This window comes from Sorex fumeus, unplaced genomic scaffold, assembly GCF_029834395.1.
Source record: "Sorex fumeus unplaced genomic scaffold, SorFum_2.1 ptg000094l, whole genome shotgun sequence".
Classification (NCBI taxonomy): domain Eukaryota; kingdom Metazoa; phylum Chordata; class Mammalia; order Eulipotyphla; family Soricidae; genus Sorex; species Sorex fumeus.
In genome coordinates, this window is record NW_026606151.1 from 11,901,863 (window position 1) to 11,973,951 (window position 72,089).

The 72,089-nt window shown below is 40.5% G+C and overlaps 1 pseudogene; it reads left to right on the forward strand.

The window, feature by feature from the left end:
- Positions 1-17,161: 17,161 nt before the first annotated feature.
- LOC130040115 (rRNA-processing protein FCF1 homolog) lies at positions 17,162-45,660 on the forward strand (annotated as a pseudogene).
- Positions 45,661-72,089: the final 26,429 nt, after the last annotated feature.

Genomic DNA, 72,089 nt, shown 5'->3' on the forward strand with positions numbered 1-72,089 from the left:
AAGTAGAATGAAAAATATTGAGTGACAAAAGCAAATTTTTAACTCAATGACAGTGATTGCCGGTATTTTTATTCTTTTGCTCACTGTCTTTCTTTTTCACTGAAAATTGAAGTGTTACATTTCATCTTTATAGAACTTAACCTGCTATATAAGGTAAATATAATTTTTAAAAATTCTATTTGCCAAAATAGAAACTGAAAGACAGTCACTTGATTTGTTCAAAGACTGTACTTACTAGCCACATACATTTTACAAAGGAAATACCAAGTCCAAGTCCAATCTATTTTATTTTGACTTCACATGGATACACCTTGCCATACATTAGTAGATATTTCCAAACAAAAGTCAAATCAGTATTTCTGAAATTTTCATTTTATTTCTAGTATATATACCCGATAGCACAGCGGTAGGGCATTCGCCTTACAAGCGGCCAACATGGCCGACCCGAGTTTGATTCCTCCGCCCCTCTCGGAGAGCCCGGCAAGCTACCGAGAGTATTCGATATGCCAGACACAGTAACAACAAAGTCTCCAAAGGAGACGTTACTGGGCCCGCTCGAGCAAATCGACGATCAACGGGAGGGCCTTTACCTTTACCTTTATTTCTAGTAACTGTGGCTGGAGTGATAGCACAGTGGGTAGGGCGTTTGCCTTGCACACGGTCGACCAGGCCAACCCAGGTTTGATTCTTCCTACCCCCCCTTTTTAAAGAGCCCAGCAAGCAACCAAGAGTATCTCCCCTGCAAGGCAAAGCCTGGCAAGCTACCTTTGATGTATTCGATATGCCAAACACAGGAACAAGTGTCACAATGGAGATGCTACTGGGCCCACTTGAGCAAATAGATGAACAATGGGAGGACAGTGACAGTGATAGTTGTTTGTAGACGAAGGATCCCAACCTCTGCCCAGGAGGAAGTGAATATCACACCTGCACTCTGCAGAGATGGTTCTGGTTGTTAATGAAGCAAATGCTTGGGCTGGCAGCAGAGACAGCCCAACACACAGGACTCTCCAGATGTTTAAGAGCAGAAAGTAGGAAATTCAGAAACAGCAACCAACGATGTTGCTGAGGTCAGTCCCATGAATCTAGGAATGATGGACAATCACTGTCATTCAGGTGGGACTGGCCAAAATGAGAAGGAAGAAACTGCAGTAGAAGATGGCACTGAAAACAGGCATTTAGTTTAGGCACAAGAATCTCTATGTGATCCATAGTCAGAGTCCAGCCAAAATATGTTTCTAAATGTGTTAAATATGTAAGAAGAGAATAATATGAGAATTGGTCTAATGTTCTGAGCAGACCAAGACAGGGGTCTGGGGAGTGAAGGGAGGACATTAGGGGACACTAAGAGAGACCATGGTGGTATTGGCGTGTTGTGTATTTGAAACTCATTTGAATATATTTGAAATCATTAATAGTCATTGTAAATCACTTCAAATTCAATTAACTTTAATAATAATAATAAAATGTCTTCAATGTTAAAAAGGAAATTGCTTCAACATGACTTGAAGGGAAAGGGACTCCCATTTCCCTTCCCACTGTCTATTCCTTCACTATTTAGGTAGGGGATGATATCCTAATTTCCCCCATGAGAAGTCAAATGCATAGTCAAAATATTCTGTTTACGAACTAAAGGGTGAGAGCTGGAGCAGTAACACAGTGGGTAGGGCGTTTGCCTTGCACCCGGCTGACCTGGGTTAGATTCCCAGCATCCCATATGGTCCCTTGAGCACCACCAGGAGTAATTCCTGAGTGCAGAGCCAGGAGTAACCTCTGTGCATCATCGGGTGTGACCCAAAAAGCAAAATAAAAACAAAACAAAATAAAGGGAGAAAATGATATGTTTTATGAATGAGATATAGGTTTGTATTATTGAGATGTCAAAGCAAGGTTAAAGCTTAAATAGTTAACATGTCTTTTATTGATGCATAAAGTAATTGTATATTTTGCAATTTTCACTGTTAGAGATTGATAAAATACAGCACTTCGTATATGTATACTCGAGGAAATTTGAGGTTCCCACTTAATAAAATGTAAAAGTCACCATCTAATTAAGTAATCTCTTAAGGTTTAATCCACCTTCAAAATCTATTACATTATTTATTGTATTCCCAACACAGATTATTTGGTAAAGGAGCATAAATACCACCAATGAATGTTTATTCTAAGATATTCATTTGTCCAAAGTTAAGAGATGAGAGTTTAGTTACTATGTTATAGTTATTTTTATGTTCAAAAGAATGAGATTCGAACTAATTTAGCGAAGAACAAGAGCAGGTACTATAAAGAATCTACAATAACTCTGTATATGAACATTACATATGTCCACAAACGTAATATCTTAACCTGTTTTCCTAAAATGCAAACATTATCTTTTTGGCTTTGCTGTTATATCTGGTAATAAACTCATTTCAACCTCATGTCTTGCATTTTACAGGACCACAAAATGCTGTACCCAATTTATAAATTAAGCTGAAATTTTCATGAATCAAAGAGTAGAAATCATGACAAAGATACCCTCCCCCACCACAAAACAAGACAGCAGAAGCATCCCTGGAGAAAGCTACTAAGGCGTTTGCTCACTGAAGATATAATTATTTTTTACACTATTGAAATTTGGATGTGCTCTTCCTGTGATAAAGTGCCCTTCTGCCTTACCCTTTTGAAAGCAAATGTTCTCTGAGGGTCTTCTAGGTGCATTATAGGGACACATCCAGCATCTGGGAGCTGCGGCTGTTCCACTTTGATCTCCCAACAAATGGATCCTGACACAGTGTCCCCGTGGAGAAGAACGTACATCACAGGATGGTCTTTTGATTAGAGTGCACAGAGAGGAGAAAATGGCGAGTTTCTTAGGAAGCGTTTTGTTTCATCTGTGAATGGAGGAAAAGAGGGAGTGAAGAGAAGAGGGTACCATTTTGTGACTTCAACATCCATTTGGTCCTGCTATGATTTCTGTCATCTTAAAGTGCTTTGAGAAGGTTGCATTCAAAGTGCAGACGGTCTCGATACAGCATATAAGAATGCAAGTCCAAAAGGAGATGGCTTGTAAATAATGCACAAAGCCAATATCCCCCTTGATATTTCCTGAACTAAAATTCCTTGAGTTCAACGGGAACGGAATTTTCTCAGTCTATAGAGTAAGTCCTCTCTTTGGTTTCAACAGGGCTTTGTCATGACTTGTAATGAGCTGAACATTGTACTGCATGTTCTAAATTTTTTTTAAAAAAATACTATTACTGTGTGTGCAGAAAATACAATGCACATGCACCAGGATGTTAACAAAACAGCACCTGCACAAACTAAGATTGCAACTCTATTCTCAGCTTATCTTTGCTTTTCACTCACTGGGATCATTTCTGTTTCAATGGGGAAGGAAAGACGCACATGCAAGCATAATTCCTACATTAAACTGGAGTTACCACTTTTGTATAAATCAGCGCTCTGCAAATAATACAAAAATCTAAAAAATGTTTGAGTCCAGATATTCTCTGTCAGATAAATCTAACAAGTCTCCATGCTGACAATGGCATTGAGGTAGACTCCGGGTGGCACTGGGTTTCAAAACTGAGACTGGAATTTAGAGGAGCAACTCCAGAAATATGGGTCACTAAAAGAATTTCTACCCTTAGTGGTTATTCAAACTTTAGCTCCATTTTAAAAACAACCCCAGCAACAGATTATGCATATTAAGGTGCCGGTAAGAATAAAAATAATTATTATGATTATTTTTATTCATCCTTTTAAAAATGCCAATAACTAGCAAAGCTCTTGAAATTAAATTCTTCATCCATCTGTGGCAGGCAAGTGATGGATTTGCTGACACATGGAGAACAGATGACCCAGTGAATAATAAAGACAACCACCACTAAATAAGTATTGAATGTTTGTCATTTTAGTCACTAGAAGTCTCACATTCAACACTTCACAGTTATTTTGTTATTTAGTCATTTTAACATGTCTGTTACTAGGCATTTGTTATGATGAATTTGGCAATGAATTTTACCTGTGCCCAACTGTTGATAAAGCTGTGTGGTGTGGTGTGGATTTGAACATTGATTCACCTGATTCTCCTAGATCTAATCTCATCCTATATTCCTTAGCTACAATTGCTACAAAAGAAAAGGGGCAAGACATTACCACAAATGTCAGTTCTTGGGCATGTACACATTTTAAATTGTGGATAGTGAGAGGACTTCTTGCAATAACAAAAGTAGAAAAATAAGGAAGGGTCAACTATCAATTTATCATGGGGGTCTTGTTCAGTATGTTCCAAAAGAAACCTTTGTGCTTTGTTCGAACATTCCCAGTGAAGTACTCATCCCCTACTGGACAGTCCATTCTACTCTTTGTGTGTGTGTGGGGGGGGGGGGGGGAGAGGGGACAGAGGGAGGAGGGGGCGGAGGGGGGAGGAGACGGAGGGGAGAGGGGACAGAGGGAGGAGGGGCGGAGGGGGGAGGAGACGGAGGGGAGAGGGTGGATATTTAGGCCACACCTAAATATTTTCAGGGCTTACTCCTGGCTCTGTGCTCATATGGCTCACTCCTGGCTCTGCTCAGGGTTCACTCCTGACTCTGTACTCAGGGCTCACTCCTGGGAGTTATTCAGGGCTCACTCCTGGCTCTGTACTCAGGGCTCACTTTTGATAGTTGCTCAGACCTCACTCCTGGCTCTGTGCTCAGAGCACACTACTGGCTCTTTGCTGGCGGCTCACTCCTGACTATACACTCAAGGCTCACTCCTGACTCTCTCAGGGCTCACTTCTGGTTGTTGCTCAGGGATCAGTCATGGCTCTGTGCTCAGGTATCACTCCTGGTGGTGCATAGGGATTACTCCTGGTAGTGCTCAGGTATCACTCTTGGTGGTGCTCAGGGATCACTCCTGGTGGTATTCAGGGTACCATTTGCATCCCGAGAATCAAACCCAGGTCAGCCGTGTGTGTGGCAAACATATTAATCCCTGCATTTTCTCTCCAACCTCCATCTTACCCTTGAGTGACTTAATCTTTAAAAGGGTGCTCTCGTTTGAAGACCCAAATCAGAGTTGCTGTGACTTCCAGTAATTCACAAGTCATACAAAACACTGCTTCTCTTAATTAAAGTGCACCTACTATTTCAACAGAAAGTGTCACAGATAGTCTAACCCAAAGAGCAATCTAAGGACCTGCACGGGTATGGATTTGCATCTGAGACTATCATTTGTATCAGTGTCAATAAAACATAGTGTCAGATTTGAATTAGTGTTCTATCCACCACCACCACTACTGCCTCAATTTTCCAGTAAGCAAACGACATTCCATGTCAATTCTTGCACTTGGTTCTATCAGCTTCATCGTGGTTGTGAGGGGAAAATATCTATCTGGTTGACACAAAATTCAGAACTGGACAAGGAAGCAGAATATGTGCATGCCGGCGGCCTGTGAATAGGTAATTACCCCGGAGGAGGACTTGAATAATAATTGGGATGCAGGATATAATGGAGGAACTGGGGCAAAGGAAAAAGAACTCACAGCTATGAACAGTGCTAGGTTTGCCTAGGGGGCGGGGCTTTGGAGGGACAGAGTCAGAGAGAATATGCCACTTCTCATGCCCACTGGGCACATCCAGCCAAACAGACTTAACATCAGGAAAAATATTTGCTCTCAAAGCAAACAGAATGAGAATACACTTTAATCTGCTCTGTAGCTTCATACTTCTGTCCTGAACCAAAGGCCTTAGGAAGGATGCCACACAAGGCAGGAGTATGTAACTCCTTCATTTCTAGAAGGAAGTGTCCGATGGGATTCTGTCTGGAATAGTTTATGTCCATTTTGTCTAAAGTGAGAAACTTATCTCTCGGTGGCCAAGTTTGTATTGTATCCTAAGTCAAAGCTGGGATGTATTGTATTGATGTACAATTGATGTAATTAAAAACACGTTGGGGGTGGCAATCAGGCATGTTTTGTGAATTTTTTTTCCTTGTGCCAGTGTCCAAAAAAAGTTTCTCTGATGTCCAGAATTGACAGTGTTCTGTGGTTTCACTCTAAAATTTAAAAGGCATTGCTCATTGACTAAACTTTCCAATTATGCATCCATAGAATCAAGTTGACTGATTTTTATGGGCCAGCCGGGAAATCATTTGAGACCAATTTTATTCAGTTTTAAATTCAAAACGTTGTGGTCATTATGTAGAAATTACATATTTATTTCTCTTTTTTTACATTAATTCATTTTTCAAGCACTGAGATATTTGGACATCAGAATGAATTACCTCATTTACTACAGGGTACCCTCGAACTATTTATCGTTAAGAACTTCAGGTGCAAAGTACCACAAACTTACTAAATACTTCATCTATAATGTTTAGTTACTTTTCTTTAACACTTATGTAGTTTCTGAAATATTTTTTAAAATGCCTATTTTTCATAATTCCTCTTACTAAAGATGGCAAACACTGATTCAAAAAATTATTCTTAAACTTTAAATTTTTAAAAATTTAAAAATATGTTAGATCTTTAAAAATATCCAAGACTATATACATGCACAATGATATGAATATTTCAAGAATATAATAAGAGCATATTTTATCACTTAATTTTGTGTTGATTTGTTATTAGTTTTGCATAGTCATGTTTAAGTTATTGCATGTAGATAACTATTCACAGGTCAAGATTCTTTGCTTTTGAACTTCCTGTCTCAGTTCCTGATTTCAAGTGCGTATGGAAGCGGAATGTGTATCCCTGCATTTCAGAAGCTGTGAATATAGAGACTAACGGAGGAGGATTTTAGAAGAGAATGTTTGCTTGTAGGTGGAATCTTAGCCTCTGACACATGACCGAAATTTAGTCAATAACATTTCACCCACCATATGGTTGTAGAATCCAGTCATAGTGAAGATGAGGAGGTGTAGAGATTTTCTTGGTTGAACTTTCTAAATCAAAACTTACAGAGAGCTCATTTTCAGAAACGGGAATATATGAATTTATTTGATTCTTTTCTTCCACTCTCTAGACTAGAAAAATGCAAAAAAATATATAAATACTTTATCAATCTTGGCTAAAAGTTGAATTGAAACTTTAACTTCCAGTCTCCTAATAATGCACAGAGCTTCTATTTGATTTCTCCTTTCTCCCATGTAAACTATGACTTCACTAAAGGTGAATACCATCTCTGTTTACAAGTTGACTCTTTTCCACTTGTGACACCTTTTCAATTGAAAAATTAGTATGTGATTCCAGATATGTAGGTACTTAAAGTGGGCCTATCAATCAATACATTTTCAATGGGTATACAAATCATAATTCACTTATTTAAAATAAGAGTACCATTAGTTGATAATAAATTAGTTAATTTTAATACAAATACCTTGACAAATTTTTGTGATTCCCCCCATATGCAGTTACACAATCTCATATGAGTTTATACCCACAGTGTAAGAAATTGGGAATGAAAAATCACTTTTGACAATTTTCAGATAACATAAAATTCTAATATGATAAAAGCAAACTATTAAAACCCATTCAGTTTTTGCTTCCTATCTATCCTGGTTTGCATTTATTTTTAATATGAGTGCTTTTATAATAAAAAATTCAATGTTTTGATTTTTTTTTTAATAAACAACAGCAAATTCCAGGAAAGGATCTAGATCATTTGGGTTTGAATGTTTAAAGGAAAAGAGAACAAACAAAAGACTAAGGGTATTAAAACAAGAAATAAGTCTAGGAAATAGAACAAAACAATGAGAAGCTTGAAAGAGTCCATGAAGAGCTAGCTATGAGAGTAGGGCTTAAATCATTTCTCGTACATGTTACTTTAAGCATTAAATTGTATGCAAATGGCATTTAAGCTCCTCATCCTCTGTCTACATAAAAGATTGCCATGTCAGACAGGGCTACCCTGTGTAGATTTTGTTTCCAAGTCAGCTTTCTCTCAAATGCCTCTGCAATTTTTGACAAATGAATGTAACATGTTCATTTGAACCAGGAAAGTCTATTGTCTCTATCTGCCTTTGGGTCGTTTGCTTCCTTAGGGGGCTTCATAAAGGAGCAACATTTGGGCAAGAGGGAAAAGGCTTTTGAGTTGTCACAAACCACTAGTTTCAAAGCTTCAAACTGTGTGCTGGCAGTGTGTAGCTGCTGTAAAAGAAAATGCTTGAAAACAAGACATACATTTTTAATAAATGAAGAACGAAAAAGTTATTTGTATTTGATCTGAGACTGACGTTATTCAACGCCTCTGAATTCCTTTGGAAATGCTAAAATTTTTCCTTTCCCATGTTGTCTTCACAGTGCTCCAAAGGATTTAAATATTGTGCAATTAGGGCTGGAGCAATAGTACATGGGGTAGGGCGTTTGCTTTGCACATGGCCAACCCGGGTTCAATTCCCAGCATCCCATATGGTCCCTCGAGCACTGTCAGGAGTAATTCCTGAGAAGCCAGGAGGAACCTCTGAGCATCGCCAGGTGTGACCCCAAAAGCAATAAATTTGCTTGAGCGGGCCCAGTAACGTCTCCATTGGAGACTTTGTGGTTTCTGTGTTTGGCATATCGAATACATTACAGGTGCTTGCCAGGCTCTGCCCTGTGGGTGAGATACTCAGTAGCTTGCCGGGCTCTCCGAGAGGGGCGGAGGAATCGAACTTGGGTCGGCCATGTTGGCTGCGTCCAAGGCAAACGCCCTACCACTGTGCTATCGCTCCAGCCCAAGCAATAAATACATACATAAATAAAATAAATAAAACAAAAAATATTGTGCAATTAGCTTTTAAAACAAAGGCAAATAATTGTACCTCATGGTGTTTTCACTAATAAAAAATGTGAAAAAAATTAAATTTAATTTAATTTAAAAAATAAAAGAAAGGCAAGCAAGGGAAAATGTTAAAATGATTCTTACTTTACCTTAGACATATAAGAAGTACTTCAACCATTGCTTCTCATTGGACTCACCATAATGCTATCAAGAAATTGCAAAGCCTTTTAGAGATTCTCTTTCCTTCTCACTATATCCAAAAGTTCCCGAGATTTGCCTCACATGCGCCTTCAATCTCTCTGAGTCAACTAAAGTCAATGAAAGATGTCTTTGCAGTTCCCTCTGTCTTCTGCTCATAAATTATCAAATTGAGTGTGTTTGAGGCATCTATCATCTTAGAGATGATGAAACAGTCTCAGAATGTCTTATATTTGTCCAAGACTATCCAGATGGTCGTGCAAATCCCAAACATATTCTATCTACTGTGAACTACAATAAAATATCAGCAAGAACAAGCTATTTTAGAGGTACTTTGCTATTTGCTTTAAAATATTGTTTCTCCTCATTATCTTCCTACATGATAATTACTATTCTTTCCACTTAGATGAGAAATCTGAGCTCTGAAAATATTATATAGAACTCATCCAATGTTATAAAGCCGAAAAAACTTTGAAAAGTGAAGCAAGCTCAGATTGATTCCACAGACTAAGTGCCTAAGCTAATATATAGCTGAAGCTTTAAGTCCAATGAAAGGGAGGAGAGTATCTTCCTATGGACCGCATAAACAAAACTTGAAAGACAGACTGGCCTGGAGTGATAGCACAGCAGTAGGGCGTTTGCCTTGCATGCAGCTGGCTGGCTTCGATTCCTCCACCCCTCTCGGAGAACCGGGCAAGCTACGGAGATTATCTCGCCTACTCGGCAAAGCCTGGCAAGCTACCTATGACGTATTCAATATGCCAAACACAGTAACACGTCTCATGATGGAGATGTTACTGGGCCCGCTCAAGCAGAAGAATAACGGGAGGACCGTGACCATGACGGTGAAAGTCAGACTGTTTCTTGACCCACTGTGATCAAATCTAATGTAGATATTAAAGCTCCAATCCAGCCCCATAAACCAGGGACACTGGCAAAAAGAAATGCGTCTTGCTTCTTTAGTGTTTATCTCTTTAGGATAAATGCTGCCACCCACCTCCCTCCTGACACTGTTTAAGGAATCAACTGATAAAGATAAATAAATAGAAGGAAAGCACTTATAAATATTATCCAAGAACTGTTCTTTCCAATTCTAAACACCCGTGCCATGGATTTCCAAATTCTGGTTTAGCCTTTATATTTTTTTAAGTAGAAACACAAATAGGTAGGTGGGTGTATCCATACAAAAATTAACACTTCACCCTGTTTTTTAGACAGGATTTGAAAAGATTTGCAGCTGCCACCTGAGAATATTCTATAGACATCAGGCCACATGATGACAGTGAAAGAAACTGAAGTGCAGCAGACAGAATGATGCCCACCCCATCTAAACTGAAATCGTGAAGAGGTACGGGTGTGATTCTGCTTAAAAGTAGGACATGGGCAGAGGTCCCTGCCCATGTTAGTGATCTTAAGAGGAAAGCATTTCAGGTGGGCACTAGAATCGAGGACTGGTGTCCTTGAAAGAAGAGGAAAGAACAGAGGGTCACTAAGGGATGCCAGTCAGTTGTGTGATGGTGCAGAAGAAATGGGAAGAATCCAGCCATGGGCCTGGAGGTTTAAGCATCCCCAGGAGCTGGAAGAAACATAGACAGATTCTTCTTTGTCCATACAGAGACTTCTCAGAGTAGACAGTTCTGTCAAGGTCTTGAGCTGGACCAATTTCCAGAACAGGGAGAGAAGAAGCTTCCATTGTTTTACGTCACTTAGTTGATAGTTACTTGTTATGGCGACCCTAGAAAACAAGGGGGGATGTGACTTCATAAGGTCTGTTCTCAAGTGATCAGAGAGGCATTATCTCCTGCACCCCTTTAAAATTCCCCCTGAAAAGGGGAGTGGTCATGAGTGATTTTGGTGGTTGTTGACAGCCAATCCAGGGCCAGGTCGCTGCTTCAGAGAAAGAGCTCAAATATGACCCCAACTTCTCCATGTTACGGGGAAGGAACATTCAGTTACAAACACATGATCGGCCTTGCTGCTTATCTCTGATTATGTTTGATATCATTTTGTGTTTCAAGGTTTTTGTAAATAGACTGATGCTGAGTGGAGCTAGCACTCCATTTGAGTCAAGAATAAAAACGCTAGTGATAAAATTTGCACATTAAAATTTTGGATGGTATCAGATGGTCTCGGCAGAAAAGGTCCCAGTGGATGGTAATTACTTTTACAGTTCACCTTGGCTACCAAATAGAATGTGAAATGCAGGAGGTAGAAAAAAAAAAAGCTGTTTAAATGTATCAGAGGAGAGAGGATGTGAGGTGTTCTGTGTATTTTTTAAAATCTATGTTTAATCTATGTTTATTAAAGGAATGGAGATCCGGCCCTGGTTCCTGGAGCCTGCAAAAAAAAAAAACTGGAAACCCCTCTATTAATATTTGATAGAAGAACAAACAATAAAACACGTTTTTTACATACCTGTTATCTGATTAAAAATAGGATATGCTATTCTGGAGTATGTGATCACAGAGACTGAACTACTTGGCAAATTATAAGGTATTTCTGAGGATATAAGAGGTGGGAGTTTCTTAGACCACGTCAGAAACCACCTTCTTGCCTTTTCTTCCAATTATTCCCTTGTCACCACAATCAACAACATCGAATCGAGGATATTAAAAAGGCTAAGTAGCCATGAGTGGGTGTTGAGAAGAACAATAAAGCTTAGCTCTCATAAAAGAGTTTAACATTCTTCACCTTGCTGATCTTGCAAATATAACCTAAGGCCCCACCCAGCATATGTCATGCCCAAGGATCATGCCGGCAAAAGAAGCGGAAGCAGGTGTTCCCCATAAAGGCCTGGACCCCGAGGGCACCACCTGTGTCCACATAAATTCAATGCAAACAATACACAGCTACATTGTAAGCAAGGTTATAGGATTCATTATCCTCTGCTGCCAAGGCAAGGTAAGGAGGACAGGAAATTTGGCTCCGTTAAACATCAAAGATGCATCGCCAAGAACATATGCAGGGACAAACTTCTCATCTCTCCTGAAATCTTTTAGAAACAATGTTCATCTCTTGGCCAATAAGTAACTATCCATTTATATCCAAAGTTATACGTAGCGTTGAGGTCACTATCAGCACCTGAAACAGAAGGTCACTGGTTGGGATTCCTGTATTTTACATCATGTCAAGTCCCTGAGCATAGCTTCATTTCCCTGGCACCAGATCTGGAGGAATAAGTAGCAGCTCACTGTAGCTGGTACTTGAAGCTTCTGGAAGGGGAGCACAGAGGGAGATGTGGCGAGACCTCCCCTGTGCTGTAGATCACTTGCACCTTGAAGCAGCAACATCTATGATTAGCTGTGAGAAGTGGAGACACAGAGGTGGACACAGAAGGGGCTTACGGAGCCATGGAGGGAAGCATGCCTGATATGCAGTGACTTCTTCCACATCTACTGAACTGACTGCCTTTTCCTTAGCAGACACAGGAGGAAGTGGTAATATTCCCCACAGCAGTTCCAACCATCACATGGAGATGCCTAACTTCCATTGAGTCACGGTCACGGAAAGTCACGGTCCTCCCGTTGTTCATCGATTTGCTCGAGCGGGCTCAGTAACGTCTCTATCATGAGACTTGTTTTTACTGTGTTTGGCACATGGAATACATCACGGGTAGCTTGCCAGGCTCTGCCGTGAGGGTGAGATACTCTCGGTAGCTTGCCGGGCTCTCCGAGAGGGGCGGAGGAATAGAACTCGTGTCGGCCATGTTGGCTGCGTGCAAGGCAAACGCCCTACCCACTGTGCTATCCCTCCAGCCCACTGAGATGTTGCCTTAATCATTACTAGACCATAACTTCCATTGAGATGTTACCTTAACCATAATGCCCAAAAGTAGAGAGAGAGTATGGGGGAGTGTCTGCCTTAGAGGCAGGGGGAGGATTAGAAAGGGGTAGAGGGTATACTGGGGACATTGGTGGTGGAGAATATGCACTGGTGGAGGGATGGGAGTTCGATCATTGTATGACTGAAACTCAAACATGAGAGCTTTGCAATGTATCTCATGGTGATTCAATTAAAAAAAAAACTAGGTGAAAAATAAAGAGATGTTGCCTTTATTGGGAGCTGCTGAGGCCTCTTGGGACCCAGGATGTCAGCTGTTTGGTGCTTGGGTGCTGCATATCTGCATGCCTAGAGGGAGAGGCATTATTTTAACTGTGTCCAACGACTATAGACATGTCTGTAGAAGCAACTGGAAATGCTGCACCAATAACCAGAGTCTCCCTGAGAACATGAGACTCAGGACACTGGGTTCTGTTAACACCCACTTCTGAACAAAGGCTGTGTTTCTTTTGAAATATGTCAGTTCTTTGATAACTGCACATGGCAGATTTTACTGATGTCATGTTGGACGTAGCACCTGGTCCTGACCAATCCCATTGTTAGTGATGGTTTGTGAATGTTTGGGGAACTTTGGGCCGATGAAAATGTTCCTCCTGCCTCCCATTCAATGCACACATCACATCTTCAAAGCAAGAGCTTTCAAGTTCTGTGTATTCCTAGGCCTCTCTCCCCAAGGCCGTGTCACAAAATAAACCCCAGTGCTATGAAGCGAGAAAACCAGGCCTACATGGCAGATGCCTTTTAAAGGAGGTTTTAATGATTCAGCCCTATAGTTGTACATAAAATATTTCAAGTGTTTGGTTAATTAAATTTGTTCAACTCATAAAGAGCTGATCCATTTAGATACAAGCCAAAATCATTTATTGGTGAATAGTCACATCCCCCCCCGCCAGAAATAAGAAAATACCTATTGTTGCCCCCCCTCTTGACTCCATCTCCTAATATTCAGTCATGTCTTTTCGATAACTAGAATATCATCTCATTAAAAAGCAGGTCAGTGCTTTCCCAAAGACTTGTCTTCAAGACTGAACAATTTCTAGCAGCACTTTTCAAGCAGAAACGACACTTGGGTGGTGATTCCCCTAGCATGTAAAAATCTGCTTTGTGAAATGCATACAGATTAAAAAAAAAAACCAAAAGGGCAGCGTGCTTGCCAAAACAGTCACTGACTATTACAGAAATTAAATGTGCAGGAAATTCAAGGCACTTTAATGTAATCAAGTGGTCCTGTGGTTTGTCTCCTCCCCCCACGCCCGGAGACTAAATGACTAAAGTTCCTGCTTTGCAAATCTCATTTCTTGCCCAGAATGGGCCTCCTAATTGGCTCCCAGGCTGGCAGGTCCATCGAGATGTGGGAAATGGCTGTTGTGGGGAGTTTGATGCTGAAAAGGGTCTGTCAGATTTTGCTTTCCTGAAACCACTCACTTTCGCTGGGCCTCTTGTCACTCCCCCCACCACGACTCCCCTTGCCTGCTCATTTTACCCACATTAAAGCTGTAAGTAAATAAATGACAGGCTGTGGCCTATCATCAGGTGACAGATCATCCTGCACTGGCGCTGAAGAGCACAGACGCTGTCATCTGTCTGGTCTCCCTCACGTTCCCTGTCAGCCCCGCTGCATCCCGGTGGCATGTCACAGTCATCGGAGCAAGATGAATACAGCCGTGTAAACATCAGCTCAGGAGCCGAGTCAATCACACACAGGCGCTCACTGCACAGACGGAATTCAGCAGCCTGAGAAGAAACACTGGGAGCTATGGGGGGCTTTTTAGGGGCCAGTCACAGTGACTGGGAGTTGTCATGGCATTGGATTTAGCAGGGTTTGTTCTCAAGTGGTAGGGGAAACGAATCCCCCCTGCCTCAGTCTACTAAGAATCTGGATAGGGACGAGAGAGATAGTATGGAAGTGTAGGTACTTCAAGGACAATAGAGACAAGGGCCAGGAGGACAGCTCTGTGGTTTGGAAGCCTGTCTCATATGCTGGGGGAGAAGGGAGTTTGCATAGAGAAGGGACCACCAAGTCAATGATGGTTGGAGGGATTGCTTGGATGGGAGATGTGTGCTGAAAGTAGACTAAGGACCAAGTCTTTCAGTATCTGTATTGCAAACCATAATGCCCCAAAATAGAGAGACAGAGAGAGTAAGAAGGTAGGTGCCAGCCACAGAGACAGGGGGTGGGTTAGAAAGGGGGTGGTGGGAGGGATACTGGGGACATTGGTGGTGGAAAATGTATGCTGGTGGAGGGATGGGTGTTCAATCATTGTACAACTGAAACTCAATCATGAAAGCTTTGTAACTGTATCTCACAGTGATTCAATAAAAAATTAAATTAAAAATAAAAAGAAGCCGCCAGCAGGTCAATCTGTACCTGTGAGGTGAGTGCATCAGCAGCCTGATGGCAATGTCAGACTTTCAGATACCCCAAAATTGCTGCTGTGCCTTTGACCAGACCCCAAAAACTTGGGGCAAAGTTTACCAAGAAAGTAAACGGCCAAAAGTTAGGCATGTGGGAGACACACCCACAAACCACCTCCGGCTCAGCTATATAATTGGAGGCATGGTCTCTCCGGTTCCTGATCGAACTGCTTAATGGCCATGATCCCAGAGTCTCAGAAACAAATCCTGGAACCCAAAGGCTTTTGGCAGAAATGCATCCTGTTCCTGCAGTAGGTTATTGGCGCTGTGCCACTCCAGGTGGAAATAGGTTTCATGCCTTGGCCTGTTCCCCCTGGCAGCCTGGTGACCACCATCCTCCAGAGGCCACTGGACAGTCAGATTTGAACCTGCAGTGACGAGACACACAGGGCCTCACCACATGGGGGTGGAGCCGACTCTTTCTCCCAATCCCAACGAGACCCTGAGTCACCGCCTATAAACAGCCTCTCTGGCTCCTGATCAAGCTGATTAATAGCCATGATACCAGAGACTCAGTAACAAATCTTGAAACCCAGTGGCTTTTGGCAGAAATGCATCTGGACTGCATACAGGGTGGCCGCCGGCTCAGAGCTTATTGGAAAGCCAGGTATGAGTCGGTGGTGATGGGGCAACTGCAGTCTCATGGGAAGGAGGGTGGTATCGGCTCGTCCTTCACGCCCTACAGAGATTACAAGTTGTCCCCCACAAGCAGCTCTCTGGCACGGTCATGGCTCCAGAGGCAAAAAAAACTTAGTCCAGAGCCCAGCAGCTTGCAGAAGAAAAGTGAACGGACCATGCATTAAACTACAATGCAATGCCTCCCCAGGAGGGAAAGGGTGTTGCTCTCTTCCACCTTCCCCCCCCACCCCCCCGGCAGCAAGGTGGCCACCGCCTCAGAGCTTATAGGAAAGGCAGGTACGAGTTGGCAGTTATGGGGCAACTGCAGTCTCATGGGAAGGGGAGAGGTACTGGCACGTCCTTCATGCCCTACCGAGGTCACGAGTTACCCCCCACGAGTGACTCTCCGGCATGCCATAATACCCTACACACAGAAACCAATCTCATAATTGTCTGGCTCTTTGCAGAAACCCAAAATCGTGGCCGCATGGCATTATATGATTCTCATAACCAGCTATAGAAAACAAAATATTTCACAATGCCTTTTCAGCAATTCTGATTGTTTGGGGGGAAATTCTAAACAATAATGGTGCATCTTTTGTCAAAATAATGAATGTAATCAATGTAGAAAAGAGTTGAGTGGAAATCATCTGCCTCACAGGCATTTGAAGGGGTGGGAGGGGCGTATACTGGGGTACTTGGTGATGAAAAATGAGTACTGGTGAAGGGAAAGGTGTTTGATCATTGTATGACTGAGACTTAAACCTGAAAGCTTTGTGACTTTTCCCACAGTGATTCAATAAATAAATATAAAAAGAAAAAAAGAAAAAAAGAAATTAACGTGGAGTTCATGCCCAATTCAATCAGCTAATCAGTGGCTGAATAAATAGCAGTACTCCTACAAAAAAAATAAAAAATAATAAAAAATAAGTTAGGGTGCTTGCCAAGCATGCAACTTACCCCAATTAGACCCCTGGAACAGCAGATTGTCCCTTGAGCACTGAGCCACGAGTAAGCCCTAGCATAACCTTGTGTCACTGAAACCCTCCCCAAACGCAAGCCAAAAAAAAAAAAATGTGAGTCTATCAGAGTTCCTCTTGCTCAAGTTTCCACTCCATAGTTAAACCTTAGTTACTGGATTTGCTGGTCTCTATTTTAGGGTCCTATAAAGCTTCCCCAGAACTTGACCTGCTCCTCCAGCTACAAGTGTAGTCACATTTCAAGAAGGAAAAAAGGAGGAGAAACTGAAGCATCTCCACTAAAGTAGCACTTGGAGGAATGTTTAGAGGGCTGTTCCAAAACAAATAACAAAGGCTGCATTAAAATAAATAGAGCTGAAAGGAGCCCGGGCTCACAGTGTGGACATGGGGAAACAGAAGAAGACCAGGAAGTAAGTGACCATGAAGAGAATGTTCAGTCTCAGAGACCAGTGGCTGAAAGAAAAGTACAGATTAAAACCTAAAAAGAAAGTAGAGAAAGATCCCAGTGCACTTAAGGAAAGAGAAGTCACCCAGCACCCTTTCTGCTTATTTTTCCAGTATAAGACACAACTGGTCCCACCGTACCATATCCTGGTTGATACCAACTTTATCAACTTCTCCATCAAAGCCAAATTGGACTTGGTACAATCAATGATGGACTGTCTGTGTGTCGAGTGTATCCCTTGTATAACTGACTGTGTCATGGCTGAGATTGAGAAAATGGGGCAAAAGTGTTGAGTAGCTCTCAGGATTGCCAAGGATCCAAGATTTGAAGGAGTACCATGCATACACAAAGGAACCTATGCGAATTACTGTTTAGTACAAAGAGTAACTCAACACAAATGTTACATTGTGGCTACTGTTGACTGAGAGCTTAAAAGAAGAATTCCAAAGATCCCCAGAATTCCTATCATGTACATTTCTAATAGTAAAGGTAAAGGTAAAGGCCCTCCCATTGTTCATCGATTTGCTCGAGTGGGCCCAGTAACGTCTCCATTGGAGATTTTGCTGTTACTGTGTTTGGCATATCGAATACATCACGGGTAGCTTGCCAGGCTCTGCTGTGCGGGCGAGATACTCTCAGTAGCTTGCCGGGCTCTCCGAGAGGGGCAGAGGAATCGAACTCGGGCCGGCTATGTTGGCTACGTGCAAGGCAAATGCCCTACCACTGTGCTATCGCTCCAGCCCATTTCTTTTATTATTATTATTATTATTATTATTTTTATTTTTTTTATTAGTGAAACACCATGAGGTGCAGTTGTAGATTTACAATTTTTGTGCTTGGGTTTCGATTATACAATGATCAGATACCCATCCCTCAACCAGTGCCCATTTTCCACCACCATGGATAACATCCCCCCCACCCCCATTCCCCCATCCCCCTCTGCCTCTGTGGCAGGGCAATCCCCTGTGTTCTCTCTCTCCTTTTGGGTGTTGTGGTCTGCAAAAGAGGCATTGAGTGGCAAACATGTTCAGTCCATAGTCTACTTTCGACATGCATCTCCCCTCCTGGGAGGATCCTCCAAACACCCTTTATTTGGTGCTCCCTTCTCTATCTGAGCTGCCCTTTCCTCTAGAATGCCTGGCTGGCCACTAAGCTATGGAGTAATCCTCCTGGTGTCCAGCCCATTTCTAATAGTAGGTAGAACATTGAGCTATGCTGGATGATTACCATATCCTGGTTAATACCAGGAGCCCCTCAGTTCTAGTTCCTTAAGACAAAAGTTCAGCCTGCCTTCAACTTTCTTTGTTGCCGGTTCACTAAATGTGCTCCAGTATGTGTAGAAATTATCATTCCACTCACCCACTTGCTCTGTCATGAGCTGAGAATGGTAAAGTACCTTCGCTTTTTGACGTTTTGAAAATACTTTGGGAGCCAGAGTGATAGTAGATAGTAGCGCATTTGCCTTGCACGCAGCCAACCTAGATTCGATTCCTGGTACCCCACATGATCCTCCCAGCCCTCCAGGAGTGATCCCTGGACACAGAGCCAGGAGTAAGCCCTGAGAACAGCAGTTGTGGCCTAAAAACAAAACACTCCAGGAAAATGTTATTTTGTATCATTACAAGTTTTGTTTGCATATCTTTTATAAATCCTAGTTGCTTACATAAAAAATAAAAATAAAAAAATAAAATAAATGGAGCTGTAAAAATATGATGCGAAAGTCCAGATTTGAAGAAAAACCCTGAGATGTCTCCCCAGAGGGAAGCAGTCACCTCTGACTATCCCAAGAAATGGCCAGCTTCCACTTGTCACAATGGCCACTTTTGGTTGCTGCCTTTTAAAAGTTTAAAAAATTAATTTTTACGTGAAAATCCTTAAATCTCACCATTGGGTTGTTAAGTCCTTGTCTAAGGATTTATAAAGCTTTTTGTTGCTAGCTGGGCCTTCTGTGTTACTGTTTTTTTTGTTTTTTGAGTTTAGTTTGCTTCTGTATTACAATCCCATCATCGATGGCTGCCATTTTAAAAGATCTCTTCTTCTTTTGCAAATATGACTATTAGTCATGCCTCTCTGGTGAGTGTATTTAGTCTGGTGAAAGTGATCATCGGATACATGGAGAGGAGTCCTGGATGGACAGGCCGCCATCTGAGGTCATTTGCTCAAGCATGAACGATTCTGAAAACTAGTTAGTTTTATCCTTGAGAGCACTCCTCCAACTCTCCAGCAGTGTAAAGTATTGAAGCAATAGTACCAGCACCACTGGGATTAGCCCAAACCCTACATCGGAGGAAAGGAGAGTTGCAGATATGCTCCAGAGCATTGAGATCATGCCTCTGAACTCTGGATGTTGGGAGCCCCGCCTTCTTTGATCCACATTTGAAGATTCTGAAAATTCCGGTCCAGTCCTACTTTTTCAGTCACACTTCTTTTGAATGTTTGTATGGGATGGGGATTTTGAGGCAAGGGAGTTTCCAGACAGAGCTCAAGAGACTCCTTCTGATGGTGCTCAGCAGCCAACTGGACCAGGGATTCAGTACATGGGTCCAGGAAGCTGTAAAATTCTCAAGGGTTAGGAAGTGCTCAGGGTATCCTACAGGGCTATACCTGGAGATGCTCAGGGAATCGTGAGGATGGTGAGGAGGTTGTGGCTTTATGTAAAGCACCTGGCTTAATCCTGTATGATCACTCTCTGCCCTATAACCACATTTCTTCTCTCTCTTTGTCTCTCTCTGTCTCTCTGTCTCTTTCTGTCTCTCTGTCTCTCTCCGTCTCTATCAGTCTCTATCTCTCTGTCTCTCTGCCTCTCTCTGCCTCTCTCTGCCTCTCTCTCCCTCTCTCTTTCTGCCCCTTTCTCTCCTCCCTCCCTCCCTCCCTCCCTTCCTCCCTCCCTCCCTCCCTCCCTCCCTCCCTCCTTCTCCCTCCTCTCTCTCTCTCTCTCTCTCTCTCTCTCTCTCTCTCTTTCTTACACACACACAGACACACACACACACACACACATACTTTCCTTTTTGTTGCTTTGTCATGACTGCAGGTCGACAAGCTTGGCTGTCTTTCTTGTATGACATCCTAATATCTCCAATGACTGGGCTGGAGCGATAGCACAGCGGGTAGGGCGTTTGCCTTGCATGTGGCCGACCCAGGTTTAATTCCTCCACCCCTCTCAAAGAGCCCGGCAAGCTACCGAGACTATCTCACCTGCACAGCAAAGCTGGCAAGCTACCCATGACATATTCAATATGCCAACAACAGTAACAACAAGTCTCACAATTTGTTATGAGGTGTTACTGGTGCCCGCTCAAGCAAATCGATGAACAAGGGGAGGACAGTGCTACATTGCTACATCTTCAATGACCACTCCCAACATAAAGGGCATAAAGATACTGGGAGGCAGGTCTTTAAGAGGTGATTCAATCATGCGGAGGAGCCCCCCTGTATGGTATCAAGGCTTTGATTAGAGACCCTTCAGGCTCCTAAGCCCTGTCACCACACCAGGACAGAGACACAGAGAGAAGTCACTTAACTGTGAACTAGGAATACAGCTTGTGCCATATATGAAATTTGCTGACATCCTGTCCAGAGATTTCCCAGGCTCCAGAACTAAAAGAAATGAATTTCTGTTGCATCTGAGTCATGCTGTTTCTTATATTTTTGATATGGCAGCTGTAACAGACTAAGACATTTCCTTCAACCTTATTCCTTAGGCAAATCTTGTCACCCTTGAGCCACAATCTTCTGGGGTTGATTTCCTATGTCTAGACGAATAGCATTCCTGTTCCTAGAGATACATCTCATTGTTCTGTCTATCCATTACAAAGACACATACGCACTAACCTGGAATTCTGTTTCTAGGCATTCACCATGAAGGAAAAGCTTTCACTAAGGATTATCTTTCTATCGTGTTTATAATAGAAAAACAAAAGAGAAGGCTGTCTCTAATTTTATTAGCTAAGTCATCATACATCTATGTACCATTTACAGACAATAAAAAATTGATGCTAATGACTTACACTGATTCCATTGAAATGATGATAACCATTACATGATATTTGATAGAAAAAACTGTTACAAAATCACCATATACAAATAGATTTTTTTCATTTTTAAGGTATTATCTGTCTTATTTGTTCATTATCATATTTGTGTGTATTCATATTTATATTGTGTCTGAGTCTAGAAAGGTATACCTCCATATGCATATGAGTTATCTATGAACAAGCCAACTATTTTGTGGTTTTCTCTGTATAGCTTATCTCTAGTTTATAGTCTTTCAAAAGAAAATATGCATTTCCTTTCTATGAAAAAATTTTGATGTAAGCCATCTATCCTTCATACTCCAATTTAAAGACTTCTTCCACACAAAATGATTCCATAATCTTTATCAGAAAATTCTTTTTCTCAATTTTATCGCCATCAATTTTATGTTAAATTATAGGTTGGGTTAACAACACTTGTATAACATTAAAATATAAATTACCTGAAAGTAGGAGTACCTTCTAATTTATTCTTGATTATAAACTTGCAGCAAGTGTTTAACAAATGTCTGTTGTATGAGTTGATATTGTCTGCATAAACAGCAATTTAAAAGTTTGGCTGCTGCACGTTGAGTCACTAGAAATATACCTTTTAAAGGTACAAAGCCCCAGATTTATTGGTGCTATGATCCAAGTAGCTAGCACTGTTTTAAATTAGAAGTGGAAAATCACTGTTACAACAATGCTGCCAGGCGTTTCCTTTAGCTTAATATAAGCATTCTCCTTTAAGTCTGGCAAGCTTGTTCACATTATCTGTCCACATATTTGTGCTTTAGGTTATTAATGACCTGAATTAATTCCTGCCCTTGCAAAAGTATATAAACAGTCATTAACTGATCAGACATCATAATCAAGGTGCCTGGAACATTGCGAATGTTTAATAAATGTTTGCTAGTAAATGATCATACTCTCCTGTCACATACCTAACCTTCAGAGCCTGTATATTGCAGGAAGTTCTTGTCTAATTGCCTTGACTTACACCTTTCCTGTCTCCCCAATCCTCCACTAACTGTCTTCTTGAGAGGTGATTCACCTCTTAACCTAATCATAATATTTTTGTAAGTACAGACTTTTCAGCCAGCATGGTACAGGAGAATCAGACAAATGTGCATAAAACAAAAATGTCATGATTAAGATCAGAGCTTCTAGGATGGAGAATACAACCCATGCTTCTGAGTATTGAGTCCTGGGCTCTGTCCGTGGTGTCAGAGAGGAGTTAGGGGCAGATAGGAGCTCATAATCAAAATTGTTATCTGGCAGTAGATGTATAAAGAATAAAAAATCCAGCAAGGGTGCTACAGTCGTGGTAATTCTGGGAGAAAGCTTCAGAGTAAATCCTGGGGAAATTCCATTAAGGAGAATAAAGTAGCAAGATAGTTCAAAGAATTTTTCCAGATATCTTCTGTAACCCATGCCAGGCACAGCTAAGTGTTTGTCACTGTCACTTGTTGTCACGGCTGCTTATCAGTTTTGTTCTTTAGTCATTGTTTCTCCTAATCTCTCACTTGACTGATCCTAAATCCCAGCCAGCCCTCAGTCTCCATCTCCATCACCACCAGTCAAGGCTCAATCCTATGGTCACCATTGAAACATCCAGTAACTGCAGAAGCAGCTGTGTGTGAGAGACCAAAGAGATGAAGATCAAGAAAAAAGTTGGGATGGGAAAAGCAACAAATGAGATGGAAAAAGCAACAAATGTCCAATGAAATATGGAATCTAGACTATCGTATTATTTAGAAATCACCTTTTCCTCTGTTAATCATCATATTTCAACAAGACAAGCACATAGGATTCAGTTGATTGCAGTGCCATCAGATTAACAAATCCTTCTCCATAGAGGTCAAATTGACCTTTTCTGAGTACCCATGAATTATAGGTTTTAAAAGCTCATTAGCATATATGGTTTCATTTTTTTTCACATGAGACAAAAATCTATGGTTAAAAGAAGTTCCAGCTTTTATTCGGTGCCAATGAAGAGGATAATTTTTGTAATTAGAATGTGTATGAATGTGTGCGAGTAGCACTAGCAATTTTAACTCCCTTCCCCTCCACAATCTCCTGGTTCTAATTGAAATGAAACAAGTATCATACACTGTGGAAATCACTTTAGAACGCTATTGAAAAAAATGAATCACATTATCATATGGGTTAAATAGTTAACAATGAAAACTAGACAGTTTTAGGAAAATAAAGCTATTTGATGTTTTTAAACCTCTCCTCACAAGCAAATAATCTAAGAAAAATGCACATAAGTTACTATTCTTAATATTTTCTTCTGTAGCATAGTTATTTGTAATTGATAGAAAAATGTGAGATTCACCCTATGTATCCTACTTATTTACATATACTTGCCTTACATTATTTTTTAATTCTTTCTCACTCTAAAACTTTTTCCTTTGTTTTCAATCAAGTATCTGTCTGTGCCAGACTCACCTACCTCCCACCTAAGTCTAGGGTTTTTTAAAAAAGTAAATTTGGGGGGTTGTTATCTTCTGTTCTAATTTTTCTACTATGGAAAAATAAATATAATATAAAACTTATTATCTTAACCGTCCTTAAGTATAGTGTACAGTTGCCAAGTATAGTCATCATTCTGGCCATCACCATCCTCAACTCTGTTTCTATGCAGAGTAGTTTATAAAACTGAAACTCGGTGACCATTAATAGCAATTTTAATTACCATTTCCCCTTTTCCTAGGAAACTACCATCCTTCTTTTTTCCTTTGATTATTTTTTTCTCCCAGTTGCTGGAAGCTACCGATCTGTGCTGTTTCATGAGTTGGGTGTGTTTGATGAGCTGAGACTCCACATATGTGAATATGATATGTAGCTATATCCCACAGTATTTGTCATCTGCCACAGTATTTTGATAAAATGTTTTATATTTCACTTTGCATAATGTCTTTGAGGGACATTCAGAGTTGACACTATAGAGTAATCTTGACCCCACATTTGTTCCACAATGGAGGAAAATTGGTCAGTAAGAAATCTTTGCATCTAAGAGTTCCCTGCATTAAGAATATTCATTGGGCCAGAGAGAAAGCACAAGGGGGAAAGGCTCTTAAATAGTACAGGGGGTAAGGATGATTAAATACCTGGCACTGCATATGGTTTCCCAAGTACTATAGGAGTGATCCCTTAGCAAGGAGCCAGAACTAAGTGCCCCCCCCCACACAAAAAAAATGCTTATGTATCTGTGGTAATTATCAGAGGGAAAGGATGGGTAGCAGACATCATTTTTGTTGTGGTTTGGTTCCATTTGGTGGTGGATATTGTGGATACTATACCTATAGAAGTGTTAAGCTATAATCCTGAAATTCCATGATTGTTGTAAACTAGTGAGAAATAAATAAGAAAAATATCTCTAACTGAATCTTAAGTGAGAAAAACACAGAAATAATTTTAAAAAGAATAGCTTTCATATTACCATATTTTGGAGTAACCACTTATAGTTTCAAAATTCTTCACCTTTAAATGCATCGATTGCATAGTTCTTAACAAATACCACCATATAATTTAAAATAATATTTATTAAATTTATAAACAAACTGGATAAAAAAATTAAACTTTAAAAATCCAGGTGTAGCTTTCTAGTTTTCATTGCAAATCACCTTTTCTAATTTTACACAGAGCTAGAAAAAAAATAGTCCAGTGGGAATTACACATATTTTTACTAAGATTCATGAAAGTCTATTTCAGGTAATTTTTTGGCTCTAACATAGATTTCTCTTCACTTTCTAGCTAGAGATGCAAAAGATAGATACCATGAAAATTAAAATATGTGAAAGAGACCGTCAAATTGTTCTTCATAAAAACTAAAGAGCTTATCTCTCTCTTCTGCTAAATCTTTTAAGGAATTTTCCACATTGTCAGCATTATTAAGGCTAAAATTAATTAACCAAGATTTTCAACTGGAATTTTAAGAACTATGTATGTTCCTTTTCTGCGTTGGCATGCAAAATTGAATCGGCATCTGTTTCTGTTCAAGAACTCCATCAATGGGCACTTTAAGTTGGCTCACTCCATAAGCAAGTCAGAAGGTGGAACAGCAAAAAATATAAGAGGGTTCATTAAATGATCAGACTCGACAGGACTTAGAAGTTTTCCTAGCAAAAAGATTTCCTGGAGGCAAATGATGTTAAGGATGTCTCGGCATAAAGATTTTCACTCTGGACAAAAGAGAACATAAATAGTGACATTAAGGATGCCAAGGTTCTTCTTCCAGGAAGCGCCCTCAGGCCACTTAAGTGCAGTGATCAAGTTGCCTTTGTGGCTAATCATTTAATCTTACCAGAATTAACTTGGTGGAATACAGTTGGGAGACTACACTTCCCCTGTTTCTGTTTGGGTAGGGAACTTGCATCACCTTAGGAATGAATCCATGCATATCTATGCATAGCCTGAAAGGAGTGTCCTTTGGAATCTGATAGAAGATCTTCACGCAAGTGTGTATGTCCACCCTGGCAACTTATGAACGCTTCCAAACTCTTCTAATCACTGGTAGGGGAGAAACCATTCCCCCAGAGTAGAGAGTCAAGGTGTGGTCAATGACTTCCGCAAAAAAAAGAGGCAAAGAATTGAATCTGTAGCTAAGCCTCTAATCTTCATGAACCTGCCAGTTAATGTAGAACCATATTCTAAGCATTTCTGAGAAATCCTTTCTTTTTCTCCCCTTCATATTTGTATCAATCAAGCATCAGTTCCATCTTTGTGCACAGTAGTGGTCGGTCAAGACAGGGCCCTCACTTGCCAAGATGCAAGTGTCTTGTCTTGCCCCAGGTTGCCAGAAACTGGTTGCACTGGGATTCTTCTGTCACTCACTGCCCGCTTATGCTTGCCAGCACTGTAGAGTAGGGAGGGAGGAGCCAGGCAGTTAGCACCGCACTGATTTAGGAAGCTGACTTCCACCACCACAACATCAGGGAGAGTAAGAACATCACTGCAGCCTGCTACTACTGAGCTTAAGGACAGGAAACTGTATCACTGCTTTTATTTATTTATTTATTTATTTATTTATTTTTAGTTCATTACCTCTGTTGCATTTAGTGGCACTCAGAAAAAGCTGCTTGAACCCCAACATCTTTTGAAAATGCTTAGCTGTACAACAATTTTCTCAAAAACATGAAATTCTTAGAACAGCTGAATCAGAAAAATTTTCTCAATTTTCATACTAAATAGTACCACCCCTCTTCCCCAGCAGAGTAAGTGGTGATACTGAATGTGTGCAGGTGTGTGTGTGTGTGTGTGTGTGTGTGTGTGTGTGTAAGTAAACGAAATAGGATGGAGTTCAGAAAGAGTGCCCAATATTTTTTTATTTTTTTAAAAAAGAATGTCAACCACAGATACAAAAAAAAAGGGACTAAATGAACAAATGAAATATGTTCTCTTGAATGAATGAAGGCCACTCGTTGTATTCTGACAACAATTTAAAGTGATCAAGGGAGTTGTGGGGAAGAGGATTTGAAACACAGAATAATATATTGATAATACTGTTATATATATATATTTCTCTTTAATATAAAAATATATGTTTATATATTTCTCTCTCTCTCTCTCTATATATATATAGAGAGAGAGAGGCTAAAATTAATTAACCAAGATTTTCAACTGGAATTTTAAGAACTATGTATGTTCTTAAAATATATATATGCACACACACACTCCTGGTGCTGCAGTGAGTTGACACAGATACTGTAGAATTGTTCACATTTGAAAGAAGAAATAATTTACCCAGTACCATTTAAGAAATTACTATTCAATTACTTAGGCATGGGTAGATTTAGTAAAAAAGTTGTTTGGACATAAGTTGATAAGTGGAACTATTTAATATTTCTTTTAACCTTGGAAAACTCAAATATTGCTGAGGTACTAAGGGTGATGTGAAGAAAATCATTTGGGAACATTGGGCCTAGCCAATCAATAATCAACAATGATGACCAATGACTACAAATTCCTGGGCAACAGAGACAAATAGAGCAAAGTTCTAGCCTTTGAAATGAGCTGTTAATAAGATGATGCTTTACAAAAGCTTTTCCTTAATATGGAAAAACTTAACTTAAAAACAAAATTTACGGGGCTGGAGCAATAGTACAGTGGGAGGGCATTTTCCTTGGATGTGGCCAACCCTGGTTCAATCCCCGTGTCCCATATGGTGCCACAAGCATGGCCAGGAGTAATTCCTGAGTGCAGAGACAGGAGTAACCCCTGAGCATTGTTGGGTGTGACCCAAAAAGAAAAAAAAAACTCAAATGTACATACAAAAATGTATTTATTTTTAGTTTAATGGGAAATATATTTTATTGTGCTTCCTTCCCCCCACCCCCTGTAATTTATATTCTAGAAAAAGCTAAGAGTTCATCAACTGGCTGATATCTTCTTTATCCAATTTTTGTAAACCACTATCACATGGTATGAAAACATGAAACATGCGAACTCTGAGAAAACATGTTTCTACACACAATGTTAGTAAGAGTGGTCTTGGACCATACACACAGGCTGCACAGCTTCTCCTAGTGAATATTTGACACTTAGAGTATTTTCCCAGAATTATTTGTTCCATGGGCATTTTTGCTACTTTGAGCCCCACCTGTCATGAGAAAAATACTATACAAAGGTTGTAATCTACAGGATTTCCTCCCTCCCTCCCTCCCTCCCTCTCTCCCTTCCTTCCTTCCTTCCTTTCTTCCTTCCTTCCTTCCTTCCTTCCTTCCTTCCTTCCTTCCTTCCTTCCTTCCTTCCTTCCTTCCTACTCCCACCTCCCACCACTCTAAGAGGACTGTATTTCCAGTACTGACCCCCTCATCACATACTTCAAAATGTATCTCCTTGCCTGATGGATACGTGTCTATACTATAGACATCCCCAATGACAAAGAAAATGTCGAAAGATAATTCTCTCATAAATATCACTTCTCGTAAATGATATTCCTACAGGGTCATAGCAGTAGAATACAAAGCATCATCCATCAGTTCTATTTTTAAAACATCCCGGACTGATGCTCTTCAAGCCCTTTTCTTAACATTAAAGAAGTCTCGGGATTGAACCATACATGTCTGGATGGATTATCTAAAATGTATTAGAGCTTCTCCTGGACCATTCCCTCCAAGGCAGCAGAAGAAAATATTTCCACAGTCAGGGAAATAGTCCTATTTGGTATAGCTTTCTCTTTCAGTCGGCCAGATTTCCTCCAGATTTAATAAACAGCTTTCAAAAGGGGTATAAAAGTGTCTGCTCAAAAGCCTTGCAGTGTGTTATTTGTAGAAGTGCCTGTGGATTCACCGAGCTGTTTCCAAAGGAGTGGATTATCATCTTGTGATAACTCATTGCTCAGCACTCAGTAATACAGTTCTGTGGGCAAACAAAAAAAAGCCATTCTTTTTCAGTGACAAAAGATAAAGTTAGTTATTAGCAATTCGATACAAAAGAAGTAAAAAGGACTGGAAATGAGGAGTCAAGCCAAGTTTGGCATCTATTATTCACACAAAACCTTCTAGTAATGACAACTACCCAAATCACAGAAAAGTCCTATTCAGCGGACCCATTTTCTTGCTTCACTGTCAAAAAGTCTAAGATGATAGATAACTTCCAATAACTTTCAAAATTAAAATGGAATCAATTTTAATGAAAGACAATAGTCTATTTCTGTTTGTTAGTTCCAGAGAAAATGGATAATGATGGATTTCTGAGGTCTTGAATTTATCATTTCACTCTGTAAGGAACCTATTTTTGCAAACAGTTCTTCCATATTGCTTTTACATCCCTTATCAAAATAAAAAAAACATATCTACTTAAATGTTGAGCAGTGATTCTAAACTTCAGTCTGCTAAGTTTATTCCCAGAGACATTTGATTAATATTATCTCATCATTGCAGGCTCTATCAAAGGTTACCAGTTCCACTGAACTCTGTAGAAGGTCTCCATGCTATTTCATTTGAAAAATTATAACTTAGTGATTGACTTTTTGAAATTTCAAAGAAAGTGTGCTTTCCAAATTGAGAAAAATAGCAAATATAAATAGAGAAAATTCCAAGGGAACATATGAATGTTTTTAATGCATAAGACATACTGTCATTTAATCACTTTTATTTCTTCCATTTTTATCTGATAAACACTAACACAGTGAGGACAAAGGTCTACGTGACAATTTCCACATGAAGTTATATCTCAAACATGAATTTGCTTCCTATGGCAGAGATCAAATACTGCTCACAAGCCCTGGAAGGTCAAAGGAAATCATGACTAAATGCTATTATGATATTCTTTTAAAACAGCATTTATGCTTAAAACACAATACTGTCATGACCCTAAAAGATATAAAGACTGTGACTATAAGATATTTCTGATCAGTGAAATATAAATAAAATAAGACCATGCCATTATTTTGGCATTGAATGGCTGAATCCTATATTTGTTAGCTATATCTTACCACAGCTAATGTGAAGCCTAACCACATTTTACTTCTTAGGTATCATTGCACTACTTAGGCTATTATAACAGGGGAACAAATGATCTAATGCTTTCCTACATCCACGTTATATAAGTGACTGCATGGTTCTTATCACGTGATAAATTAATTGTTAAAATAACACTAAAATAATGGATCAGAGAAAAGCAACCTAAATACACTAACTTGAGAAATACCCCATCTTGTAATACATTATTTGAATATCTAAGTGCAATTTTTTTATTTACAGTATTATTGATAATGATTTTTCAATAACAGATCTCATTCCCCTGACAAGAGCCCCCAATACGCTATTGGGCTACACTATCATGTGACAGGGACAAATGGAGATGTTACTGGCATCTGCTCGAGCAAATTAATAAAAATGGCATGGCAAGTGACAAGTGACAAGTGCTTTCTCATGGAAATAATCTCCACACTAAAGCTATTACCAGTGTAGCCATCTCCTCCTTAAGGAACCCCAATTTCTCTCCTGTGTGATAGCACAGCGATAGGGCTTTTGCCTTGCGCTCAGCCGGCCCGGCGGAGCCAGGTTCGATTCCTCCGCCCCTCTCGGAGACCCCGGCAAGCTACCAAGAATATCTCATCCGCAGGGCAAAGCCTGGCAAGTTACCCATGACATATTCAATATGCCAAATACAGTAACAACAAGTCTCACGATGGAGACGTTACCGGGCCTGCTTGAGCAAATCAATGGATAACGGAAGGACCGTGACCATGACCAAGTGTTCAAAAAATGTGTGGGGACGATCCGCGCGCATTTGATGGTCATGAGTTGCCTCCCCACCCTGTCTGGCAACTGCAGAAGGATGTATGAAGAAGGGAACAGGGCTGCCATGCTGGCTGTTGATCAGTTGCTATTTATTCCAATCTCAGTCCTGATGTTTATTCCATTCTCCCCGCATGTCTATTTCAATCTCACTGTGTGCCCCATTTCAGTTTCCCCTACCCCTCATTCCCACCTCCTACTTTCCCCTTGCTAGTCTCACTCATCCTGTCTGACTGCCTTGGTCAAGAGCCCAACCTCCAAAGTTTTGTGTAGCAACTACACATAGGTCAGATGGCACAATCAGCATATGTAAAGCCCTTCTTTCCTGAGAAGCCTTCTAAGACAAAGATCTCATCCTGCTAGGAGATCCACTCAAGGGTGAAACTTCATTTAAGGGCGTATTCCTCCTTTCCTTAATCCATAATTATGTAAACAGCCACCTTAAATTTACTTCTTAATAATCTTTCTAGTCATTTTTGTAGGGATACAGGAAGAGGTATATTAAGCTTAAAGGGTGGCTCTCCTAGAGACATCAACGCTATAGATCCCACTATACTTCCCACATAAGATTAGTCCTTCCTAGTCCCAGCAGGGTCCTTGTCCAGTTGCTTCTTTTTGGATCATGACAGTTTCTCCACCACCGCGCTCTTAACTTATTATAAGTTTAATGGTGCCTGGCCTGTCCTGTTTGGATGCCAGAGTATCTTACAGCTTGCCCTGGGTTCATCCAATTCCTTCTTCAGAAGCCTGCTTTTGGAGTGCTAGGAACTAAGGGCAAAAGAAGTTTAAGTGGAGTAAATATGACAGACGCCCATATTTATTACACCCATAATATTAAGAATAAATATTTTTTGGAGTCAATTAACTCCCAAGTTACAAAACAATAGCATTGACTATCTTCCCGTGTCTATACAAAAAGGACATTGCTCTAAACTAAACTATGCAAAGAACAAAGAGAATTGCAATTTTTCACTAACAAATACAAAATCCAGAGTCCTTAGAAGGATCTGACCTTACAAGTCACAGGGTCTGATTTGGGGATCTAGGTGATTAACAAACAGGGGAAGCAGACAGAGCACAGAGAAGTCAAACACAGAGGAATGGGAGTGCTTTGGGAGCACAGTGATGAGTGTAACTCAATAAACCTAAGCTTCCTGAGGCAAGGGGGAAAGGACAGAGGAGAAAGGATGAACCAAGGATATCTTACTCTCTCTTTTCATCCCTGACAACTCAATTGTGTGGATCACTTCTCCCATTATGTTGGTTTTGGCCCTTTGCTGCTGCTTTGCTGTGTATCTTTAAGTCCCACATCTGAGAGACCATTCTATATCTACTCCTTGCCTTCTGACTGACTTTACTCCAACTCTATCCATGTTGCTGCAAATTGCATGATTTTGTTCTCTTGAATATCTGAAGTCTTAAAGGGGGTGCACGTTGACAAGACTTATTGTGGCAATCATTTCAAAATGTACATAAACATCAAATCAGTGTTATACATCTAAAGCTAGCATCATGTTGTATGTCAATTTCAACAATATAAAAAATGAGCCTCTAAGAAATAAGATTTTGTATCAACTTCTTTCTTAACTGCATTCTATTTCTAAGTACCCTCTTTTCTAAAGCTTTAGGCCAACTCTGAAGTTATTTACTATATGCACATTGCTTACATTAAAGATGTAGTAAAATGTCTGCCTAAAAGTTTGTCTGAATCAGCTGCCTTAAAATAATTTATGAGTAAATATCTACTCTAACTTCTTGTAATAAAAAAACTAGTTTTTTGGCTAGGGAGTCTACCAAGCTGTGAGTGTTAGTAATTTCAAAGCCTTGAGCTTTGGAAAGATGTTATAAATCTGTAAGAATGTCACTGGCACTTCAATAGGAGAATGGGAAAATGATTTTGGTTTTCAGTTATTTTTATTTTTGGTTTTGGGGCCACACCTGATGGTGCTCAGGGTTTTCCATTAGCTATGCATTTGGGCATAAATCTTGAAGGGGTTCAGGGGCCCATATGGGTTGTTGGAGAACAAACCTTGGTCTGCCATGTACAAGGTAAGCACTCTACCTGCTGTATATTGCTCTAGTTCTTAGAAGTGATATTTATTAATGGGCCTTTTACAGGAATGAAAAATAAAGTTTAACTTCAATATTATTTTGCTAGAAAATTTGCATAGAAAATAAAACAATAATGTCTGTCAAAAATCCAATTTCAAATAAAATCAAAATACAGTTATTTAATAACCAGGAAGCAGGTCTTCTTTCTTTTCTATTTCTTCTTTCCCCTTTCCCTCATTTTCTATGAATAGAGAAGACCTAAATGTTTAAAAGCTTTAAACAAGTATTTTAGTAGCATATAAACAAAAATCCTAAATGTTCACATTTTAGGTTAAATGGGCTTTTTTATTCTATTGATGAGAACACTTTTTAAAAATTTATTTAGGGAAAACTTAAAGAGATAATTTGGAATCAAAAATTTAAGCTCATTTTAATGTATTGGGTGTTTAATGTATTGGGTGTTCATAATACTTATTATGAACTGACATTTCAGTTCAGCAACATTAGCAGCTCTTTGTCCCATTTTCACCCCCAATACACACACACACACACACACACACATACACACACACACACACACACACACACACACACACTCTTCTACCAAGCAGACAGCAGGACAGCAAGGTTATAACCCATGTGCATATGGCCATGGCAGGAGAACTAACTAAAGCCTAGGGGACAGGGATCAGGTGGGCCATCCGTCTCAGGACAGGGTATATAGCCCCAGCCACAGGCTAACAGACTAAAACAAAACAAATAAACAGAATAAAATACTGAAGAATGATACAGCAACATTCCTTAACCTTGCTCGGCAAGTAGCACATTCACTTTTATGGGGTTTTTTTCTGTTTTCAAAAGTCACATCTTTTAAAAATTGCAACTCTGATGAAGGAGAGGCATGAATAAGTACAACTGATGCATGATACAGCCTCCTGGAGGAGATAAGCTGGAGGCCTCCCTGATATACACCAGTTCCAAGGTTCATGCCCTCAAATATTTGTAGAGCAGTTGTGAAGGGCAGAGTCACCCAATCAAGCAGGAAAAACCTGAGTTCTACCAATGACTCTCCCAGTATGGTCCTTGAACCGAGGACATCAGCACCATCTGTGCATTAAAGATGCATTTTATTTTATTTTTTGCCCTACTGCAGACTTAATGAATCAGATATCCCAAGAGTGATGGATAGCCAGTTTTAACAAGTTTCATGAAGATTTTATTGCAAACCACTGACCAGTGACCAATGGTATGCAATTGATACCAGGAACCCAGAAATACACTAAGTTTTCTGACCTCAGGTGCCAATTTCTGGCAAATCCATGGATTGCACTGGTGTGGAATGCAGGCACAGAAACTAGATCTGAAGGCAGGTCTGAGATCACGAGATGGACAAACAGATGGTCATGCCACCAATGCTAGTTACTCAAATGGGAACCACAGACATGAAGTCACTTAATATGTTTGCAGAATTTTTTTCTTTATGACCCCAGTATACCTCTATTTTTTATTTTATTTTTCTTAATTTTTACTTTTTTTAATTGAGTCACCATGAGACACATAATTACAAAACTGTTCATGATCAGGTTCCAGTCATACAAGGCTCCAACACCCATCTCTTCATCAGTGTCCACTTCCCACCACCAATGACCCCAGTTCCCCTGCAGTCACTCCCCTCCCCCAGCCTGACTCAATGGCTCTATGGCAGGCACTTTCCTTCTCCCTCCATCTCTCCCTACCTCCCTTCCTCCCTCCCTCTCTCCCTCTCTCCCTCTCTCCTTCCCTCCCTCCCTCCCTCTCTCCCTCTCTCCCTTCCTCCCTCCTTCCCTCCCTCCTTCCCTCCCTCCTTGCCTCCCTCACAACCTCTCTCCATGTCTCTCTGTCTCTGTCTCTGTGTCTGTCTGTCTGTCTGTCTGTCTGCCTGTCTGTCTGTCTCTCTATTCCTGAGCCCCTTCTTTCTGAGCACTGTGGTCTGCAACACAGATACTGAGTTATCATGTTTATTCCTTTACCTACTTTCAGCACGCAGTCCTACCCAGAGTGATCATTTCCAACTATCTTTATCATAAAGGCCCCTTTTTATTCCCATTGTTTGCAGAATTGTTGTTCTGAAAAGGACCTGGTAAATGGTCTGCTCTCCAAATTTTTAAAGACTCAGCCAAGTGAAGAGATTTGATGGGCTCACTCTCAGTTAGAATCTGGAATGAACAAAGCTATCAAACCACCAGTTTGGCACCACGCTGTGGTCTACCACGCAAAACATCATAATGGGTGTCTGAAAATTTATTTTGGAAAATAAAAGACAATCTTATTTTATATCTCAAACAAACAAATAGGAACATTTATTCATTTAATAATATCAACAATGTATCTCCCGGGCCTGCCATCAAACATCTGTCTATTGTGGAGAGCCTGGGGAAATTATCTACTGGAAATAAGGCTAAACAGATTTTGCGAGGAAGGAAGGAATCTGGGAGGCCAAGTAATTCATAGTGTAAGAGACTAAAGCACATAAAGATTATTAATATTTTTAAACTGGGAATTCTCTAGGATCTTGATCTCTTTGTCCTGGTTTGGCCAGAGTTAATAGATAGCAGGGACTTCACCTGGGAGATTACGATAAATATTAACTCCCAGGTTCCCCCTAAACAGTATCAGAATCTGCATTTTGACAAGATTTCTTCAGGATATTTTTGCACAAGACCAGAGAGATAATATAGTAGATAAGGCACTTGGCTTGCAAGGGCTTTCTTCAGCTGACCCTGGTTTGATCCCTGGCACCACTTACTGCCCAGGGTCGTTTCCTGAAAGAGCACCAGGAATAAACCTGAGCATCGCTGGATGTAGATCTATTTCACCACTACCCCCGTGCAAAAACAAACATACGAAAAACCACATTCTTATACACATTATATCTTTCCTTTATTTCCTTTACTGGTAAGACTGCTTCACTGGGGCAAGTACAGTCTTTTCAATAGCATTAGCAGAATTCTCTTTTTTTCTTTTTGGTTTGTGGGTCACACCTTGTGGTGCTCAGGGCTCATTCCTTACTCTGTACTGAGGGGTTACTCTTGGTAGTGCTCAGGAGACCTTATGTACTGCTGGGATAGAATCCATGTTGGCCACAAGCAAGGCAAGTGTCTCACCCGCTGTGCTATCTCCCTCTGGCCCAGAATTCTTGCAAGGATTTAGCACTGAAGAATAAAAAGTATGAAGAAATCTGACACATGCATATCACCTACAGATGTATGGATGTTGCAGAGATCTTACATCAGCTACATTGGTAAGGGTCAATTGGTCTACACATGACAGAGCTACCACAATCTGCCACTTACAATACCGAATACAATGTGGAGATTCAGAGAAGCCCAGGCTAGAATAACATTCAGGCATTAAGAAACTCACAGTCCCTTGCGTCTTCAACAATCTAGGTTCTTTAGATTTCCCACTTCCCAGATCCCAGGATCAGAGTTATCCACAGATGGGTGTTTGGTGCTCAGGGTTTACTCCTGGTCTCTGCTCTCACTGAATCACTCTGAATCACTCCTGGTAGTTCTCTGAGTCCCATATGGGAGTCCTATTATCAGTTCTGGGTCAGCACTGTGCAAGGTCATTAACTTACCTACTGTACTACCTCTCCAGACCTCTCTCAAGATGACTTTCAATGGGGTCAAATAAATTTTTGTTTCTATTCGGTGGGAGAGAGGAAGAAAGAAAGTGTCTACACCCAATATGTTCTTTGGTCAGGATTAACATATAAATTTTTGTTGTTGTTGTTCTTGTTGTTTTGAAAGTAGAGATGTTAGGACTATATCTGGATGTTTTCTGGACTTACTCCTGACTCAGTGCTCATGGATCACCCCTGGTAGTGTTCAGGAGACCATGTGTAGTGCTGGAGAGCAAACACAGGGTTAGCAGGCTACAAGGAAAACAGCTTACACACTGTACTATATCTCCAGACCATAAATTTATTTTTCAATCCACACTGCTTTTAAGAAGGAAATGTGTTCTACTAATAAGAAAAATATACATGAAGTTGCACAAAGACAAATGAAGATGTAAGACCACTGACCACCCTGCCTGTTAGACAACTAAGACTTCCCTTTCAGAGTAGGCTGGGTGCCTCTCCTCTGGCTGTAGGAACAGCTTTCAGGAGAAATCATGAGATAATTTACTTGGACTAAATTTAAACCCCATTCTACAACTGAAAATAGGGCAATAGATAACTTAAGAGGAAATAGGAAAAAAAGGTGGGAGGGTGAATGGGTGTTGGCTATGCAGCTGACAGTGCTGATTACAGGAGGCACTGGCCGAAGGGACCAAGCCTGCAAGTTCAGATGGAGTGTCAGTGATGAGCGACCAGGAGACCCTATGCCAGGTGCCTCCAGGCTGTGATGATGGACTGTGTTCATCAGTGACACCGGATTGCTGCTAATACTTCATTAGGTATAATTGTTTGGTGTTGAAAGATGCTTTCTTCTTGGAAAGCATTTTAACACATGGTAGGTGTGTTGCATTTCTTACTTGTAAGTGAAAAAGCTAGCCACTCAATATAAAGTCTCAATTTTTTACGTATTGTTCGATGTATAAATTAGCAAAATTTCTAAGTCAGGGCATTATCTTATAATAGGCTTGATGACAACTTTTTGATCAACTCTCAAATAAGATATCATTTATTCTTGCCATTCTTATTATGAAACTTTTTCAAAATGATAGAAGCAGTCTTGATAGCAATATTAAAGATGCTTTTAAGGTGAAAAATCCTGTAGATTTCCTGCCTCAAACATAATAAATAATTTCACATCGAGGATAGTCCCTCCCTGTCTTTGCTCCCATACATACTTATTTTAACACAGATGTAATCATGATGCAAGTGTGGAGTTCTGTTTTATCACTTTAGCACTATATTGTAAACATTCTAATTAGCATGTCATTCCTACAAGAAGTGTTCAGGTGAAAAATGTCAAAGGAACAAACCCTGTGAAAGAACTGACAGGTAGATGAATTTTTCCAGTTGAAGCCCATATATATTCTAAATCACTATGGCATTGGAGAAATTGTTCCTTTTGCTTTAAGTCTAGCTTTTATTGACAATTCAAAATCAGTAATCATGGATAAAAGTCTCCTAAAACTATGGTGCTGATTATCAAAGAGATGTGAGTAGCAAGAGGCAATTGGGTCTTTGGGTTAAAGACACAATTTCTCTTCTTGATTGCCTTATGAGGAATTTTGTGATTTTCTTCACTCCACTATTCGGTGATGTGTCATACACAGATTAGTATAAATATTTGACAACTCTGTCTAAATTGAGGTAAGCATCTATACGTGTCATTTTTTTAAATGGAAAAAATGCTAAATGACTATGTTACTCCAGTAGAGATTAAGTTAGGAAAGAGAGGCGTAAGAAGGAATATGATATGGTCCTTCCTTTTTTTGCTCCCAGACGGTAGAGCACATTTCCACCAGGACAGATGGAGTTGAAAGTTCCTAACTCAAAGGAGGATGAATCCGTCGTAGGTTTGAGTCTCAATAGGCTTCTATCCTCAGATCCATTTTGTCATTACACTGGGAACTCCCAAATAAAATATGTTGATCACTTCCATTCCCCAAACTTTTGTCACTGTTCCTACCAATATGGTCCTCCAAAAACATTGTCAGTGTCTATAATAATAATTAAATAAATTACATATTAATTCTAAACACTTGTTTTGTAAATGAACTATTTAAGAAACACCACCAATGGACTCAATTTTTCCAAGACCGTTCTTTCATAATAGGGCGTGTTGAACAAGTTGAGTCTTTGATATAGCAGGGTACCTTGTCAAAGCAGTTGAACATGTTGAAATCAAAGAGATACCTTTTCTTAAACTGAACCTCTGCTTCTGTTGTCTAAGCATCAATGCACCAACTTAAAAGCTCATACAACACCAAAGATAGGGATTTCTCAGGATTGAGGCTGTTGCGCTGTTTCTAAACAACCTGATCTGGATGAACCATTCCGTGGCAGGGACCGAGGATACATCTCCACTCAGCGGCCTCTACTCTTGCTGCTGTGATGAAAATATTCATTAGTAGGCCTTTTCTCAGAAAAATGGAAATAGCATGCAAAGATTTTGCTATAAAATTTCCATTTCCAGGAATTGTTGGAGAGTCCAAAGATCATTTAAATAACGTATATTATTGCATCATTCTACAGTTTTAATGTATGAGAGTAATGTATGTGCATCCACCATCTTTGGTAGACCATCACGGTCCTCCCATTGTTCATCGATTTGCTCGAGCGGGCCCAGTAACGTCTCCATCATAAGACTTGTTGTTACTGTGTTTGGCACATCAAATACATCATGGATAGCTTGCCAGGCTCTGCCGTGGGGGCGAGATACTCTCGGTAGCCTGCCAGGCTCTCTGAGAGGGGCAGAGGAATCGAACTCAGGTAGGTCATGTTGGCCGCTGTAAGGCAAGCGCCCTACTGCTGTGCTATCGCTCCAGCCCTTGGTAGACCATCGCCAATTATAATGAGTCCATGGCAGAACTGTTTAAACTAGGTATGGAAGCACAGCAAAACAAATCCTCACATGTCTCTTAATTTCGTGATAAAAACCTTTCAAAGAAATAAAACCAGCTAAAACATTACCATATGAAAAATTATCTTGGTACCTAAAACAATTTCACTGACTTTAATGTGTTTGTGGCTCACACTGTCTACTTTTTAAGTTTAAAATATTTCCCTTTTGTTAGATTCACTTTTCCCATCTCCACAAACCTTAGTCTGCTTCCACCCCCCAACGTATCATTTCTCTCTTTAATTTTCCTTATCAGTTTCTTTCACCAATCCAAGTGTAAAGCTTTCATTCCAGTTCTATGTCCAATTACTTTACTTTTCCCATTTGCTTCCCTACCACGAGACTCAATAGTATATTTTTGTAATTTAATTGGAAATTAAAAGATCTAGATTCAGTCTAAGGTAGACTAGTTTGGTGTAATAGAGATTTTTTTTTAATTTTGGAGTGTTCAACTCACCTGTAACTATTTAAGTTAACCCAGAAACTCTAAGATACATCAAAAATATGCAAGTGTGATAAAATTGAAATTATTTGCTCCTAGGCATAAAATGTTAAAAGTAACAGGTGTTTTAGAGGTTCTGAGTGCAACATTTCACAGCAATGCACCAGATGTATATGGGAATATTATCTGCAGAGCTGCCAGGAAGGATGCACAAAACACCTCCATCAAGGACTACAAACCATGCACTAATATCTTCCAGCCATATTGCCTGACATGTGTCTAGGGCCAAGAAAATTAGGTCTGATTTAATATGACCCATCATCTCTATTTTCTACAAAAGTATATCCTGTAAACTCTGGAAGTAAATAATTTTATAAAATACAGTGTGTTTTACATAATCAGAACACCACCCTAATAATTAAATACTAAGTATATTTAAACGCATAATTATATCTTAAGCATTTTACTTCCATTATTTTTGATTAGTTTGCTTTAACTTTAAGCATGCAGAAGACATGAGTGGGACCTACCAGTCTCCTCTTCCTGATTATCTGTCCATTCTGAATGAAATGGGCTCATCCTGAGCTTTCAGCTCATCAATGCAATTTGGTTGTCCTATGGACCCCCAGATGACTGAGGCTACCAGAATGTGATGGCTGACCCAGATGAGCCAATCCTTGGTTCATCCAGTGTCTCATAAGGTAGCCTGATTAACAGTAACTAATCAGCTAATCAGTGACTTTATTCACTCTCGAATTTTGAGTGGAAATATAGTCACTCTTAAAGAAGAGAGGAGCAGGAAGATGAACAGTGAGAAGCAGACTTGCTCTCAAGATAACTCTGAGCCATGAAGGAAAGCAATAGAATTAGAATATCATTCTCAAGTTAGAAGTCATCAAAAGTTTCTCACCTATAATTAAACCTATTTTGTTTCTGCCTAAAGACTCTACTACATCTCATGTTTGCTGTCTTTCAGACTTGGTTCTGGCTACTCTCTGCCACCCCTTCTATTTGAAATGATCAGTTATTTTTTTCTGAGTTTGTGCTCATTACTGGAACACTTACACTTCTCCATCGCTCACAACTAGAAAGGACTTCCTTGCATGGTTCATTCTTTTTTCTCTTCATTCAGGATTCCATTTAAATGGCATTTGTTCCCTCACCATCAGCCTACAGGGATAGTTTCCCTCTTTCTACCTCATTGGTTGTTTTCAATTTCTTCATCTCAGTTCCTTTCTCTGATAGCAGTGATTTCCTGTGTTCTTTACAAAAGCTGATGAATTGCTAATAAAATAAATGACTAAGCTCAAACCAGGAAGTCACATATACAGAAAATTTCTAATTCGCTTTCTGAGCTACACATATTCCTCCAACCATTCTCATTTTCACTAAGGTGACTTGAATTTCTGCTCTATGTGCCTGAATGTACACACAGCTATTGAGCAGTAAGTTATTGGCCATCACCACTTCTTGCCAGTCTCTCCTGTGGGGAAAGTGCTCAAAACAGGCCCATGAGTCTTCTGTCACTGCTTAGACAGGAATTCAGATTCATTTGTATGGGTTTTGAATTCAATTTCTCAAGAAATAGAAACATCATAACATCACAAAATTTTTTGAAACATCATATTTTTATAATCAGAATGGATAATAGTCAGACATTCCTGTTGTCTTGACTTTATTAGTTTGAATTCTGCCACCTCAGTAGTCCATTATGAAGCTTTTTTAACTCAATGAACTCTGGAAATAATTTAAATATGGCAAAGAAAAATCATTTCTAGAACTAAATGTGTCTTTGAGTAATTTAAAGAAGTCAGCATTTATAAATAAGGGGCTTCACAATTCAGACATTACTTCTTGGGAGGATGGAAATTGGGCCAATTGAGATATGCAAAAAGGTGCTAATTATATTCAAGATGCTTTTATGAAAGTTGTTGGGAGCAAAGGTGATTCTTTTATTTCTGAGTACTCAGGACCGTGCTCCGATAATTTGGCATCTGAATATTGTGATGCCCAGTCCTTTGTTCCCATTAATATATTCTAATTATTTTCCTTTGGGTTATATTTTTATTTCCATACATATAGTTTCATTTGAAACACTTTGATTTACAGTACTATAAATGATAGGGTTTCATGAACAAACTGTCCAACACCACACTGACTATCACAGTGTCCACTTTCCTTCACCACTGCCTACAGGTGCCCTTCCATCTGATTTGAGACCATCCTAAGAAAAAGCGTCATCCCTCCATGCATCAATGATTTCCAGAAATTTCTTCATAACTGATTCCCTCTTTCCCAATATTTTTGTTTTTAAGGTATAATTTTTCTAGTTTCAATATTTTAATGTCCAGTATTGTTTTTTATAATATATATTTTTTAATCTTCCTCCTTCTCCTTCTTCCCTTCATTGTTGATGCTGTTGAAATGACCAGAAATCACACCTCCTCCTGGTCATGGGAACTGCATAATTTGGGCTGTGCTGCTCATCATGATTGTAGATCTCATTGTAGAGTTCAGGTACTGAGTCTCAATGATCACAGAGGTTTATTTTGCTTTAGTTTCTGTCCTTGTACACCTGACCACCAGGGATCACATTCTTCAGCTGAGTCTTGCATGCCTGGTTGTAGTGCTTGCAGAGGGTTGATATGGTGCTCATACTTGCTGTTCAGATATCTTTTAATCAAAGTGCTCACCAGGGGTCCCTTTGGGGATACTTCCACACACTCAGCTTTGGTGGAGTTGGAAATCATACAGAACCAGGTATCACATGCAGCAAAGTTGCCAGCATCATAGTTGGTGCATGTGACAGCACTGAGGTTTGAACTCATGACCATACACTTTTATGGAAGTTGCCTTAAACCACTGAGCTACTTCTCCAAGTTCCCTTTTCCAGCGTTGCTATCTACAGGGGAGGTTCTTGACTTTTGGCTTGCTTCTGCAGATTTATCATATCCATAGTTTGTGCTCATCCAAAATCTTGTTTTTGTTTTAGCTTGGTCTATATTTGGCCCGTGAAGTTTTTCTCTTTCCTCTTCCACTTGGCCCAGATTACCTAAGTCCAGTCAGGGCAAAGCTTTTGCTTTACCAGTTAACTGGGAGAGGAGTTCAGATCGATTCTTCTGAATCCTTTGAAAATCACTTACCTGATTTAACTATCGACAGCAGTCAAATGCGTGTATTTAATAGTGAAAAGCACTATATTTGCTGACTTAGGAAGATATGTTCCACTTATTCACTACTGAGTGAAGATTAAAAAAGATAATATTTTTCCCTCCTTGGGTAACCAGAGAAGTATTTTTCATTTGAAGAGAATTAACTATCATGCAAGCAAGAAAAATATTGGGGACAAGGGCAAGGACAAGAAGTGTAACCAGGACCTAGCATCTACATTTAAAAAGGAAAAAACCCTAATGTTTCAGTGATAATTAAAGTTTCCAACTTAAAGGCCAGAGCCATAGTACATAGTATAGGTAGAACATTTGCCTTGCATATGGACGACCCATGTTGGCTGCATGCAAGGCGAACGCCCTACTGCTGTGCTATCGCTCCAGCTCACTACCCAGGGTACTATCTCTTTGGCCACTATTTTAATATGTAAATATAGCACAGCGGGTAGGGCGTTTGCCTCACAAGCGGCCAACATGGCCGACCCGAGTTCGATTCCTCCGCCCCTCTCGGAGAGCCCGGCAAGCTACCGAGAGTATTGGATATGCCAGACACAGTAACAACAAAGTCTCCAATGGAGACGTTACTGGGCCCGCTCGAGCAAATCGACGATCAACGGGAGGGCCTTTACCTTTACCTTTATGGACGACCCAGGTTCGACCCCCAGCATCCCATGTTGTTCCCCCAGCACCACTAGGAGTAATTCCTAAGCACAGTGCTAGGAATAACTCCAGAGCATTGCAGGGTGTGACCCAAAAAAAGTGGGGAAAAAAAAGAAAATTTCAACGTAAGTGACATAAGTGGAAAACAGGCCCAGTGATAGAAAGATTAGTAACAAAAGTAACTAACAAGATCTGTTATCCTAAGTAGAGGCCCTCCCGTTGATCATTGATTTGCTCGAGCGGGCCCAGTAACGTCTCCATTGGAGACTTTGCTGTTACTGTGTCTGGCATATCGAATACTCTCGGTAGCTTGCCGGGCTCTCCGAGAGGGGCAGAGGAATCGAACTCGGGTCGGCCATGTTGGCTGCGTGCAAGGCAGACGCCCTACCCGCTGTGCTACCGCTCCAGCCCTGTTATCCTAAGAGTAAGAAGAAAACAGTGAAATATGCATTTTGTTGTGTATTATAATTAAACAGGCATAGAGAAAGATAAATGGATAGAATGGATCACTTTGCCTATTTTTTTTTCTGATTTTCTACCATGAGTTTACCTGAAATGGTAAACTAAAGCTTATATTTTAACCTACACTTCTTGGACTTGGTTTTCAGTAGGGGAAAAGATCAAAGAATGAAACAGAAAAAATTACTTGATGACTTAAATAACCTAGGACATTCAATAACTTGGAAACCAAAATATAGATAAGTCTTTATAAAAGAAAGAATGAAAATTCTATATATGAAAGTTTAAAAAATGAAGAATTCAGAAAAGATTTTTGCAATTGATAAATTAATGAATAGTCTGAAGTGGAGAGGCAGTACAACAGGTAAAGCACTGTCTTTCACATGTCTGACCCAGGTTTGACACCCCCATAAAGTACCCTAAGGACCTCCAGGAATTATCCTGGATTACAGAACAATTTTAATTGGAGGAGCTATAAATTATTAATTATTTTTAAATGGCCTTTCTGGGGCCAAAGCAATACAGAGGGTGGGGGTATTTGCCTTGCACACGGCCAGCCCCAGCACCCGATATGGTCCCCAGAGACCCGCCTTGAGTAATCCCTGAGCACAGTGTCAGGAATAAAAACAGAATACAGCCACCAGTATGGCCAAATAAACCATAAAAACAAATAAAATCCCCTTCCCCAAGAAGCCTAATTTTTTTCTGAAAATCTTCATGAGCAAAAAGTGGGGAAGGAGAAGAGAGACTCAACTATGTTAATAAAGTTCAAAGCGAGAAGGAGGTTCCAGCACTTCAAGAGGCACAAATGCTTGAGATCAGCATTCCCTGTGTGGACGTCAGGATAATCTAAGAGAGCCATGGGCAGAAATCATGTCCAGCAAGCAATCAATAGTACAGGGGAGTCCACAAGAAGGAAGCAAGATCAGAGAGGCTGATGGTTGGGGAAGGATTGAGAAACGCTGACCTACATGCTTTAAGTGAGGGGTAGGGTTAGAGGATATGAACGTGATGGCGCCAAAGTCAACTGTACCTATTTAGAACTTTGGCTTAGAGTCAAATTTGTTCTGTTCTTCCAAGGCCATCTTTGTCATTGTAGCCACACCTCCACCTTCATCTTTCTCTAGAAGTAGAAGCCAGCAGAACAAAACGATTATATTCAAGCCTGAGGAAAAGGAAGTGAGGGTAACAGTGTGAGTCAGCTACTTGGCATTGTGTACCTCAATCTTAGCAACTGACGACATTTTTTCCTGGATTTCGACTCTGGTCTCTGTTGAGTTCGTAGACAACCTCTCCATATATAGTCAGCTTTTCAGTAACTACGGTCTGAGAATGGGCTTGGAGAGTCATCCAAGAGGAAGAGGGTCACAGTTGTCTTCTGAGTTTCATATCTCACCCCAGCTGTTTATTTGCCCCAAATAAAGCCTGTAGGATAAGAATGCAAATCATTTAGCCTCTGCCAAGGCAGCTCTTTCAGCTACAGCAATAAGTCTGAACTCTTATCTTGAATTTTTCTAAGTATTAACATCTCGAGGATCTTCTGTGTTTATCTGAATCTTTTTTTGTGGAGAAAAGTCGGTCAAAAAATGGAGGTGATGACAAAGCTGAAGCTGAGAACATCGGAGCAAATTATCACCCAAAGTCTAAACCTGAACTGCTACTTCTTTTTGACAAAGAGTTTTTCTTTTTGAACGCAGACATTGCTTTCAGCAGAATAGTTGCAACAGAGGACATGTGGCCTTTCAAGCCAAAAATACTCACCATGCACGCTTTACAGAAGAAGTTTGCCAAGGCCTGGCTCTTGCCATCTCTCTCCCGGCGCAGGCCTCTTTAAATTTGTGTAGTTCTTTTTCCATCCATCATACTTAACCGGTTTACTGTGAAAGGGATATGAATAGCATGGGAACTAGCTGAAGCGTGGATTAAAAATAAATATTTGAATTAACCTCCAAGTTGCATGCCCCACAGCTGGCCTGCTGCCTCTCTCACTCCCCTGGACCATTTTGAAGCCGACACTGACCCTCAACTATCCACAGTGCTCCTGGGAGTGGGGGCCAAACTTGACACCACCATGGCAAAGGTTTTCAAGTCCCCCTTAGTTTGAAGAAAAGCAGTCTTATCTCAAGGGAGGATTTTGATTTTTGACACCATGAGACAAAACAATACGTGTACCACTATATATATATATATATGTATATATATATATATATTATATGATATATATCACTGTATCCGGACTCTGCTCCAGGCTGTTTTCACTCGGTGGGTCCCAGAGGGGGGAGGGGGGAGGGAGAGAGTCCTCCCCAGCCTAAGGGACCAACCCCCGGCAGCCCACCTCCACTACCCAACCGCTGCCACACTCCAGGCCATTTTCCGACACATTATGGTACACTTCCTGCCCATTTTCCATGATTACCCCACCATATTTGATGGGGTTCAGACAGTAAGTAGGCAACAAATCATAGAGAGAAATATATAAATATATGCCTCTCGGAGAGCCTGGCAAGCTACTGAGATTATCCCGCCCCATGGGCAGAGCCTGGCAAGCTCCCCATGGCATATTCAATATGACAAAAACAGTAACGACAAGAGGTCTCATTCCCCGGACCCTGAAAGAGCCTCCAATCATTGGGAAAAGACGAGTAAGAAGAAGTTGCTAAAAATCTCAGGACTGGGAGTAACCAAGACGTTATGGCGCCCACTCGAGTAAATTGAGAAACGGGAGGACACTGATACACTGTATCACTGTCACCCCGTGTTCCTCGATTTATTCAAGTGGGCACCAGTAACATCTCCATTCATCCCAGCCCTGAGGTTTTAGCAATCTCTCCTTACTCGTCTTTTCCAACGCTGCCTTATTGGAAGCTCTTTCAGGGTCAGGGAAATGATGCCTGTTATTGTTACTGATTTTGGCATATTGAATACGCCACAACCAAGATTAGCATCCAAATTTTTAGCATTTCGGATGCATTTCTGACACAAGATTACCATTCAAAAGAGCTTTCATAAACATGTTAGAGAGAAATTCAAACTCTAAAATATTCTAAATAAAGTTCCTTGATATCTCTCATGTCTCGGTACTGTCAGACTCTCTGATTTAAATATAAAGGTAAAGGTAAGGTAAAGGCCCTCCCGTCGATCGTCGATTTGCTCGAGCGGGCCCAGTAACATCTCCATTGGAGACTTTGTTGTTACTGTGTTTGGCATATCGAATACTCTCGGTAGCTTGCCGGGCTCTCCGAGAGGGGAGGAGGAATCGAACTCGGGTCGGCCATGTTGGCCGCTTGTAAGGCAAACGCCCTACCCGCTGTGCTATATTTACATATTAAAATAGTGGCCAAAGAGATAGTACCCTGGGTAGTGAGCTTTTCTTACGGAGGCTAACCTGGAATCAAACAGATACTCCATATACATTCCCTCAATCTTCTCTAGGAGAGACCCCTGAGCACAGAGTTAGAAGTAATCTCTGAACATGCTTTGACTAAAATCTGAAATCTTCCCAGAAATTAAAGAAAATTGGAATATTTTAAAATTGTCTTTTCTTTCCACTAAAAATGTTCATGTTTCGGATTTCATATATTAAAATCCCAAGCACAATTAGTGTGCTTTTGAGTATAAAATGAACATAATTTGGAAAATGGTTTTGTCATCCAATTGATAGACTTCTCCAAGATTTTTCAGCCTCTTCATTTGAGATTTTCATGTAAGTCAAAAAAAGTAACACTTCATTCATGATAGGGGGCTAGTCTGTGTGATTTTTTTCCCTGAAATTCTCAATGTGTTTTAAAGAAAAAGAATCACTTTTCTAAGAGCTATTTCAGACCAATATGAGATAGCCTATAGTTTATCAATTTTGTGCACATTATATATGCAACAAATAGTGTCTAGTTCAAAAATCCCAAACTGCTTAAAGTTCTAAGAAATTGCTTTTAAAACAATTATGAACAACAAATTTATAGAACATTTGATACTTCAAGTTCATGTGTCTCACATATCTAAATTAACAAACTAAAACACAGTAATACTTACTGTGAGTAGGCTACCTTTTCAAGGTGTTTGCCTAATCCTAGTGTTTTTTACCTTGTTTTAGGAGACTCTTGTGACCACAGTTTAACAAGGATTTTCTGTGATTAAGAACCTTCTTTTAACTTGTACCAACCAACAATAATACACTAATTCTATTGAGTCTGAGAAGAAGCTTAGTGTTGATTTGAAAAGTACTTCTACATATTTTATCTCATTCATTCTTGAGATAATATTGTTATTATCTATTTTACACAGACTTAGGATGTAAGTCCAAAAAAGAAAAAAAAAGGCTAATTTACTGGTCATGTAGCTAGAAGAATACAGAGTTAGGGTTCAAATCCACTTCAAATCCAGTTCTAAGATGAGATATTGCAAAAAGAAAGAAGGGTGATTAGTGTTTGCACAGATATCAGAAGTCAAAGCAGGTTGAACAGACAAGCTGTGCTTGTCTTGAGTCAAGTCTGGATATAACTGCTATGAAGTCAGGTTACATGGCAGATTTAAAACTAGAAACAGAACAAGCAGCATATCAATAAGAATACTGGAAAATGCAGTGACACCACAGACTTAGAAGATTCAAAAACCATTAGAAGTAGGAGAGGGACAACAGTGTTGATAAGCAAAAGTCCTAAAAAAGACTCAGTGATCAAAGAGCTACAGGAAATGGAAGACTGAGGGAAAAATAGCTGAAAAAGATCCATTCATTTATGTGCTGGTCCTTCTATGACTTTTTTTTTTCTTTCCAGGCAAGCTACTTTCATTCATTCATTCATCATCCTGTTATTCGTCGATTGCCTTGAGCAGGCCCCAGTAACGTCTCTTTCATCCTAGCCCTGAGATTATATTCAAGGCTCTTTAGGAGAATGAGACCCATCATTGTTACTGGTATTTGGCATATTTGGTACGCCACGAGGAGTTTGCCAGACTCTGCCCTGTGGGCAGGCTACATTCGATAGCCTGCAAGTTTGTCCAAAGTAGGAATGAGATAATAAGATGTCATAAAAAGATGTCCTGCTAAGATGTCGTACGGCCGCAAATGCGGCCGCGCGGTTCCGGGAGCTGGATTTTATAGTCTCTGAGTCTTGGCCGCTGATGGGATTACACGGCGCCAGGGGGCCAGGTGGTGGGTGTGACCCCCGCCTACTGGAATTTGGAGGATCTGGGTGGAGGATGCTCGACTCCAATCTGAGTAGGCTTGGAGATCTCGGCCCCGGAACCCGCGTGGCTTTGTCCCTCTGCCAGTACCTTCATGTGTGTGGAGAGTGGTCTCAGCATGGTGGTGGCTGGTCCTGGAGGTCTTCGGCTGCCGGAGCCCTGGTCAGGGCGGGGAGGAAAGCTCAACCCGCTCCCCTCCAAGGGACCCCGGCGAGGAACAGCCAGGCGCAGGGGCAGGAGACTGCACTGGTCTCGTCCGGGAGCTGGATTTTATAGTCTTTGAGTCTTGGCCGTTGATGGGTAATCCCATCAATGGCATGCCACTAAGTAATGAAAATACAATAACAAGATTCTATCCTGAACCTACCCAATTCTCTCAATTGATACTGCAGGAAAAGATAGAAAAGAAACACATGTAAAAACCACACACCGTTCTAACTCATAGCAGGCAATGCTATATACAAAATTCTACAGAAGCACAGAGAAGAAAGACAAGATAATGCACAATAACAAACCACAGAAAGACAGTTTCATACTGGCCCCCTACCGGCAGTTATATATAGTTCCTATATATACAGGCAGTGGCTGGATAGATAGAATTTTTTGGAGTCACATGCTCGAATTAAGCATGAAGGTCAATAGGAATAGTTGTTCCAATAATAACAGCAACCAAGTTAATACAAATTGAGCAGCATGAGTAAAAATAGAACAAATGTTAAGAGACACAGGAGATGGAAAATGATTATTGACCCAATCTGAGATTGAGAGTAAAATAATTATCTGCTAATAATTATTCAGTTCATCTGGTATAGATGATCTTCTTATAGCTGATGTGACTCCACCTCTGGGAAATTCAGCAAGTCCGCTTTCTGAGCCAGCATGGAAACACAGGCAATTATAACAACTCCAGAGTTGTGTGATTTTCTCAGCAGATATCTGTCTCACTGTAGCACTGTCACGCCTTTGTTCATCAATTTTCTCAAGAAGGCACCAGTAAAGTCTCCATTGTGAGACGTGTTACTGTTTTTGGCATATCGAATACACCACGGGTAGTTTGCCAGGCTCTGCTGTGTGGGCGGGATACCTTCAATAGCTTGCTGGGCTCTCCAAGAGGGACAGAGGAATAGAACCCAGGTCGGCTGTGTGCAAGGCAAACACCCTACCTGCTGTGCTATCACATTGAAAACTAATTACAGTCACCCAGGGTCTGTCCCAATTCAAACATTGGTCTTGCATTATTAGTACACATTCTTTAACTGGAAAGAGAAAGATGACCAGAGTAATCATGACTCTGAGAAGCTTGAGAATTATGCAGGTTAAAGAACATTCTTTACATTTTTCTTACTACTTGTGGGTACTGACCAATAATACATGTCAGGGTACTACACTGAAAACAGGGGTCATTCCCAGGAGTTACCTCAGACACAAAGCCAGGCAGAGAAGACACATCAGAGATAACTTATGATCAAGTGAAAAAGCAATCAATTTGTAAGTTCTTAGCTCTCAACCCCACAAGCGATCCCTTTTACCATGTAATCTTTTACTTTGTTCATGCTTTATCTTTATAATGGCTATCTGGACCTAGGAAACAAAGGAATATGCTAGCTTCAAAGAACATATGTTAGCTTCTTTCTCTCTCTCTTTTTTTTTAAAACCAGAGATACTGCAAAATAATAGCAATAAACAGACAGAGTTCAGTATTGAAAGAGAGGCCTATTATCCTTGCTATTCTATGTGATTATCGGGTCCTTCAGGGGCCTTCTAGAGATAAGTGGAAATGCATGCCCTCTTGTTTGTTTTATTTTTTTATTTATTTTGAAATTTCATTTCATTATAATTCTGGGACTGAAGTCACAATGTGAGGGAGAATATAGCTATTAGAGATCATCGCAATCTGTTGCCAGAATGAGAAGGGCAAGCAAAATGGAGCAGAGGGCTGAGCACATGATTTACATGCAGGAGGTAAGAGTTTGATCCCTAGCACTACATGGGTCGCCCAAGCCAAGACTGACCCCTGGACACCAAGCTGAGAGTGTCCTAAGCTCCTAAGAACACCAGATGTGTCACGTCTCCACCCAAAAATATGAAATAGAAACCTCTGCTAATTTTTACCCACTGATAAGAATTTGTATTCTGGCTATTGAACAACTAATTTCTACATACATTATCTTTATTTCATCCTAAGAAACTGCTTTCATTCTCATTACTACTCAATATTATGGACTTTCCGGATGCTCAAAATGAACTGAAAACCAATGTTGAACTGACAGATGGCAAGAACCTACTTCAGAAAAACCCGGGTTTTCTGAATACCAGCAACTCATGCTCCAGTGCTAGAGAATTTTCAGCAGATAATGACTCAGAAAACATACAGACTCTTTCAGTGTGTGTGTGTGTGTGTGTGTGTGTGTGTTTGTGTGTGAGAGAGAGAGAGAGAGAGGAAGAGAGAGAGAGTCCTAAAAAGGTCCATTGGCAGCCCAAATGTAATTATAATGATTAGCATGCAAGTTTCTCTCATGGCCTCTACACAATTATGGTTTCTGATACTGATATCAACTTGATGTTGAATCTCTTACCCTCTCGCCATCTCACTTTGCTTTCATCTACTGCTGATATCTTTCGTGCCACCTAGAGTAAGTGTTCTGAAGAGAACATGCTCTTTAAAATTATTTCAAAAATAACATAATCAATAACAAAGACATCCAAAAACTAGGAGTTCAAGACAAATGAGCTTGTTCTTTTATTTTTTAATCTATGAAATAGTTTAGAACTATTAGTAAGTTCTAAAGTAAGTTCTATAGTAAGAACCTCCAGCTACAAGCACATCTCTTCGATTCCACTGTTCTTCCTGCATTAACATATGCCTCAGAGACCTGGGCCCTACGAAAACAGGATGAGAACGCTATTTGGGTCTTTCAAAGAGGAATTGAAAGAGCTATGCTTGGAATATCACGCTTCACTCAAATGAGAGATAGAATATGGAGTTCTGATCTCCGTCAATGCTCAAGAATCAGGGACGCTGTCTCATTTGCCAAGCCATCAAAAATCAGATGGGCTAGACACGTAATGAGGTTTACAGACAACTGCTGGACTAGAGCCATTACTGACTGGATTCCACGGGACATCAAAAGATCATGTGGATGCCCACCTACAAGATGATCAGACTTCTTCGTCAAGACCCTGAATGATCGGTTTGAGGCTCTGCATGTTCCTAGAACGAACAGATGCCATTGAGCTCACTAGCATGCAACAGGGATGAATGGAGACGTTACTGGCACCTGCTCGAGTAAATCGATGAATAACGGGGGATCAAGTGATCAAGTGATGAAATAGTTACAAGAGCTTGGTTGAGTAGCTTTATGTCTCTGGGCTTTGTAAAATAAAGAGCTGCAGCCAAGTACATCCCAAAATTTCTTCCTAGGGTCTCATGTTCTTGGAATATGGGGTGTGAGGGCATCAGGACTCTAATCCACTGGTGCTCAGGGGCTCCCAGAGTTTGAACTCAGGGTCTCTTGTATACCATATGTATCTTCTATCACTTGAACTATCTCCCCAGTTCTCTTTTATTCACTTTTTCAGATTGAAAAAAGATGCCAGATATTACTCTTGAGTAAGCACTTAATTTCTAGAATATTAATGAATTTCAATTAAATGAAATATTCATTACCAGTGGTAAAACACAAATATATTTGTCATATCCTTAATGCTATGTGGCTATGCTTAAAACAACCAGATTTACCTGGCATTAGTTTATTGCCCTACTAGTCACCTATACAAAGTTACCAAAGCAATCATCAAACACTTTAGCTTTATACCCTAGAGGCAAGCTTAAGGCAAAGGCAATAGAGAGGAAACAAAGATTACCAAACATCACTAGGTGAAATTAAAAAAAAATCAATGGGAAACAAAAATGTATGTCTTTCACATCCTAAAGGAATATGAAAACTATTTCTATTCTGACACAATAAATATGATGAAGTTTTGCATCCCATTTGAGATGCATCTTTTCCAAATGGAAAATCTTTGGAATTCTTTAGCTTTCTCTCTTGCTTCTAAGAATACCCCAGAGTTTACTAAGCAGAAAACACCTTAACGGTAGTGTTTAGGAATTGTGATTTGTTTTAGTGCCAACCAAGTGACTTGAGGGCAAATCAGACTTCATTTCTAATCTGCAAAGTAACTTGTTTGAATGCCAAAGGTTACATATTGTTTTAACTCATACCAGATGGGCAGATATTTGTCTTTTGCTGAAATAGCTTTAACCACAATTCCAGAACAAGAAGCATCCAGAGAAAAATGTTCTACAACACCTAGTCTTAGTAGTGGACTAACTCAAACATGACTTCGTTACACCTAATTCTAATGAGTCTCTTTTTTTTTTTTTGTCAATGTCTATTTCTCTCCACAGAAGACAGTTTTGTTAGTCTTCCTTATCTTATGCCACAGTTTTTATAATCATAGATAGAATCATTAGGTATTCTTAAATTTTCCTTCATTTGCTTCCACTATCAAGTCGAAAGGTTGTTAAAAGGGTAGGGAAGGGGTCATATTTCTCTACAATGGGGAAAGAAGATGGGAATGATAATTAATAGAAATAACCCCTATTTCCAATAAAACTTTCTTAGACTCTGTGAAATGACTCCCTCTTTTTTTTTAGATTTTTATTAGTGAAACTCCATGAGGTACAGTTGTAGATTTACAAATTTCTGTGCTTGGGTTTCAGTTATACAATGATCGAATACCCATCCCTCCACCAGTGCCCATTCTCCACCACCACTGATCCCAGTATCCCTCCCACCTCCTGCCCCCCCACCTCGTCCCACCCTGCCTCTGTTGCAGGGCATTCCCTTCTGCTATCTCTCTCCTTTTGGGTGCTGTGGTTTGCAAAAAAGGCATTGAGTGATAATCATGTTCGGTCTAAAGTCTACTCTCAGCATATCTGATGCGTATCTCCCATTCTGGGAGGATCTTCCCAACACCTGAATGCCCAAGAACAGATGACTGGTTAAAGAAACTTTGGTACATCTACACAATGGAGTACTATGTAGCTGTTAGAAAAGATGAAGTCATGAAATTTATATACAAGTGGTACTACATGGAAAGTATCATGCTAAGCGAAATGAGTCAGAAAGAGAGGGACAGACATAGAAAGATTGTGTTCATCTGGGGAACATAAAGTAACAAAATAGGAGACTAACACCCAAGAATAGCAGAGATAGGTATCATGTGAAATGACTCTTGACAAGAAAGTGAATGTCAGTACCATAAAATCATGCTCCCCAATGAGAAGGTCATGTTCAGATGGAAAATTCTGGGCTCACTGCTCCTATTTCTCGTTTTTTTTTTCATACAATTCATACTAAGTGTTTTACATTCTCAGGGACCTATCTTACTGATTTCTGGATTTTCCTACCATTGCTATTTGACAACAGTTGAAGGTCAAACACTTTTCCTTAGGCCAAAATGAACAGAAGGAAAATGAAGGAGCTAATACCTACTCTATGCAAAATTTTTAAGATTTATGCTACTACTGTGATTACTAAAATACTACGAAGATGTGGGTATCGGTTAAACATATAGAAAGAAACTCCAACATATCTACCTCACCTCAATCCACACAGAAATCCCTGGCTCACACAGCCCATCTACCATATAGATTACATAGCATGAATATAAAATAAGTTAATATAAAATAAGTTAACCATACTCTACTGCCAAGTGAGCCATGCCTTTCAGTTAAAAAGCAAGCCAAAACAATTTTTTAAAAAAGTTATCCCTATAAAGCTACAAAAGGAAGATTTGCAGCCAAGGAAACTGTAAAGGTTCTATTCACCAATAACTATTCCACAACACACAAAAATGTAGGTATTTCTGAATTCTGAAACCATGCCCTTAATCAGAAACACACAATCACACTATATTAAGGCTCTGTGCCTGCTGGAAAAGTAGGTGGACAAAGTTCTCAACTGTGATATTTTAACATACTTTTACAGAATGCACCTAATTATATCATCATAAGTCCACATGAAACACAGCAGAGCCAACATCTTTACATCATACACACATGTTTAGCATCTCTTAATTCTCATGAGCAGAAGAATAAAGCCTTTGTATAACACAAAAGAATACTGCTTCCTTCATACAACACTCACTTTTGTATAGCCAGACCCTCTGACTCCAAAGTTTTTAATAAGCCACTTGCCCACAAATTAATAGGGATTCTTCAATTCCATCACTAGAAAAGAATGTGATTTCAGCATCAGAAGAGTAAATAAAATAGTAATCCTAGTGTTATAAATTATGCATCTTTCATCTCAAAAGACAATATATAAAGCATCTTTCATCCCTGTGAATCCCAGAACAGTTAACAATTTATAAACTAGCACACGGGAATAACTTGATTCATCACTGAAAGAGATCTTGCCTGGGATGACTTGGGTTATTTTTTAACGGCACACATAAGACCATGCTGAAATATGAGAAGTAAGGAAACACTATAAAAATGACCCAGATTTGAGACATTTGAGTAGAGAAGATAGGAACCAAATTGAAATTCAATTGGAAGAGAAGTCCTTCTCTCATTTGAGCTCACAAGGATGTTAAATTCAAGACTCCCCAGACCCAGAAGTAGTACTCTTCCGAGTTCTTGCAATATTTCTTCTCATATGTATTATTACAGCAGAATTTTATGAAGCAAATATTTGATCAATTTACTTACTGATTGAGCAACCTTGCCACTGTCCTTTGCTAGCATGACACTGAAAGTTCTTAGCTGGCATGAAAAGTCTTCTCCCACCTGCTAATTGATTGCTAAAGTTCCTCCAATGTCTAATATTCCACCTTTCCCTTAGATAAATAAAAAGGCCTTCCAAAAACAGTGATTAAAATAATTTGAGAGCTGTGAGAGCTTGGAGGGACCAGGTTGAGCTTCCCTTCCCGCCCCGAGCAGGGCTCCGGCAGCCGAAGACCTCCAGAACCAGCCACCACCATGCTGAGACTGCTCTCCACACTCATGAAAGTACCGGCAGAGGAACAAAGGCATGCGGGTTCTGGGGCTGAGATCTCCAAGCCTGCTCGGATCTGGGCTGAGTATCCTCCACCCAGATCCTCCATCTTCCAGTAGGAAGGGGTCACACCCACCAACTGGCCCCCTGGCGCCGTGTAATGCTATCAACGGCCAAGACTCAGAGACTATAAAACCCAGCTCCCGAAAGCACGCGGTCTCATGTGTGGCCACGCGACATCTTATTATCTCATTCTTACTTTGGACAACCTGGCAGGCTACCGAATGTAACCTGCCCACACGGCAGAGTCTGGCAAACTCCTCGTGGTGTACCCAATATGCCAAATACCAGTAAAATTATGGGTCTCATTCTCCTAACCCTGAAAGAGCCTTGAATTTGGCACTTTTTAAAATCTCTGGGCTAGGACTAAGGAGATGTTACTGGGGCCTGTTCGAGGCAATCGACGAACAACAGGGTGATCGTTATCGTGATCGTGAGAGCTGTGACTAGCACTTAGCACGAGTGCCAAAAAGACTGAAGTAGAGCATATCATTCAAATAACTATTATATCAATAATCAAATCAAACCAGGGGGAGATGAAGTGACTTATTCTTCTTAACTGGAGGGTCAATAAGATTCATACCAAAGAAAAGGAGATCTTATAGTTTATCCTTCAAATAAGAATGCCTATAAAAGTAAGAGGAATATGCCCTAGGATGTTCCAGGCAAACTAGCTAGGCTGAAGCTCTTCTAGTTTAAGAAAATAACGTCAGAATTTCTAGGTGCATGAAGGTGTAAGAGATCTTAAGCAGCTTAAGATATTTAGGGGCAGAGACACAGTACGATAGGAAGGGAGCGTGCTTTGCAAGCCTCACCAGGAATAATCCCTGAGCACAGAGCCAGGAGTAAGCTCTGCATATTGCAAGGTGTAGCCCAAAACATCAGTAAATAAATAAATAACACACTACATATACTTAGCATCTCAATAATAGATCATCTCTAGCTGGTCAATATGTACTTATTGGCTTATACTTTCTCAAGGATAGGTGAGAAAGCATTACAAGGAGTTTCTGATGTTGAAACATTGGGCAATACAATTCTGGGATTAGCAAGACCAAACTCTTTGAGAAGCACCAAATCTGGTGCTGCTGTGTGGTTTCCTCTCCCAAAGAAATAACACACACATTCAGAAAGATGAGATTTTTTCCCTAAACCCAGGTATTCTCATTGTCTGAACTTCTGGTCTTTGCCTTATTCTTCCGTCTAGCACATTGGGTAGGGCATTCGCCTTACACGCAGCCAACATGGCCGACCCGAATTCGATTCCTCCGCCCCTCTCGGAGAGCCCGGCAAGCTACCGAGAGTATTCGATATGCCAGACACAGTAACAACAAAGTCTCCAATGGAGACGTTACTGGGCCCGCTTGAGCAAATCGACGATCAACGGGAGGGCCTTTACCTTTTACCTTTACCTAAAATAGAACTGTGCTATGTAATCCCATCAACGGCCAAGACTCAGAGACTATAAAATCCAGCTCCCGGAACATCTTATCAGGACATCTTTTTATGACATCTTATTATCTCATTCCTACTTTGGACAAACTTGCAGGCTATCGAATGTAGCCTGCCCACAGGGCAGAGTCTGGCAAACTCCCCGTGGCGTACCAAATATGCCAAATACCAGTAACAATGATGGGTCTCATTCTCCTAAAGAGCCTTGAATATAATCTCAGGGTTAGGATGAAAGAGACGTTACTGGGGCCTGCTCGAGGCAATCGACGAATAACAGGATGATGAAAATAAAATGTAATAACTAGTCCCAATGGGCTTTGCTAAATACGCCACCACCTTAATGGATGAGGTTTCTCTACCTTTATTTTTGACTCTGAGGCTGGTGATGACCTAACAGGCAAATTGTTACTGATGAGTGATAAACCTCACCATAGAAATATTTATGATTTTCTTTAAAAGCTGCATTTGCTGGGGTCGAAGAGATACTACCACTATTAAGTTGCTTTCTTTGCACACAGATAACCCCAGTTCCATCTCTGGCATTGCTTCAAGCACTGACAAGGTGACCCTAAAACAAACAGAAAAAGTCATTTTCCTAATTCACAGTTGACACCAAGAGCCTTCAATCTCAGAATCCTGGGCAGCAGTTTAAACTGGCTTCTTCAAAATGCCTCCACTCATCTTTTCTCCTCATCTCATGAGCTACCTTTGCAATAGTGTGTTTCTGGCTTTTTATTTAACATGACCTCAACCTGGACTGCACTGTAAGGTAGTCCAGGGAAGCATAGACTCACAATCACCTCCTTCCAAGTTTCCAACACTTTGATATTGAACATTTTGACAATGTAGCCCTTTAAGAGCCTTTACACTTGTAAGCATTTGATCAATACATGGATTGATACTTAGGATGTGATGTAAAGACAGTTAAAAAAATAAGAGCAGTGTTAGGACAGAGAAGGGACCATTGTGACGATAGTTGTAAATAATCACCCTGGACAAGTAGTGAGTGCTGAAAAGTGGTAAAGTGATATACAAGATAAACTTTCAGTACCTGTATTGCAAAACATAGTGCCCAAATGGAGAGGCAGAGAGAGGGAGAGAGAAAGAGAGAGAGAGAGCAAAGAGAGAGAGAGAAGAGTGAGAGGGAGGGAGAGAGACAGAGAAAAAGAGACAGAGAGACAGAGAGAGAGAGAGACAGTCTGCTGTAGATACAGGCTGGAGGTGTTGTAAGCGGATGGAGGAAAACTGGGGACATTGCAAGTGGGAAACATACACTGGTGAAAGGAAGAGAGTTGGAACATTATATGACTAAAACCCAATCATGTAACTGTGTGTCTCACGATGATTCAATTCAAAAAACTAAAAGCAATATTCTGGGGCCCAACAATACAGTGAGTAGGGCATTTGCCTTGCACGGGATTCAATCTCTGGCATCCCAGCCAGGCTCCTGGGAACTGCCAGGAGTAACCCCTAGGCATCACCAGGTGGGGCATCCACCTACCCCAAAAAATGAGTGTTCAAGAACCGTGGAAAGGATGGACCTGTTGGAGCCTAGTTTCTGAGTACACGACTGCTCAGAAAAGGGTAGGTGTTCCATAAATACTGGTTGAGTAAGTGATGAAGGAGCACCTATAAATCACTCTTCTCACAATGACTCAAACATATAAAATAGAATGACAGCCCTTGGGCTAGGAGGCTTGGCCTGTGTGATTTCTCTTTTTGCCTGCCTGATTCCAGGTGGTAACAAAACTGCTTGGCTGCCTCCGTTTCAACCTTCAGGTCTCAGTTTTCCTAGAGCTTATTAGATAACTCAGGTTTTCCTCTCCCTAAACAGACTCAGGAACAGATGGATATCCCAAGGTAAGAAAGTAAAACTGGGCTCTAGAAAGAACAGCCTATTTGACTGTCAACATTCACCCTTTTCTGGACATAACTATTGGTGTAGATTCTGAAAGATGCTGGTGCTGAGGCTGGAGCAATAGCACAGCAGATAGGGCGTTTGCCTTGCATACAGTCAACCCGGGTTAGATTCCTCTGTCCTTCTCGGAGAGCCTGGCAAGCCACTGAGAGTATCCCGTCCACATGGCAGAGGCTGGCAAGCTCCCCGTGTCGTATTAGATATACCAAAAACAGTAACAACAAGTCTCACAATGGAGACATTACTGATGACTCCTCGAGCAAATTGATGAACAACGGGACAACAGTGCTACAGTGCTGGTGATGAAATATTAGGCCTGTCGTGGTCACATTGCTTTTCTCCACTCAGTTCAAACTTTGTTCCGAGTATACAAATTGGCCAGTAACTACTGTTTCCTAGTACAAGACAAATCAACATTAGCTAAGGACAAAGCAGGCCCTTATACATCTGGCATTATTTGAGAACAAGGAGTTTCAGATTTATGAATGTGTCAGATAAATGGTTTAGGAAAGGAAAAGCAACCATACTCAGACCATATGCAAGGAACAGTGGAACTCGTGATCAGAATGAAATCTGTAAGAATGAAAATGAGGTCAGAGAAGGTAAAGAAAACTAAATCTTCTACAATTCCTAAAGAAATCAAGAGGAATAAAGAATTTCCCATAACACCTATGGATTTGAATGAATGTGGTGTGAATTCCAAGTGACAGTAATTCCCAGCTAGCATGGGAAATAGAGTGGCAAATTTGAAAGTGGAACTCAGGTATTTTCAACCAGTCAGTGGAAAAAAATTCCTGGCCCAAAAAAAAGTATTTTGCTTTTTACAAGTGTGAAAATTTGCTCTATACATTTGCCCATGTGTGAGAGGAAAAATTTTAAACATCATTTTATAAAGGGCAGGGTTTGCATTTTATTTAAACTCCTACATACATACATACACACATACACACACACACACACACACACACACAAACACGAGAGAAAAAAATGCATGCTTTTTACGATCACCGTTAATCAGAACTTTGTCATAATGCAGAGTGTAGAGGAAGAGACCATTCTGAGCCAAACCCTGCTTGCTTCCACTTGCCTCAGAAGTGAGGCAAAGGGGCAATGCCAGCTGCCCTGCAAGTGACTCTATTTGCACCGGGCCATGCCCACACGTTACTGAGAAGTCCAGTTATAGAACTTTTTAAAGGGCCCTGAGGCACCAGTGTTACCTGGCAAATGTACACCTGTGAGTTAGGTCAGCCAGGCAGTGCTAACCTCTGTTCTAACCTGCGTCCGGGCTTGAGGGCTCACAATGTAGTTTTGTGCTCCCTTATTACAGCTGAGAGAGGGAAACAGAGCTGATTGTTGTCTTCCTCAGTTACCTGGAGACAACAGATCCACTGATAAACTCCACTGTCTGGCAAAAGGCCAAAGTAGACATCCCCCCCCCACACACACACACTCCCGCACCCCACCATCCATAGCACTAACCTTGAAAATGGTGCATTTAAGAGAAGATCCAACCGTCATTTAAGAGAAGATCCAATCGCCGGCTTCTTCACTTGAGAGCTTCCTACTGTTTGATAATACATTATAAGTTACTTTCAAAGGAGAGGCCACCCAGGTATGTCAGAGTCCTTAAGACTAGTTCCTGAGCCCTGTTGGATGTTTCCCAGACAAACAAACTAAAGCGTTTCTTTTCTGTGCTGCCCCATCACTGGAAAAATCTTATCCATTTTAGTGTCTCTCCATTCAGTTCTCTTATTCTTACCTCCTCTCCTATCCCTTCTAGTCTCACCCCATTCTTCAACCCTGGCTTCTTGACCTGACGATGACTAGGTGAGGTCTTCAACAATCCATGAAAAGGGGTTTTTTACACCCTTTCTCTTCCAAAAGCATGAGTGCAATGGGATCAAACTATAAAGGTCGTCAAGTTCAATAGTGTCTTCTAAAAAATAGATGTTCTTTTTCTTTTTAATTGAATCGCTGTGAGATTCAAAGTTACAAAGCTGATCATGATTGGGTTTCAGTCATAGAGGGTTCCAACACCCATCCCTCCTCCAGTGTATGTTTCCCACCACGAATGTCCCATGTTTCTCTCCCAAGACCACTCCCCCCTCACTTGCAACCTGTCTCTATGGCAGGCACTTCTCTCTGTGTGTGTATGTGTCTCTGTCTCTCTCTGTCTTTGTCTCTGTCTTTCTCGGTCTCTCTCTGTCTTTTCACTCGCTCACTCTCTCTCTCTCTCTCTCTCTTACTGACACTGTCCTCCTGTTGTTCATTGATTTGCTCAAGCAGGCACCAGTAACGTCTCCATTGTGAGACTTGTTGTTACTATTTTTGGTATATCCAATATACCATGGGGAGCTTGCCAGGCTCTGCCGTGCGGGTGGGATACTCTCAGTAGCTTGCCAGGCTCTCCTAGAGGGATGGAAGAATCGAACCCAGGTTGGACGCGTGCAAGGCAAACACCCTACCTGCTGTGATATTGCTCCAGCCCACTCTCTCCCTCTCTCAAAAAATAAATAAAAAATAAGATATTCTAAGATCAGGCACCCTACACTACCTCCTGTTCACTACTGTTCTCATCAGTCTTAATTCTGGTGTTTAGAGAGCCATTTCTGAATCATCCTGCTTCTTGAAATCTTTTCTGTTAAACTTCTCCCCTCCAGCCCCCATTACTTTGTTTCCACACTGCTTTGCAAGGATCATGGAAGGTGAGGTCCTTATTGGTTTTGATTTCAAGCTGCTAGAAATTGAATTGCGCCCCTCCTCAGACCTTCTTCACAGGAACTCAGCACAGGAAGCTTGAGATTCCTTCCACCATTCCTTCCCACAAGGACTCAGACATTTTCTTCTCATCAAGAAAGCCTCTTGATACTATCATTTTGATTTTTCGAATGTATTGCTTTAAAGAAAATGTAAGTGGAAGAATAGAATACCAAGCAGGCTGTTTTTTAAGAAAATGAAAATCACTCCCTTTAGGGAGTTTTATATAATTTACTTTGTTTTCCATCCTTGAGATTTTTGCATACCTATTTCCCTTTTGCAATCTCACTTGGAGGGAAAAAAAAACTGATATTTTCTTCCCTTTTGCTGATAGGGTTTATTGTGTTTGAGTTTTCTTGTTTCAATAAAAAACATTTACATGTTTTATGCGCTATACATGTATAATGTATATCAAAGAAATCATTAGCAGTGCCCGAAGTTAATAGCCTAAAAATGTATAGTGTAATATACTTCAGTGTCACTGATAGAATGGAAAAGATTTAATACAGGACTCAGGGGAAGAAAAGTATAAACAGTATGAAACTATTACTACTCCAACTAGTTCTGAAAGAGCTCAATGTGAACCCAACCAGAAAATGATCATCCCACAACTATAAATATAAAGCACTAAAAAAGACAAAAGCACTCCAGCATTGTAAAAAATCCATAAATAAAAAGCACCCCAAAAGCACTTGCTGGCAAAAGTATTTAGTGGGGCAATAAAAAAAGAGTATTTGTTTTCTTTATATTAAGTGATTTTTTTATGGAATCGTACAATTAAACACTCCATAAGGACATAAGTACCAAAGTTTGTGCTCGGTACCTAATTGAGTGTAGATTGAGGAAGATGCAGAATCAGACGTGTCTGTGTCTTAACACTGCTTAACCAAGGTTATAGCAGCATTGCGTTAAGCAAAAATGACTCTCAACATGCAATTTGAAAGCAAGATTTTCTTTTGTGATCTTATATTTAAGTCACTTGATCACTTGACATCCCGTTACTCATCGGTTTGCTCTTCCGGGCTCCAGTAACGTCTCCATTTGTCCCTGTTGCATGCTAGTGTAGCCCAATGGCATCTGCTCGTTCTAGGAACATGAACAGCCTCAAACCAATAGTTCAGGGTCTTGGTGAAGAAGTCTGATCAACTCGTAGGTGGGCGGCCATGCAGTCTTTTGACGTCCCGTGGAATCCAGTTGGTAATGGCTCTAGTCCAGCGGTCGTCTCCAAATCTCATTACGTGTCCAGCCCATCTGATTTTTGATGCCTTGGTAAACAAGACAGCATCCCTAATTCTTGACCTTCTACGGAGGTCGGAACTCCTGATTCTTTCTCTCATTTGAGTAAAGCATGATACTCCAAGCAGATCTCTTTCAATTCCTCTTTGGGAGACCCAAATAGTGTTCTCATCCTGTTTTCATAGGGCCCAGGTCTCTGAGGCGTATGTTAATGCAGGAAGAACAGAGAAATCGAAGAGATGTGCCCGGAGCCTGAGGTTCTTTGTCCTCATAGCTATTTCTTCGACTCTCATGTGCCAGGTCATTCGTCATGTTGACTTCTCGACCTAGGTACACATAACTGTTGCATTCAGAGATGGTCGTTCCATTGAGAGTGAATGGAGCATCAGGAATGAGACTGTTTCTCATAAACATTGCCTTCATGAGATTCAGCTGTAGTCCAATCTTTCCACACTCACGGTCGAAGTCAGACAGCATTTGTGCTGCTTGGCTAATGTTTGGTGTTATTAGAACGATGTCATCAGCAAAGCAGAGGTGGCGTAGTTGCCAATCATCTATCTTCACTCCCATTCCTTCCCATTCCAGTCATTGCGTGATGTTTTCGAGCCCTGATTGGCTAGGGCTTCAATGACTTCCATGATTCTCGGGCAGAGACTCATGTAGGAGTAAAACCTCACAGAGCAAGCGGAATTCTGAGACCTTGAACTCCAGGCTCAACGGACCTGGGGACATAGATCCTTTGCCTGCTCCCACCAACCACAGGTAACAAAGGGATTAAAACCAGGAGCCCCACCCTACCCTGTCCTGTCTGCTTCCATCAACCAATGGCGACCCAGGCATTATGCACAGAAGACCCATCCTACCGGTACCAGATAAATTCCTCACTGAAGACCTCCACCACCTCCACTACCTCCACTACCCAGCTACTGCCATGCTCCAGTATGCTTTCCGGACACATCATATGACACTTAATACTCATCTTCCAGGATTGCTGCACCCTATTTGAGAGGGTTCAAATATGGTTTGAACCATGGGAACAAGGGCGATTAGAGGCCGCCCTAGAAGCCTCTGTCCGTCTCGGAGAGCCTGGAAAGCTATCTGTGGCATATTTGATATGCCAAGACCAGTAAATACAATGGGTCTCATTCCCCTGACCCTGAAAGAGCCACCAATATGGCAGCGTTATATTTAAGTAATATAGAAAAAGTAACATCTTGTGGTAAATAGTGCTTCTATTTTATCAAATGTACCTTCACATCACCTATTTTAGTTAAAAAAATATATAAACTATCATTCACAGAATGATCTCTCTCATAGGTGTGAGATAAAGAACCGTACAAAGGAAATAATAAATGTCCAAAGGCAACAGAAGCTGAGAACTAGTCTTTGGTAGTCAGTTTATCAGGGAGGGCGAGGAGGGGACATTGGGGAATGATGGAGGAAAGTGGACACTCTGGTGGAGGTGGCTGGAGTGTCTCATGTAAGAAAACCTGCAGTTAGTAGTTGTGTAAACCTGTCACTGTCCTCCCATTGTTCATCGATTTGCTCGAGCAGCCCCAGTCACGTCACGGGTAGCTTACCAGGCTTTGCCATGCGGACGAGATACTCTCGGTAGCTTGTCTGGCTCTCTGAGAGGGGCGGAGGAATCAAACTCGGGTTGGCCATGTTGGCCACTTGCAAGGCAAACGCCCTAAGCCCTACCCACTGTACGAGTACACAATCGCTCCAGCCCATTGTGTAAACCAAGGAACCTAAAATGACATATATGTCATTAATATTCACTAAGTTACATAAGAAATCATGATTTCTAGATTTCTATAGGTGAAAATAACTTTGGTGTATATGCTTCCCAGGCCCATGTGTTGCTTGCACCCACATGGTCAAGCACATGGGGCTCCCACATCTCCCCTCTTGAGATGTATACTTTCATGCTTTTATACCTGGTGTGTGTGTGTGTGTTTTGGGGGCTGGGGGTGGTTCTCTCTGCTCTTGAAGAACCCCACGTTCTCTCTTGAGCGTGTTACTCTCTCTCTCTCTCTCTCTCTTTCTCTCTCTCTCTCACTTTAGCTCCCTCCTCCCTTTCCAAAAACCTCCCAATAAAATCTGTTTTACTTAAAAGAAAAAAAGAAATTAACTAGCGTCAGCTAAAAGAAAATCGTGACCATCCCAATCACTAAGTAGTTAGTAAGCACGTGGACCAAGGAGCAGCAAAAGAAAGAATAAACCTAACGAATTGCATACAATATATGCAATATGTTGTATATATATATACCTGCTTCAAGGTATCAAACATTCACAAGCATGGTATTGATAACAAGCTGAGAAATAATAATAATGATAAAGTAATTTTAACATAGATATGTTTTGGATTTTGATGAGTCTCAGTCACTAAAGTTATAGGCCAGCTGCTTCACTCTTTGTACTTTATGGACAACAGATAACTCGAGGCGTAAATAATACAGGTAATGAAGATATAGCAAGGAAAGTTGTTAAAATCTTTGCCTCTAGCCCAATGTCATTATCAAATAAAAAATTTGCTAGTGCAATGTCAAGGAGATCCATGTGTCCTTTTAATGCCTAGGTTTTCCTGGGGGCAATCTGAAAGGGAATCTGTCCCACTATTAATTTAGAGCAGTGGTGAGAACCATTTTTCTGCCAACAGCCATTTGGATGTTTACAACATCATTTGTAGGTCTTACAATACAGGAAGATGGGCCTTTTGTTTCCAAATCCAGTAGCTTCATACTCTGTATCGAAGCTATCTCGGGAACTAAAAACATTCTTTAGAAAACTAAAATCTGGCAGATACTATGATCTGTAATAATCATACATGGATGCAGTTGATCATGAAAAATGCTAATTTAAAGCTGATCCCACTGTTTTAAATCTACAGGACAGGAATGGATGTCCCCAATACTAATAAAAATAGGAAAATCCAGGGACCGGAGGACATGGGGGGTTGGAAGGGAAAGAATAAGTGGATTTTAAAGGTTGGTGTTTGTATCTTTGAAAATTCTCTATTTGGAAGTTTCCAACAGTCAGAGAGCTCAGAAGATGAAGAATTCGAATAAAGGGCCAGAGGGATAGCATGGGAGGGAAAGCACTTAGGATCTTCTATTAGGCTGACACCATTTTGAATCCCAAGTTTCACTTAAGGTTCTCTGAGCACTTTTAGGAAACAATTGTAAGCTAGAAATAGCCCTTGCTTACCACCAGGTGTGACTCCCAAACAGACAAACTTAAAAATTTTAAAAAAGATTTATAAGAAGCTAGATAATGTTAGGGCTGGAGCGATAGCACAGAGGTAGGGAGTTTGCCTTGCACGCAGCCAACATGGCTGAGCCGAGTTCGATTCCACCGCCCCTCTCAGAGAGCTCGGCAAGCTACCGAGAGTATCTCGCCCGCACGGCAGAGCCTGGCAAGCTACCCGTGATGTATTCGATATGCCAAACACAGTAACAACAAAATCTCCAATGGAGACGTTACTGGGCCCACTCGAGCAAATTGATCAACAATTGGAGGACAGTGGCAGTGAGATAATGTTAACCAGGAAAAGAGTGCAAATGAAGGAGGGCTGTGGGTAGAGTGCATGGAAATCAGAGTGAAGGAAGAACAGAAAAAAAGTTGGAAAAATAGTTAAATTTTTATTTTAAAAATTGGATAAAAGATGGTTGGAAGACTGCCTCATGAGCTGGGGAAGAAGGCAATTGGGGTAGAGAAGAGATCACTACGTCAATGATGGGTGGATGGATCACTGAGGATGGGAGATGTGTACTGAAAGTAGATAAAGGACTAAACGTGATGGCCTCTCAGTATCTGTATTGCAAACCATAATGCCCAAAAGTAGAGAGAGAGTATGAGGGAATTTTCTGCCATAGAGGCAGGGAGAGGGGTAATATGGGAGGGGTGTCATGAGAGGTGATACTGGGAACATTGGTGGTGGAAAATGTACACTGGTGGAGGGATGGGTGTTTGATCATTATATGACTGAAACTCAAACATAAAAGCTTTGTAACTGTATCTCGTGGTGATTCAATAAAAATAAGAGACAATTTGAAACAAATAAATAAATAAATAAATAAAATAAAAAGTGGGGAAAAAGTCTTAAAATGAAGACAGAGTACTACTTCCTCAATGATATAAATGAACCAGAATACAGAAAAGTCATGAAAAATGTGGGCATAAAAGAAGGGAGAAGAGATGGGAAAGTATATGTTGACGATCCCTGTGCTCTCATTGAGCTAAAGGAAAGAATTAGTTTATAGTCTCAAAAGTAAAATTTGGGCACAGTGACCATAGTGGGGCAGTCAGGGGAAAAAAAGGAACCACAGACGAATAAAAACAAAGTTGATCCTCAGGGAGGACCTAAATGTTGTCAGATAACTTGAACATGTCATGGAAAAATCATCATAGCTACCAGGATTCCTCCCCAGAGCGGAGAAATAGAACTGAACCAGGTTTAGAAGCTAACAAGAAACATCTGCTGTAAGGACACGAGAATGACTAGATTTTCACAGGATGTGAGAAGTTAGTTAAAGTGACTAACCATAAAGTCTGAGTATTCTAAGTTCAGAGAGGATGAAAACTTAAAAAAAAAATGCCAGTAAATATTGGAAGCATAAAAATGAAATCTGTGCTGATTTGGGTGATTGGGTCAAATCAGCATCTCAGAGTCAACAGTCTTAACCACTTCTGCTTTCATTTCCAGCCACTGCTTTACCTGTCTGTCCCTTGAGAACACTTAAATTTCTGTTTGTCAAATTTTTCTATCCCCATGTGCTCCTGAATAGCCTTTGTATTGGTTGCCTGTGGCAGCTGTAACAAATTAGCACAAACTGGGTGGCTGAAACAACAGAAGCTTATTTTCTCACCATTCTGGAGTGGAGGGAAGTTAGAAATCACTGTGAGGACAGATCTAAGTAGCTCTGGAGGTTCTGGGGAATCTAATCTGTCCCTTCCCTATTTTGACTTCTGAGGTCTGCCGTGGGGCTGGAGCAGGTAGGGCGTTTGCTTTGCACGTGTCCAACCCAGGTTTGATTCCTTGGTCCTTCTAGGAGAGCCCAACAAGAGACCGAAAGTATCCTGCCTGCACAGCGGAGCCTGGCAAACTCCCCGTGGTGTATTCAATATGCCAAAAACAGTAACAACAAGTCTCACAATGGAGACATTACTGGTGCCTGCTCCAGCAAATCGATGAACAACAGGACGACAGTGACAGTGACAGTGAGGTCTGCCAAGTGGACATAAGTATAGAACCAACATTCACCAACCAAACACTGGACTCTTCAGTAGTCAGACGCAAATCCATGTACCCAACACTAAGATTGATGACGATGATTCTTGATCTTTTAAGTCTCGAGGGTAATTTTCAGTTTTCCAGTGTTTCCTCAGCAACTATAGGCTTCTTTCAACATGCTCCTTGCTGAACTTCCACCATTCCATTTCTTAAATCTTCCGATATATTCTTCATTGTTCAGCAAGGACCTGATATCAGCTCATTAAAATAAATGACCAATAGCATATTGGTTAAAGTCAGCTTGCATCATCAAAGATAAAACTTAGCCAGGTGAATACTGTAAAAAATATTTTTCTCTGAAAAAAATGTATGAATATAAATATGAAAAGCCTCTTTACCCACAGAAGAGGCATTTATTCATGTTTCAGACTTCTTCTGCCTTTCAGAACTCCCTCATGAGAACAGTCAAGTTGGATGATTCAGGAAGTTTGGGCACCCGTCAATTAGATATAGAGAATTTGGGTTTTCATGTGTTGGATGGGTTAGGTTTGGGTTTTTAATGGATTGCAGTTTTAGGGGACTTTAAAAAGGGGAGTTAACATGCTTAACTGGTTACATGAGGCATTTGGCGGTCACCCTTCATGCTTAAAGTACAACTCATTCCGAGAATCACTCTTCTCTAAAATCTGAAATATGGCAATTTGGAGAATTCATAGAGTGGTGTACAATTTTTGATAACTGCCATTAAAAGAATAAAAGAGTGACTATTTTTGCAAGAGAGGAAAGGAGAAGCAATAGCAGAAGCCTCTCCTTCAGTCTTTAGGAGTGTGGGGCTGCATGCCTCTGCTAATGGGATGAAGGGCAGCAGTAGTGAAGGGTTAGGGAGGCATACAGATTGCAGGCAAGGAGTCCTGGAGACTTTTCTGGCCCTGTGCATTCAGCCCAGGCTTCATTGCCTGTGGCTGCTCTTTTTATGAGAATTGGCGCACACTTAACTGCTATAGCTGCTGGCTTCTAGGCTGCTTTACCCACAGAGGAGGCATTCATTCACATTTCAGCTATCATTTCCATTAAACCATGCAAGTACTAATGGTACCTAATCTCGCTGGATAAGATACAACCAAATAAATATATCCCCTAAATACTCTGTTTATGAGGTATCTAGAAACATAGTCGGGTACTTATTAAGAATAAGTACATTAACTGGAAACTTAAAAATTTTCCTTGCTAAGTAGATGGAAAAACTGAATAATCTGTGTGCAGAAGGCAGGGAATAGCAATTCCATAAAGATATTTCATCAAAAAAAAGCCTTAGTCCCATTTTGTCTATTTCAAGCTCCATTTTGCTCTTATTGTAACTTAGAGAATTATTTAAAGAAACAGAGTGGGCAGAAGAATATGTGCTACCTTTCTTTGGAACTTTAGATACATTTTTCTTTTCTATTTTATCTGAGCTTGCAGGCGACACCGTCTTAATGAGGGTCTTCAAACTTCTCTAGCTTTTAGAAGTGTCGCCAAGTGTGCCCTGGGACAACAGCTTCGATTTTAGCTTTTAAATATCCTTACAATATAAAGTAATTTTTTGTAGTGCTATTCATTGTTTTACCTGCCTTAGTAGAAGTTATGGATTTAATTAATGGGCTTATAGATTTGGTCTTTTTTAGGTCCCTTATCTCTGCTCCTTTCTGATGCATGATGGTTCCAAGAGTCAGAGAATCCACAAGAACCCTATCTGAAAGGCGACTTGAAAATAAAAGTGTAAAATTATGGAATGGCTTCGTCATGACCCTTGCATTAACAACAATGCAGATGCATTAAATGTACCACAATTACCTGTGTGCATGCATTTTGTTCATCCTACACACCATTCTGCATCTAACATGATGCTTTCCACCAGGAAGACTAGAGTGATTTTACATTAAACTAAGTTCATGGAGGGGGTTGGGTTGTGAAGGTTTTCGGCTGCCGGAGCTGGGTTCCTTGGAGTGGGGAGGACTTTCAACCGCCCCCTCTGCGGCACTTGAATGAAACAGCCTGGCACGGGCCCGGTGGCATGGTATGGTGGGCATCACGTTGCTCCCTTCCGGGAGAAAAAGCCGTGTTATCTGGATGGTGGCCGATGGCGAGATTATTTGGCACCAGCAGGTAGTGGCTTATGGGTGTGACCCTTGGGACACTGGAGACAGGCGGAAATGGGCAGAGGATCTCCGCTCCTGGTCCCGTTGAACCCAGAGTCTTTAACAACATGTTAGTGATATCCTAAAGAATGTCTTAATGGCCCTTGCCAAAATAGAACAATCTTCACACTGTTTTCTCTATGGATACTTTTTTGTTGCATTTTCAGCGGTTTTTCATGATAGACAATACAAAATATATTATCTCAGTTGTGCTTTGGGACAGGGATTGGGGCTTGGGATGGAAACTTCCCAAATATGATGGTGGGAAGGTGTAATGGTGGTGGGATTGGTGCTTGAATATTAAATTTAATCAAATATTGTGAACTACCTGATAAAAATTAAAAATGAACTAAGCCCAGTGAGAGTGCAACTCTACCATAAACAATGCCTATGTATGCTTATATATGTATATGTATATATGTATATATGTATATATATATACATGGAGAGAGAAAGAGAGTGAGAGAATGAAAAGATAAAGTATAGTGGGACTGATATATTGTTATGATTTGGGCTATTATGCAAATCACATAGGTAATCAGGAAACACCTGTGTTGGGTACATTACTAAACATGTGTGATACATGCTTTTTTGATGTGACCAGCAGCCAATCTTGAAATCCATCGCTGTTATAAAAATAACCACAAATAACAGCTCAGATAACCCCCATCAGCACTAGGATTGCAAACTTTGAGTCTAATATGTAGATATACTAACCTAAATAGCTCTCTAAGGTGGAGTGATGCTTTTAGATTTACTAAAGGGCTCAAAAAAGGAGGATTGTCTGATAACAAAAGTATATGGGTGTGGAGAATAAAGTTAATTGCAAGATTTCAGTGAAGGTTTCTCTTTGATTTCTCTAGCCAATAGAAATGTACTGTTTCGGCATGCTCACCACTTCAGAGATGCAACTAAAATCAAAATAGTACATTATTTTTTCCCTTGGAATGACCAAATAAATTAATAGCCTAGAATGGTATGCAGAGCAATTCTTTGGGGAGGAGTGAATTCTTTCTCTTGGTCATTGTGTGAAGTTGGCTGAGAGAGAGGGACAGACACAGAGTGAGTTCTTTCATGTATAGGATATAGAGAAACTTTGTAAGGGAGTAACAAAGCCCAAAAGGTAATAAAAATGAAGAGCAGATAACTGTTCTTCAATAGGAAGCTTGCCACTAGGATGGGGTGGCGGGATAAATTAGGAAAGGGAATACTAAAACAATAGTGGAGGGGAAAAGTGCTTGC